Source organism: Salvia hispanica, chromosome 1 (assembly GCF_023119035.1).
Source record: "Salvia hispanica cultivar TCC Black 2014 chromosome 1, UniMelb_Shisp_WGS_1.0, whole genome shotgun sequence".
NCBI lineage: Eukaryota > Viridiplantae > Streptophyta > Magnoliopsida > Lamiales > Lamiaceae > Salvia > Salvia hispanica.
Genome location: NC_062965.1, coordinates 38,998,640 through 39,070,103, shown reverse-complemented (window position 1 = coordinate 39,070,103; position 71,464 = coordinate 38,998,640). Strand labels below are relative to the sequence as shown.

Here is a 71,464-nt window from a genome sequence, read left to right as displayed (position 1 = left end):
AGAAAAGTGCTAGATAGCGGATTCTACTGGCCAACCCTGAATAGAGATGCATACGAGTTCTGCAAGGGTTGTGACCGTTGCCAACTGACCGGTGGGATCTCCGCGAGGGATGAAATGCCACAAGTTCCAGTAATAGTTTGTGAGGTGTTCGACATCTGGGGTATGGACTTCATGGGTCCTTTTCCCTCATCTTATGGGAACTCCTACATCCTGGTGGCAGTTGACTACGTATCAAAGTGGATAGAAGCCAAAGCCACAAGCACTTGTGAATCTAAAGAAGTCACCAAGGGCAATCATCTCCGATCAAGGCACTCACTTCTGCAACCGAACGGCCGAAGCATTTATGAAGAAGTACGGAGTTCATCACCGCCTATCCAGTCCTTACCACCCTCAAGCCAACGGGCAAGCAGAGATCTCAAACAGGGAAATAAAGAGCATTTTAGAGAAGACAGTCAACCCCTCCAGAAAAGATTGGAGCACAAGGTTGGAGGATGCTCTGTGGGCATATCGGACAGCCTACAAAACTCCTATCGGGATGTCCCCCTATCGCATCGTCTTTGGGAAGATGTGTCACTTGCCAGTGGGAATTGAACACCGAGCATACTGGGCAGTTCAGCAGGTTAACGTGGATGCTAAGGCCTGTGAAGAGGAAAGGAAGCTACAACTACAAGAGCTGGAAGAACTCAGATTGGAGTCGTTCGACTCAGCCATGTGGTACAAGGAGAAAACAAAGATGTGGCACGACAAAAATCTGAGAACCAAGGATCTCCGAGTTGGTCAGAAAGTACTACTCTTCCAGTCAAGATTGAAGCTAATGCCTGGGAAGCTCAAGTCCAAATGGGCAGGACCTTACATTATCACTGCACTACGTGCTAATGGAGCGGTCGAGATTTCAGGGAGTATCCCTAACTCCGAACCTTTTGTCGTTAATGGACATAGATTAAAAATATATAGGAAAAATGAAGAGATGTGTGTAGTGGAAGAAATTCCACTACACTTTAATAGCGTCTAAATGACTAGTAGGAAAGGGGTTTGGAGTTCCACCTGGTCAACGTCATATGATTTGTACTTACTGACCGGGTAAAACTTCAAATACCCTTAGTAATGATGTAAATATTGTAAATATTTAGTAATTTAACTTAAGTTAAGAAGGAAAAACAACAAAAAAATTTTTCGGATCTTAAATATTAATTTGGAGTTCGTACTGACCACGAGGATACCACTTGGGTGAAACTCTGAATTATATTAAAGAGCCATTTATTTGCTTTATTTCTATTTCTAGCTAATTGAGAAGGGGGAGATGAGTAAATTTTGAATTTTGGTGCGTGGTGCAGCTTTGCAGGCGAGTGCAGAGACTGGGAGGGCGCGTGGAGCAGGGACGTGACAGGCAACGTCCAATCAGCTGCAAGAACTCGCAACCGCCTTCCACACGAAGCGTCGCAACCCGGCAACCATCTACTACCGGTCAAAACCCTCAACTACCCACCCCTCTATAAAACACCCCACCGCCTACTCCCCTTCACTTTACAAACCTCAAAATCAACTTTAGTTTGGACCACTTGTACTTTTGAGTTACTTTTGCTTTTGTTCCCTACTTTTCAGTTGTACTATCCAGACCTGTCAGAGAGCCACTAGCCATCAGATATACCTTGTTGTCTAATTTTCCTCTTTTAGTAACTGTCTACTTTCCATATGCCTCTGAGACACCTTGTCCCCTACTTTCACGAACACCACCACATGCCTGTTATTTTCACGCCTACTAGTAAGTAGAGTACCACCTTTATTTCTCGCTTAGGTAAAATCTCAACCCAAGCGTGGTAGCTAACCAAAACACCCAGGAAAGTCACCGCAGTTATCAAAACGTGTCCATCCTCGTGTGATTCGACCCTTACCTCCATTATACTAATTAGTAGAAGTGGGTTGAGGAAACTTGTTGAAGCCAGGTCCCGGTTGTCGTACCAACGACTCAGCTGGGTCGGGAATCTCTTCCTGATCAGTTGGATACACTCCCATAGACATACGAAAACCCGAGGAAAGAAAACCTGACCTTCCAAAATGGCGCCGTTGGGATAGAGGTAGACAGGGCAAAGATTGCAGCCATCGAGAAACTCCCACCGCCATCCAATGAAAAGGAAGTAAGGAGTTTTCTAGGACATGCAGGCTTCTACCGAAGATTCATCAAGGATTTTTCTAAGATCTCTAAACCTCTTTGTAAATTGCTTGAGAAGGATGTGAAATTTAATTTTACTTCCGATTGTTTGCAGGCTTTTGAGACTTTGAAGAAGGCTCTAGTCAGCGCTCTTATCCTCATCACGCCAGATTGGAGTCAACCATTTGAGATCATGTGCGACGCAAGTGATATTACAGTCGGCTCAGCTTTAGGGCAGAAGAGGGGAAATATTTTTAGTCATATATTATGCTAGTAGAACTTATTCTGCCCAAGCTAATTACACGACTACTGAAAGGGAGATGCTTGCTATTGTCTATTCCTTTGATAAATTTAGGGCCTATCTTGTTGGAACTAAGACTATTGTTTACACTGACCATGCAGCTATTAGGCATTTGTTTGCAAAGAAGGATGCAAAACCAAGACTTATCCGATGGATCTTGCTACTCCAGGAGTTTGACGTGGAAATCAAGGACATAAAGGGTGCGAGAATGTGGTAGCAGACCACTTGTCAAGGTTGGAACACCCGGTGGAGGGAGAAGACTTGTCTCAAGAAATCAACGAGGACTTCCCAGATGAGCACCTATTTTTCACTCAAGCCACTTTTCCTTGGTACGCTGATATTGTCAATTATTTGGCGTCAAAGGTGCATCCTCCCGATCTTACTCCTTATCAGAAAAAGAAATTTTATAGAGATGTAAGATCTTACTTTTGGGATGAGCCCTACTTGTTCAAAAGATGTGCAGATACTATACTTAGGAGATGTGTCCCTCAAGAAGATTGGGTGGCTATAGTCGAAAAGTGCCATTCGTCCCCCACTGGAGGCCACTTTGGTGTGCAAAGAACCACGATAAAAGTCTTGCAAAGTGGATTCTATTGGCCTACCAATTTTCGCGACTCCGCTAGTTTTGTTCTCCAATACAATGAATGCCAACGGACGGGTGGAATTTCTAAGAAGAAGGAGATGCCAATGAATACCATCATTGAGGTAGAATTGTTTGATGTATGGGGAATAGATTTTATGGGACCGTTCCCGAAATCAGTAGAATATGTTTCTAGATGGGTGGAAGCAATTCCAACCAATACTAACGATTCTAAAGTTGGCATTGCTTTTGTTAGAAAAAACATATTTTGCAGGTATGGTACGCCCCGCGCCTTTATTAGTGATGGAAGATCTCACTTCAACAATAGATGGTTGGACAGCGTGTTGGACAAATATGGAGTCAAGCATAGAGTAACTTCGCCCTATCATCCTCAAGCAAATGGGCAAACTGAGTTAGCAAACAGGGAAATCAAGTCAGTCCTTCAAAAGACGGTGAGTGTGAATCGTAAAGATTGGGCACTCCGGTTAGATGACGCATTGTGGGCATATCGTACCGCCTACAAAGGCCCCATAGGTATGTCTCCTAATCAACTTGTGTTTGGTAAGTCTTGTCATTTGCCTCTTGAGATGGAATACAAGTCATATTGGGCAATCAAAAAGTTGAAACATGACTTTCGCAAAGCCGGTGAAGAAAGACGTCTTTTTCTAAATGAGATGGATGAATTTAGGATGGAGGCTTACGACAGTTCATCTATTTAGAAGGAACGAATGAATGCTTACCATGAACGTATGATCAGCCCGCGAGAGCTCACGCTGGGGGATGTAGTTCTGTTGCACAATTCGAGACTTTCTCTATTCCCCGGAAAGATGAGGTCTAAATGGACCGGCCCGTATATGATCAAGAAGATATATGATAGTGGAGCAGTGGAATTGCTAGCTCCGGATGGACAATTGTTTCAAGCCAATGGCCACCGTGTGAAAAAGTATTACAGTTCGGACAAGATAGTGGAGGAGGAGGTTGATCTAGAGGAACCACCCAAGGAGTAAAGAAGGGGGTAACGTCAAGCTAATGACTATAAAAGAGCGCTTGTTAGGAGGCAACCCAACCTTGTTTTTGAAAATTTTTGTTTTAAGTTAGGTTTTTTTGGTTTTAGTTTCATTTTGTGCTTTGAAATTTTTTTCGCATGCTCTGACCTCTACGCGGCGACCGCCGCATGTGCTGCGGCGGTCCGCTACCTGCTCGCTGGAACATTCTGTTGTCGCGCGGTGACCCCCGGACATGCTGCGGCGGGCCGCCACCTGGGCGTATTTTTCCAGCGCGATTTTTCCAAAGTTTCTCAACTTTCGCCCGGTCAAGCCTCGACACAAGAATTTTCAAGGTACGTTTTTTTTCAGTAGTTCACTCACGTCCCTACCGACCCTGCAAACTTATTTTACACTTTGTTGTAAAAAATATTTTCTTGAATCCATGTCGTGAACTTAACATGAAGAACTTAGAAACACGCATGCTTAGGGACAAACTTTAGATTGAGTTGCCGATGATATTATATTTCATCTATGTTTAAGTGTGGCTTAACGTTTTGATTTGATGGTTTGGTGAAATGGTGCATAATTAGTGAATTGCTTGTTCGCCTTGAATCATGCTTATACCTTGTGAGGATTTGAGCCTATTATTTCATTCTTGTGTGATTTATCTGCATTCATGTATTTGTTTCTAGAACTTGCTCCTAGTCTTGCCTAAGTTTACATAGTGTTTAAGTTGATTTAGGAGGATGATTGGCCATCTTTTCTTAGCCTACTTTTATCCAAAATTTTGACCCTCTCAAAAATTCAAAATTTTTCCCTTTGGAGCCAAGTTTGAGCCTTTAAGCCTTTTCTTTGGAAGCCAAAATAATGGGGACAATTCCTTGGGTTAGTTATTGCTATCTTATTTGTAAAGGAATCGGAGAGATAAGGGGAAAGTATAAAAGTGCTGTGAAATTGAGAAAAATTCCAAATATGTGCTTGATCTTAGAAAAAAAAAGAAAGGATGTGTAAGAAAGAAAAAAGAAAAAAAAAGGAAAAAAATGTGTGAAAGGTTGTGAAAAGAAAAGAAAATCAAAGGATTGGAAAGTGAGTTGAAGGAGAAATAAATAAAGTGTTAAAAGTGCCTTGGGTTTAGAAAAATGGAGTTATCTTTAATCTACTTGGGATATTTTTATTTTTAGTCACTTTTTAGCCAAATATTCCTCACCTACCAAAAAGCCTACATTATAACCAAAGATAAAGACCTTTTGGACTTTTGAAGCTTAATCACATCTAGTAGAGGAGGGAGTAGACTTTGAGCAAGCCTATGGTAAACTTTGCATGATGTATGATTTGAGTGCTTATGTACACATTATCCTTATACACTTTGAGAGTGAGAGAACACTTCTCATCTTTGGAAGTTTGCCACGTGCGAGGGCTTGAATTCAAGGTGTTCCACGAGTTAGTAATGAAAGTGCACCAATAAGCCTTGCTTGATTTGATTGTGTTAATACATGCTTAATCTATTCTTCCATCTTTTGAGGCAATTATGACATCTAGTCCTTGTGCATTCCGTGCGTCTATTCTTGTGTCTTTATTGTTTTGTTCGAGGACAAACAAAAATATAAGTTTGGGGGAGTTGATACGCTCGGATTTTGCACTGTTTTAAGGCCATTATTTGGTCCGTTTTTTATGTCAAAGTCACTCTACACGTCCATTATTTGCATATTTTATCTATTTTGGTATTTTGACGTGTTTTGTGAGAAATGTGCATAAATGAGCCGAAAAAGGGAGCCAAAACGCCAAGTTTGGGAATCTGGAGTCAGACGACGACCGGCGATCGCCGCGGATGTGTGCGGCGACCGCCGGCGCCCGGCGGGCATATCAATGCAGCGGTCCGCCTCAGAAAAATGTGCTTGGAAGAGAAGTGTCGTCCGGCGACCGCCGGATGATGTGTGGCGGTCCGCCGCCGAGGGAACAGACTCTCTGGACTCCAACGCGACGGCCGTCGGCCAAGGTGCGGCGGCCCGCCGGAGAAAGGCGGCGAATTTGAGAAGCCCTAGATTTGCACCCAGTTTTACCATATTTTGGAGATTTTTTCCTTCTACAACAAGGCATGGCTTTTCCCTATAAATAAGACCTCAAGCTTCATCAAAAAGAGAGAACTTCTACTTGCAAAATACTTCATAGAGATCAAGACCTAGAGTACTTCATTGGTGCAAGGAGTTGGAGAAGGATTTCAAGAACATCAAGAACGACAAGGATTCAACCCACGGGTTTTATTTGCTTTAGTTTTATGTTCAAATTGTCTTCCCTTCAATCTATGTTTTTAGCTTATTCAATTATGTGTAACTAAACTCATAGGATTCTAGGGATGTGTTAGTAACGACTTTGGTTATACAAATTCCTTTTTCTATCTAATATCCGTTTTGTTTTTACTTTGTTTCTTCCTTAAGTAGTTTTGATGCTGCATGATTAAGTGACACAATCATGTATGATTTAATATAACTTGCTTCATAACTGTGACAGAGTTCTAGTGAGTTAGATTCACTTAGTAGACACTATAGTTAGCTTCCCTTAAAACGGCACTGTTAATTGAGAGTGAGGACTTTTCAAGGGTCTTAGGAGCTTTTTGGAGTTACGTGTTAGGATTGACAACCCTAATCTTGTAATCAACATTTGTATCGCATGAGCATAAGCTAGGTGACTCGTCCTTTCAAAGTATAAACTGTGCTAGGGTATTGTAGTTGGAATTTTGTATAACCATAACTGTGAACACACATCCCTGGGATTCCCTTATCTCTATTGTCTTCCTCTTGATTTATCTGCTTTTAGTTGATCTATGCTTTCTATTGTTTTTAGTTTTTCAAAAGTTTTCAAAACCCAATTGTTTTTCCAGATAGTATTTGAGTCTTAGTAGAAGATAGACACTTTGTGTTCGTCTTCCCCGTGTTCGATATCCGGTACTAACCTTTAGCTATACTATATATACTCTGTATACTTGCAGGTTTATTTAGTGCTAATAAAAAGTGCATCATTCGGGTAGGATAGACAGATCATAGACGTTTTTGTCTACCATTGATTGTAGTTCCGAATCCATTGCTTTCACCCATTCGCAATGATCGATATCTTCCTGCGCCTCTGCAAGATTCCAGGGATCAAGTACATTGTTGTCCGAAGAGTGATCCATGCACTCTCCCAAACCAATGTATCTTTCGGGCTCATAAGAGACCCTCCCACTGCGACGCGGCACTACAACATTAGGTGTACTTGTTGAAATTTCTGGAATTGTTCTTGGTTAATGGAACTTGTGACTGAACTTTGTTCTTCAAGAGCTATCTCACTGCTGGACTTACGATTCATTACAAAGTCTTCCTCTAAGAATGTGGCATGAGTGCTCACAATGACTTTCTTATCTCGGAGACTATAGAATTCATAAGTTTCCAATCCTTTAGGGTAGCCTATAAACACACATACCTCCGTCCTAGATTCCAGCTTAGTTGGATCCTTTTCCAAAACAGGAGCAGGACATCCCCACACCTTGAGATGTTCTAGATTGGGCTTACGCCCAGTCCACACCTCATATGGGGTAGTGGGAACTGATTTAGAAGGTAAATTGTTTAATATATGACTTGCAGATAGCAAGGCATGTCCCCAAAACGAAATTGGTAACCGTACATAACTCATCATTGAACGGACCATGTTTAACAAAGTCCTATTCCTTCTCTCAGCTACGCCATTCAATTGGGGTGTGCCCGGCGCAGTCAGTTAGGATTAAATTCCTGACTCTGATAAGTAGTCCAAAAACTCGACACTTAGGTACTCGCCTCCGCGATCAGATCGCAGACATTTGATACTCTTGCAATGACGCGTCTCTACCTCAGCCTTAAACTCCTTGAACTTTTCAAAAGTTTCAGACTTGTAGCGCATCAAATAGACGAATCCAATTTTCAAGAAGTCATCAATAAACGTGATGAAATATCAAAAACCGTACTTTGCCTCGATTGACATTGGTCCACACACATCAGTATGAACGAGCTCAAGTACTTCCTTGGCCCTATTACCCTTTGACCTAAAAGGTCTCTTAGTCATCTTGCCTTCCAAACAGGATTCACACTTCGAAAACGGTTTCTTCTCATGACCTTTAATAAGATCTTGATAAGCCATCGCATGAATCCTTCTCTCGTTGGCATGACCAAGTCTAAGATGCCATAAGTACGTTTCATTCATTGAAATTGAAGGTTCTTTTCTTTTCTTAGAAATTTTCGATGTACAATTGAGTTCTGATTTACGTTGATTAAACTGTGTAGAAGTGATTGTGTACAGATTGTTTTCCATGATACCACGACAGATATAAGAACCATCTTTCTTAATAACGCAATTGTCATTAAAAGAAATCGAAATCCATCAAAAGACAATTTAGAAACTGAAATTAAATTTCTTCTAAAAGAAGGTATCAACAAAAAATTCTTCAAAATAAAAAATCTATCACTACAAAAACGCAAATAAACGTCTCCCACTGCAACGGCCGCTACTTTAGTAGCGTCGCTCAGCTGGACTTCGATCTCACGATCATGTATCCATCTTGTCACCTGCATTAAGTCAGGATCAAAACATATATGATCAGTTGCTCCAGTATCAATAACCCACGTATGAGTAGATGTCGAAGCCAAACATGACTCGACTACTAGAGCATGGTTCATACCTGTAGCCTTGCCCTTCTTAGGACAGTCTAGCTTCCAATGACCTTTCTCTCCACACTTGAAGCATTTTCCAGTAGGCTTCTTATCACCCTTGCTCTTCTTCTTTCCCTTAGCATTCTTAGCTCCCACTGGGTTCGGTGCCTTTTTCTTTCCTGGCGAGGCTTAGAGCCAGAGGAATTAGGCGCCAAACTCAGCATAACTACTATAGCTTGAACCATAAGGTCCTCCGCCTACTGAAGTTCAGTCAGCAGCTCAGCCTTAAACTCCCGCTTTTTCATCTCAAAATTGAGCTTGAACTGTTGGAAGCTTGGGGGAAGACTCTGAAGGATTATAGTATTCTGGGACTCGGGATCGATCGTCCCTCCCAAAACATCAATCTGGTTGAGGTGGCTCATCATCACGAGGACATGTTGCCTCACAGATGTGTCTTCCTTCATAGTCTTCGTCATGATACTCCGAAAGGCTTGAGACGTAGCTGTTCGATTCTGAGTACCAAAAAGATTCGCGAGATTTTGCATAAGTCTCCATGGCAGAATGCTGATGCTTGAGTACTGATGACATAGATGCCAACATATAGCACTTAGTCATCTCATTCGCCTTATGCCACCATCTATGCGCATCTCGCAGTCCCTGCGTGGCATTAGCCACCGGCATTGGGGGTCGTGGATTAGTGAGCACAAACTTCTGCTGTGAGAACGATATCCAAATTTTGTTTCCATTCTATGTAATTTTGGCCCTCGAGTTTGTTTTCTTTGAGAATTGCAGAAAGAGGATTAAAAGACATCTTGATGGATTTTATTGCAATGCAAACATAAGAATTTATTATTTGTCATAAACTTATGTAAGGAAATTGAGTAGATTAACCATAAAATTTTTCAAAATCTTACAACAACAAAATTTATAAATTGTATCCTCCTGAGGAGGTTAATACGCATCAAAATTTTGACAATTTTACTGGTCATAACACCGACGAATAGTCCAGAGACCACAAAATGGCATGGCCGCCTAATGCTGCCTAAGCACGACCATCAGATTTAGCATTACAAAATTTTATTTCTACAACACAATTCCATGACAATGTTCATGTGCTGATAACAAAATCAAGCTATCTCATAAATTCTGATTGAACCCTGAAACTCATAGTTCCTTCGGATTATCGTCCCCACGGAGCAGGTGGCGATAATATTAGGTACTTTCTAGTTCATTCTATTTATTATGTGAGAAGTCTGCCCATATGAACTTACTATTTTGTAGGATTATTGTCCCCAAAGAGTGGTGGCGATAATATTAGAAACTAGCTTAACAAAATTTGGCAGTCCAACCGATGGAGACCATATATAAACTTTAAGTTCATAATTATCGCTTAGATATTTGGGTTATGGTTTTTCATTATTTATTCTTTAGCCTTAAGACAAATTAAGACAAATTTTGTTGGTATTTAATTGACTGGATAATCAAATCTTTTATTATCTTTAGTATCTTAGTTTAGGAATTAATTAACCTAAAATTTAATTCTTATTCATGTCAAACTATAAGATATATCTAAAATAAAGTACATTATTTAAATCTTAATTAGACATGAAAAATTAAATTCATATAATGTCCTTTTTCAAGATTAGGAAGAAAATAATTATATTATTTAATGTAATCTTACATATCTATCCTAATTAGGATTCTAGATACATATAATATTTAGAAAACTATTAAATTATTCTTATCTATATCATCTAGGATATAAAATATTCCATAGATATAGAAAATAATCAAAACATTCCTAAAATCTAGGGAAATCCTCCCAAAATATTTTATTTCATTAAATAATATTATTATTTTTTTTAATGATATCTTTAATTTAGAAATTAAATAATCATTAAAATATTCTATCATCGATATCCAATCGCACGAGGTTCGCCCGTGCAATCAACGACGAAGATATGCCGACGATTTGCTCGCCGGAACGGCGAGTTCGCAGTCCAGCGTCGCCAGCAGCCCGCGCCCGAAAGCGCGCCGCTTCCTCCCTCCCGTTTTTCGTGGCGAACAAACGCCGTGAGGCTTCCTCCGTCGACGTCGCCTGAGTGCAGATCTGCTGCGTCGTCCGGCGACCGCCCATCGCCACGCTGCCCTCGCTAGGGTTAGGGTTTTTCTAGGGTTAGGGTTTTTCCGCGATCTCCGGTGGCTTCGCCATCCGACTGCTTCGTCGGCGGTCCTGCGCTGGAGCAGCGAAGATAGCCACGATCATGACGGCGGCGTGGATGAACCCCACTGCTCGCGTTCACGTCGCCGCATGTTCGTCTTCATACTCCCACTTGCCCGTCGCGATTTGTCGGGTTTCGCATGGTTCGGCGGTCACGCCGGCGGTGCACACAAGACCACCCTCGTCCGTGTATCGCCGGTGGATGGCACCTTATGCTCCCACTCGCTTGACGACCCTACTTGATCGCATGTAGTGCGATTCGTCCCGGCGCAAGCGCCGACGAATCGCACATCTTGTACAATCAAAATTTCAAGTTCTATTGATTCGAATGTTCTTGAGTTCATCATGCATAAAATAAATAAAGGAATACAAGAACATGCTTCGTAATCAAATAACACATGCATACATGAATTTCGCGAAATTTAAATCCAAATAATCATAGCCAAAGACTGGCTCTGATACCAATTGAAGGAACTGGCAGCGGAAGCGTAAATCGCGTTGATTATCATAATTTAATAATTATTAATCGAGCAAATAAATCACATAATAATCAGATCTATTTAGAACATTATTTAGACAAAATCTATTCGCGTAATTCTCACATGTATCATGCTCAAAACTTGAATTAATCATGCTTTAAGAATATTAAAACCTAAAACATGCTTTTCTACGTAGCAGGAATAATACCTAATTAATTCTCCAAAGAATTGATGATGGCTAGCAGCTTCTCCACGTGACGCTTTGAATACTAGACCACAGATCTTCTCTCTAGTTCCCGAACTGTACTCCGATATCAGTGTGGGCTGATCTCACCGGAATACTAGGACTTAAATAAAGAAGACAGAAGAAATCCTTTTCCAATTTGGAGTGAAATTCGAACTCTTCTAGTATAGAAAGGGATGAAAATTTAGCTATTAAAATTAATGATTTTTGTCTCCTTTATTCTCCTATTTATATTAAGTTCATTTTGGGCCCAGACAGGGATCTATGGAAGGTTTTGGATATGGGCTCATCAATTTACTTTTTACTAATTAAATTGAACCCACAATATAATATAAGCTTTAATTGGAATATTACGAGCAGCCACTACAGAAGTAATATTGAACTCTCCCCATCCAAATCCAAAATTATAAGTAATCCGGGTTTCCGTTTTAACTTTCATTTCCCGCACTTAAGATAAAAATGTCCATTAATTAATTAATTTCTGCTATGGACTTGATTAATTAACTTCTTATTAACCAAGAATGGACTTAGCATGAAACGCTTATTTATTATTCATAGAGTAATCAAATTCCAACTAGCTAGGTTCCGAATAATAAAACCTTGTTTCGCGCTCCTCTTGAGGACATTATCAAACGAGACTCACCCCGCGCATGATTCAACGTAATAGCAATCCTAGCACCGCTAGATATTAATCACCACTACCCAATATATCAGGATTATTGGGTTACGAAAAACCCGCACCATTTGATAAGTCAAAGTAATGCATAATCAATACCGTATGGTCAATGCTAACCTACATTGATTAAGAAACAAATATTTATCCAGACCTCGCCTTTCAGCAGATAGCCCAAGGACAAGTCTTGCTGTTAGATCCGTTCACTCCTATACCACACCAATGTCATCTTATTTTAGTAAGGCTTAGAAATATGTCGACTAACATTGCAATCTTTCACGATGGATAGTCTAATTCCATCTAGGTTGTGAAATTCTTCTTTTTCTTTGTTTAGGACTGACGTTGTTACCTTAAAGGGGACGCTGCCCACAACCGGTCTACTAAAACAAACACTTAGACTGTGTTAAGTTAACTTTATACATTTAAAAATGCAATTAACATCCATTAAATGTAAAACATAACAACATTATGACCAAATATAATCGGTTTTATTACTTGGTAAATAAAATAAGAGTTTTACAGTATTCAATCACTCGAAACGTGATTTCTAGTATTCAAACTCTAACAATCTCCCACTTATACTCAAAACACTTTCGAGTATACAAAATGTGCTAACGTCTAATTCTCCCACTTATAGATGGTGATGCTCTTGGGCATATTCGAAACCACACCTAAGTCCAGAAGGAAGTTCTTAAGCCATACAGCCTCTTTTGCAGCCTCCGAAGCGGCCACATATTCGGCTTCCATGGTAGAGTCTGCAATGCATTTCTGTTTTATACTCTTCCAAATTACAGCTCCACCTCCTAAGGTAAACACATATCCGGAAGTTGATTTTCTCGAATCTACATCAGCTTGAAAATCTGAATCTGTATATCCTAAAGGAAAGAGCTCGGCTGCATTGTAAACTAGAACATAGTCCTTAGTCCGATTAAGGTACTTGAGTATGTTCTTTACGGCAGTCCAATGTCCTTGGCCGGGATTTGATTGATATCTTGCTACCATGGCAACAACAAAGCAGATATCGGGTCTAGCACAAAGCATAACATATATGAGACTACCAACTGCCGAGGCATATGGTATCCTTCTCATATCTGCTATCTCAGATGCTGTCTTTGGACACATCTCTTGAGAAAAATGGATGCCATATCTAAAAGATAAGAAACCCTTCTTGGCATCTTGCATGCTACAGCGTCTAAGTACCGTATCGATATAAGACTCTTGGGATAAGCACAACGTCCTCTATGCACGGTTCCGAAGAACCTTGATACCGAGAATGTGTCCCGCATCACCCATATCTTTCATCTCGAACTGGCTGGACAACCAAGTTCGTACTGATGACAACATCTTTTTATTGTTTCCAATTAGAAGAATGTCATCTTCATACAAAACTAAGAACACAACATTTCACTTTTCAACCTTCTTATACACGCAGCTTTCATTAGGGCACTTTTCGAATCCAAACTTTTGAACAGTTTGATCAAAACACTGGTTCCATGATCTAGATGCTTGCTTGAGGCCATAAATGGCCTTCTTAAGCTTCCAAATCATGTGTTCCTTGCCCTTTACCACATAGCCTACGGGTTGTTCCATGTAGATGGTCTCCTCAAGACTCCCGTTTGAAAACGCAGTCTTAACGTCCATCTGCCATACTTCCCAAACCATGTAAGCTGCGATAGACAAAAGAATACGGATCAATTTGAGTATGGCCACTGGGGAGAAGGTCTCATCGTAGTCGATGCCTTCCCTTTGGGTATACCCCTTAGCCACTAGTCTTTCCTTAAAGACTTTAACTCGTCCATCGGGTCCACGTTTACGTTTGTATATCCACTTGCTCCCAAAGGCAGTACAACTTTCGGGTAGGATAGACAAATCATAGACGTCTTTGTCTACCATTGATTGTAGTTCCGAATCCATTGCTTTCACCCATTCGCAATGATCGACATCTGCCTGCGCCTCTGCAAGATTCCAGGGATCAAGTTCATTGTTGTCCGAAGAGTGATCCATGCACTCTCCCAAACCAATGTATCTTTCGGGCTCATGAGAGACCCTCCCACGCGACGCGGCACTACAACATTAGGTGTACTTGTTGAAATTTCTGGAATTGTTGTTACATAGTGTCAGTTCTTGCAGTATTAGGGTAGATATATTGCAGTCTAATGAAACGAGTGCAGACACACTATTTGCTACTTTCTATTCCTTCATTAATTTTACAAGACAGTATGATTAAATATTAATTTTATACTATTGTTTCCAAGTTGTCTTTCATTTCAGTAAATAGTCTAACTTCAATCTTTTTTAATTACAAATTTTTACAATACTATGTTGCAGTCTTATTCAATGAATGTTGCTGTGTTACCACAACAATATTGCATTTTACGTATTATTATTACAATTTTTCTTTCTGATGTAGTTTAATGGAACGAAACTATAGCAAGGTGGTACACAACCTGAAAGCATAATTAGCTTTCAAGTGCTAGGAAGATATGATGTTCTTGTATCATAACATGACTTTAAAGAAATGTTCACTCAAATTCCATTAATTTCATTCACCAGGAGATGCTTTTAAGTTTCTTTTATGCAAAGTCATGACATTTACACTGCAATAATTTCCTAATAGAACTCCCTGCTCTAGCTGAATCTCAGATTTTGAATCAAAATAGGTCCTAAAAACTCTGTTACACACAGAAACTAATACATACAAAAAATCCAATCTTTTTTCATAAAATGCCCTAAATTTGGGGGAAAGTGAACAGTGATATGACCTGTAATTAATCTCAAACATGCAAGCATATTATAAGTAACTGCCATCAAAACAATTATAGATAAAAAGTCAAATCATATTAAGTCAGTCACATTGTCTACCCCAAAATAAAACTATAAAACCAAATGTTTCAGCACAAGTTCATTCAAACATCCAAGACTTCACTGCAAACATTGATACGCTCGCATTTTGCACTATTTTAAGGTCATTATTTGGTCCGTTTTTAATGTCAAAGTTGCATTACATGTCCATTATTTGCATATTTTATCTATTTTGGTATTATGACATGTTTTGTGAGAAATGTGCATATTTGAGCATAAAAAGGAGTAAAAACGCGAAGTAGGAAATCTGGAGCTTCTCCGGCGACAGCCGCAACACTTTCGGCAACCGCCGGCGCTCAGCGGTGACAAATACACACCCGGCGACCGCCACAAAGAGTCAGAAGCTTCTGGACTGCGCGCGGCGACCTACGGCCAAGGTGCGGCGGCCCGCCACCAAAAAGCAGCGTGCGACAGCTGTCTTCAAACTCAATTTTCTGGCGATCCAGAAGTCTGATCAGGGCGTTCTACACACCATTCTCTTCGCCTTGAAAAGATTTTCAATATAGTACAAGAATCACTTCAATCGGAGTTATGTGTAGAGAGTTATGGCCGTTCTACCAAAGTTGCGCAAAGCTGCCAGCTGCAGCCTAGGCGGAAATTTGAAGAAGGAAAGAAGATATTACCTTGTGAAGCCAAATCTTTTCCTTCTACTATGGGGAACGAAAATACATCTTTCTTAATGCTTGGAGGAAACTTATTACCAAATTTAAATTCTTCTCAAGCTTATATATACCCCATAACCTCATTCATAGAATCCAACCCTTCCTTAGCCCCCAAAAGGGGAGCTTTCATAACTCCTCCACCAACCCTAATCTTTCATCTTCTTTTTGCCAATTACTTCCATAGCATAAATTTGAGAGTTCTTCATTGTGCAAGGGGTTGGAGAAAGAAGCAAGAACATCAAGAACGACAAGGATTCAACCTACGGGTTTTATTTGCTTTAGTTTTATGTTCCAATTGTTATCACTCCAATCTATGTTTTTAGCTTATTCAATTATGTCTAACTAAATTCATAGGATTCTTTGGATGTGTTAGTAACTTTTATTGGTTTATACAAATCCTTAGAAACAAGCATGCTTAGGGACACACTTTAGACTGAGTTGCCAATGATAATACATTCCATCTATGTTTAAGTGTGGCTTAACGTCTTGATTTGATGGTTTGGTAAAAAGGTGCATAATTAGTGAATTGCTTGTTCACCTTGAATCATGCTTTATACCTTGTGAGGTTTTGAGCCATATATATTTCTTTCTTGTGTGATTTATCTGCATTCATGTATTTGTTTCTAGAACTTGCTCCTAGTCTTGCCTAAGTTTACATAGTGTTTAAGTTGATTTAGGAGGATGATTGGCCATCTTTTCTTAGCCTACTTTTTTCTAAAATTTTGACCCTCTCAAAAATTCAAAATTTTTCCCTTTGGAGCCAAGTTTGAGCCTTTTAAGCCTATTCTTTGGAAGCCAAAATAATGGGGGCAATTCCTTGGGTTAGTTAGTCTTTGCTATCTTATTTTGTAAAGGAATAGGAGAGATAAGGAGGAAAGTATAAAAAGTAGTGTGCTTAATATAAAGAAAGTACAAGTTGTGAAATTGAGAAAAATTTAAAATATGTGCTTGATCTTAGAAAAAAAAAAAGAAAGGATGTGTAAGAAAGAAAGAAAAAAAGAAAAAAAAAAGTGTGAAAGGTTGTGAAAAGAAAAGAAAATAAAAGGATTGGAAAGTGAGTTGAAGGAGAAATAAATAAAGTGTTAAAAGTGTCTTGGGTTTAGAAAAGTGGAGTTATCTTTACTCTACTTGGGATATTTTTATTTTTAAGTCACTTTTTAGCCAAATATTCCTCACCTACCAAAGAGCCTACATTACAACCAAAGATAAAGACCTTTCGGACTTTTGAAGCTTAATCACATTTAGTAGATGAGGGAGTAGACTTTGAGCAAGCCTATGGTAAACTTTGCATGATGCATGATTTGAGTGCTTATGTACACATTATCCTTATACACTTTGAGAGTGAGAGAACACTTCCCATCTTTGGAAGTTTGCCACGTGCGAGAGCTTGAATTCAAGGTGTTCCACGAGTTAGTAATGAAAGTGCACTAATAAGCCTTGCTTGATTTGATTGCGTTAATACATGTTTAAACTGTTCTTCCATCTTTTGAGGCAATTATGACATCTAGTCCTTGTGCATTCCGTGCGTCTATTCTTGTGTCTTTATTGTTTTGTTCGAGGACAAACAAAAATGTAAGTTTGGGGGAGTTGATACGCTCGGATTTTGCACTGTTTTAAGGCCATTATTTGGTCCGTTTTTTATGTCAAAGTCACTCTACACGTCCATTATTTGCATATTTTGTCTATTTTGGTATTTTAACATGTTTTGTGAGAAATGTGCATAATTGAGCCGAAAAAGGGAGCCAAAACGCCAAGTTTGGGAATCTGGAGTCAGACGGCGACCGCCGACCGCCGCGGATGTGTGCGGCGACCGCCGGCGCCCGGCGGGCAGATCAATGAAGCGAGTCCGCCTCGGAAAAATGTGCTTGGAAGAGAAGTCTCGTCCGGAGACAGCCGGAAGATGTGCGGCGGTCCGCCGTCGAAGAGAACAGACTCTCTGGACTCCAACGCGGAGACCGCCGGCTAAGGTGCGGCGCCGGGCCGGAGAAAGGCGGCGAATCCGAGAAGCCCTAGATTTGCGCCCAGTTTTACCATATTTTGGATATTTTTTCCTTCTACAACAAGGCATGGATTTTCCCTATAAATAAAGCCTCAAGCTTCATCAAAAAGGAGAGAACTTCTAATTGCAAAATACTTCATAGAGATCAAGGCCTAGAGTACTTCATTGGTGCAAGGAGTTGGAGAAGAATTTCAAGAACATCAAGAACAACAAGGATTCAACCCACGGGTTTTATTTGCTTTAGTTTTATGTTCAAATTGTCTTCCCTTCAATCTATGTTTTTAGCTTATTCAATTATGTGTAACTAAACTCATAGGATTTTAGGGATGTGTTAGTAACGACTTTGGTTATACAAATTCCTTTTTCTATTTAATATCCGTTTTGTTTTTACTTTGTTCTTTCCCTAAGTAGTTTTGATGCTGCATGATTGAGTGACACAATCGTGTATGATTTAATATAACTTGCTTCATAACTTGCTTAAAACGGCACTGTTAATTGAGAGTGAGGACTTTTCAAGGGTCTTAAGAGCTTTTTGGAGTTATGTGTTAGGATTGACAACCCTAATCTTGTAATCAACATTTGTATCGCATGAGCATAAGCTAGGTGACTCATCCTTTCAAAGTATAAACTGTGCTAGGGTATTGTAGTGGGAATTTTGTATAACCATAACTGTGAACACATATCCCTGGGATTCCCTTATCTCTATTGTCTTCCTCTTGATTTATCTGCTTTTAGTTGATCTATGCTTTCTATTGTTTTTAGTTTTTCAAAAGTTTTCAAAACCCAATTGTTTTTCCAGATAGTATTTGAGTCTTAGTAGAGGATAGACACTTTGTGTTCGTCTTCCCCGTGTTCGATATCCGGTACTAACCTTTAGCTATACTATATATACTCTATATACTTGCAGGTTTATTTAGACCTAATAAAAAGTTCATCAATGAAGATCAAGAGATGAACTACAAGCCTAACAGTGGGATATTTTCCAAATTACCAAGAAGTCATACCATTAGAAACTTTTGCACTAATAAAATCAACTTCAGTACCTAAGATTGTAGGAACCATGTCGTAGTGGGAGCATTCCTGTGGAACACAACAGGTTCATGGGTCTAAGAGTGTCATAAGATTCAGTTTTAGATTAACTTGAACATAATTCCTTTAACTACAATGTAGCATTAGTTACTTTGGATAATCATCTTTGAAAAGGTGATAGATTCCATATTACAATCTAAGATAGACAACATGTTTTATAAGACTTGCAATGCTACCTACAGGCTATGTCAGTCAGTGGGAGCAAGTATCTTTGTAAGTGTAAATGTGGATCTCAAATGGCTAGACAATGACAATAGGTTATGCGCAAAGAGAATTATCTTCTCGCAATCGTTGTGCTAGGATTTATTCGATCCTACTGTCTATCAGAACTTACATAAATTAGAATGAATGTATTATGATTGTCAAGACAGCTTTCTATTAATAGAAGTCTTGAAGAAATCATCTAAATGGAACATCCTAATGGGTATGTAATAAAGGGAAAAAAACACATGATATGAAGCTTATAAAGACCTTCGTGTTTATAGGCATGCATCTAAATCAGAGTATATGTGTTTTATCAAAATTGTAAAATGTCTGGAATTTGACTTTTACCCATAGTAGTGCTGTAAGCACAAGGAAGTTGAAAGTGAATTAAATATGGTATTATTGGTACTCTACGATGATGAAATCTACAAAAGTTGCAAACAACTAAGATTGGCATCTGGCGTAGGAAAACTGGTTGTCTACCCAGTTTTAAGATAAAGGATTAAAGAGAAACTAATTACATTCTGAGCATCTAAGTCCTTTTAAGATTGCTAAAAAGAATGTTGAGATTATCTTAGGAATCATATATCTGTATATTGAAAAGCATGTTTCGAGTACGAATAGAATCTTGCTTGTATACGGAAAACTCTACAATCCACTTCTAACCCGATTCAGTATTATTCGAGCAGTTTCGCACGAATAGAATCAGTATTATTATTACATTGTGTTTGCTTGTGCATTTATAAGATGTTTTACAAACATTTAAATGCATAAGAAGTAAACAAAGCCTAAGTCTTTTGCTTAGTAGACCGGTTGTGGGCGTCGTCCACTTTAAGGTAACACGGTCAGTTCTATGCAATGCTTTGCAAAAGAGAAAGAAGAATTTCACAACCTAGATAGACTTTGGCTACCTATCGTGAAGGGTTGCAATGTCAGTCCGCATATTTCTAAGCCTTACTGAAATAAGATGACGTTGGTGTGGTATAGCACTGAACGGATCTAACAGCAAGATGTGTCTTTATGCTATCTACTGAAAGACTAGGTCTTGATAAAATACTATTTCTTAATCGACATATGTTACCATTGAGCATACAATATTGATTATGCATTACTTTGACTTATCAAATGGTGCAGGTTTTTCGCAATACAATAATCCTGATATATTGGGTTGTGGTGATTAATATCTAGCGGTGCTAGGATTTCTATTATGTTGAATCGTGCACGAGGTGAGTCTCGTTTGATAATGTCCTCAAGAGGAGCTCGAACAAGGTTTTATTATTTGGAAAACTGGCCAGTTGAAGTTTTATTACTCTATGAATAATAAATAAGTGTTTCTTGTTAAGTCTACTCTTGGAATTAATAAGATGTTAATTAATTAAGTACATAGCAGACATTAATTAATTAATGGACATTTATATCTTAAGCGTAGGAAATAAATAATATAAACAACTGAAACCCGGATTACTTGTAATTTCGGATTTGGATGGGGAGGTCAATATTACTTCTGTAGTGGCTACTCGTAATATTCCAATATAAGCTTGTATTAAATTGTGGATTCAATTTAATTAGTAAAAAGCTAATTGGGGTGAGCTCATATCCAAACCTTCCATAGATCCCTGTCTGAGCCCAATAGGAACTTAATATAAATAGGAGAATAAAGGAGACAGAAAATACACCTTATTATTTTCTTAAAATTTTTGTCCACTCCATCACAAAGAAGGGGACGATTTTTTTCTCTCCAGCTCTCCTCCGTGAAATCGATTTTTCTGTTTTTTTTATTTACGTCCTAGTATCCCGGTGAGATCAGCCCACAATGATATCGGAATACAGTTCGGGAACCAAAGAGAAGATCCGTGGTCTAGTATTGAAGATCATCACGTGGAGAAGGCGCGAGCAATCGACGATTCTTTGGAGAATCAAAATTGGTAAATCTAAACCGTAGAAATCATGTTTAGGATTTATATTTTCTAAGCATGGATTATTTACATGGATTATTTGCGTTCTAGCATGCAATTATCTGTTTAATATGTGAATTGATTAATCGCATAATCGGTCAAATAGATCTGTATCTGATTTATTTGTTTTGTACAAGTCTTCCGCTGTGCAAGGGGCACCAAACCCATCAGGTTAGATAGTGCACTTTGTGCTCTCTACGCGGAATATGAAATGTGGTACAATACCACTCACCAGGTACGTGTTGCTTCTAGTCCTTCTACATTTAATTTTGGTGGCGGGAACTATAGCAATGTCATGATTGATCCAGACGTAGTATCACAATTACAAGATCTATACGGTGCTACAACCAATAGGACTAGAGCTATTGGTGAGTTAGATATATATTTGTAATCGCGCAATATTATTTTTCAAGATGAAGGTCCTCCTACTCAACAAATTGACGTCCTTGATTGGTGGGGAACACATGACAAAGAGTTTCCGATACTCTCGATAATGGCTAAGGATATTTTTGTCGTTCCTGCTTCCACCATCGCCGTTGAGCAAGCTTTTAGTGTCGACGGTTTTGTCCTAGACGACAAAAAGAGCAATCTCTCCGCCAAAAACATGGAAGTCACATGTTACTTGATGATTGGGCAAAGGCGGACATGAGAGCACAAGAGCAGGATTTCGACTTCCGTGTAGAGCGTGATGGTGAAGACTTTTCCACCGATGACGAGGTCGGAAGTGAGGGCGCTCAACAATATCAATGAGGGGGGGGGGACGGTGAACGGCGAGCACGGCCGACCAAAAAGGTAAGCAAGGTAAGAGAACTACGTGGGCTTTGATTCCTCAATAAAATTATGGATACGTAGGCAACTCAACTTAAATTTGAAAAGTTTAACTTTGAAAGTTTAAGTTGAGCTTAAGCCCTTTTCAATTTTTTCCTTTTTCCCCCCATTTCATGGTTGTTTTATTTATGTTCCGACGACACTTGTAAATTATATCACATTGTTGTATATGTATTGACAATTGTAATGTATTGTTGTCCGTTACAACTGAAATTCAATAAAATTGATATGATTTTCACCTTATTCGTCTTATTTCAATTTAAACTATCCATTGGCTTGTTCCAATTTATTGTATAAGTCCAAAATTCCAAATTACATAGCAAAAAAAAAATGAAAACCGCCAAACCGAACCGAAACTGCGAGGAACCGTACAAAAACCGGCGGTTTGGAATCGGAACTGGGACCACCGCTTTTCGAACCGAAACTGAAATCGTGAAATAGCCTCATGGTTGGGTTCTGGTTCCACATTTTCCAAAATCGGAACCGTCAGTTTACGAACCGTGAACATGTCTATCTATATGTGGGTGGACTTTGGGTACATAGAAGTACACGACCCGGTGGAGCACTCTAACTCGCTTGGATGTGGCCCTTATTTGGGCGGGTCTTTTTCCCTTATTTGGGTGGATCCTAAAAAGGAATATATTCCAACACTAATGAAACATAGGAAGTAGGAGTAATTAATGGAAAGATATGCTATTCTTTTTTAAAGAACTTTATATCCAGATAGTTCCTAAATTCAAAATTTTCCTTCTTGAGGTTCCATAATTTTGGCACTTGACCTAGCTTTTAGATATTCTTTCCATTCCTTGTTAATAGAAACACTTTTTTTTCAGCACAGATACAAAGAATAGTAAGTTAAGTAAATGATGAATAAAGTAAGAGAGATGGAGATAGAATAAAAAGTAAGATGGAGAATTAGTTAATATGAAAAATAATAATGGCCCAAATATCTTAAAAAAAATTTAAATAAAAAAAATGACTCAATCAACGATGAAACAAATGGAACACAAAATACAATTAATTTATAAAATAAAATTATAGTCACCCTCATATTCGATTAAGAACGAGCATAATAAATTAGTATTCGTAATGACGAATCTTTATGTTATCCTAACCAAAGTAGAGCCAAATCTTGACGCACACAATTTGCAATTGCATGCACGACAATTGTAGTCCATCAAGAGTGGGAAGGGAATCCAAAACTGAAAGCTCAAGAAAATGGGCCCTCTAAACCCCTAATAAATCCTCACCCTTCTCAGTTAGATTTACTCGATTCACAGGTCGCCGACGCTCACGGCGGCCGCCACACTCTCACGGTAGGTTTCGTATATAATCTCCGTTGAGTTAATCGAATCCAAAACTAAAATTGTTTTAATTTGGGTGATCTAATTGATTGAAACATAATGCATGCTATTTCTATTCATTTAGAGAAAGCCTATTTCTTCGTAATTTGAGTAGTCGGAAGTCGAAACCAACTTTAAAGTGATGTGCAAAATTGTAACAGGAAACAAGTGCTTGTTTATTTTGACTCAAGTGGATGGCTGCAAAATTGCAAGCGAAAGATGCAGAGGAATGGACTTACAGAGGAGAAGGAGCTGTGAATCTTGTTCTTGCTTATTGTGGAAGCTCTCCTCATTTCGTACAACTCTCTCTCTTTTAAAGTTGATTGCTAGAGTTTGACATTTTTAAGGTTTGGTAACATGAAAATGGTAAGTAAATAAATGTGGACAATTATCTTATCTTATATTTAAACTCGTCTCTGGGAATAGGATTGATTTTGGTTGTTTTGTATTTTTAAACTATTTAAATCTAGCTGAGGGGAGAAATGGAATAAACTCTATCTTGCACCCTTGTAAAAAGATTTCATCTGTGCAAAATATTAACATCTTTTTGGTGTAACTCCACTGCCACTAGTCAAAAATAAAAACGATGAAGTCACTATACATGCATTTCTATCTTTTACATTTTTTGAATGTTTTCCTCAACTTAAGCTTGCTGGAAGTTCCCCTCATTAAAACTATGGTTCACCATCATTACTTGTAATGGATGAAATAAGTAGAATGTAAACGAACTCTTGTTTGAAGTGAATAAAAGTGTGTATATATTGGACTTATGTGCATGAAAGAGGCTATACGACTTATTTTATGAATCAAAAAGGTAAATCTCTTGTTTGATAAAAGTAGCCACTATTTGAGATTTTGAGTCCTTTCAAGAGTAGAAGAACTTAAGAAGAATAATCTAAGGAACGAGATACTCAATCCTATCACTTAAGATGTAAATAGAGACATCAAATATATCCGTATATTGTATCTTGATACTGAGATGCTACATTTCTGTACAAATGTCTAATCGCATTTACTTTTCTCTCATGCATCTAGGTTGGAAAGGTTTTAAGGATACAAAAAGTTTCAAATGATAGGCGTGAATGTGAGAATGGTCATTCAGCTCTAGTGAACCATGAATCCCTCTTGTGGGGAAAATTTGAAGGTATAGTTTCAGCACCTACAAAGGAAATTGCGGAGCATGTTTATGTGCAGAAAGTAATGTGCCCACTCTTGGGATCAGAGCATGTTGATGCAGGGGTAAGATATTCTTCTAGAAAATTTTGGAGCGAAAATTGCCCTTTTCCCCTGTCGTGTATAATATCATGTCCATGGTTCTACTTACTCAAGAATCTTATTAGTGTTTTTAGTAATAATATCTCTGTGCTCATTATGTTTGCTATCTTTTTTGTCCAACACATGTATGTCAGTACATGTACTGAGTTTACAATCCAAGTTTTTTTTTTATGTTGTAAAAAAATATTATTAGTTGATGTGTTTTTACTTCTTTAATTGGGCGTTTTATATGGTTTCATGATGATTCCTTTGATTCTAGGCCATAACGGATATACATATTAAAATTCAATTTTTAGTTATTTCAACTAAGCACACTTTGAAGAGTAATGGGTTGGTGACTTGGCTTCACATGGAGAAGTGAGGCATTTTATTTTCAATTTAAAGACAAAGATCTTTGTTTATAATGTAACTGAAACATAGAAATTTGTATACAACTTGCTGCAGATCCATGTTCTTGTGTCAAGAGAATTTTTGGAGGCAGTTGACAACAAGGTTCTTTGCCAGCGTCCATCATGGCGTGTTGATGCTGCCAGAGTTAATCCCCTTCGTGACTCGGCTCTTCTAATTACTGATCATTCAGTGTTTCCTCATGGTATAGATTCATGCCAAGTTTGTTTGGATAGATAAAGCCATTTCTTTTGTTTCTCAGATCAAAGATGAACTACTGAATCTGAATTTCAGTTTATGCTTTGCTTGGGCGGATTTGGCGCATATCTTCTTTGTATTGTGGCCGTTGCTAGAATTTCTTCACATAAATTATTCTCTGATGTTGAGTCATGGATTTCTAATGGTAGGGTGTAGTGTGGGACAAATTAGGACAGTTGTGGATATTTTGCTGGAATGCAAAATTTTATGTTTGACATGCTAGTTTTATCTATGTAATTTAGCCCAATGAACTCAGTAGCCATAATAGATTATCTATCAAAGACCACTATTCACTAATTGATGCATATCAGCTCTCAACAACTGAGATTAATGATGATATACTTGCATGCGAGTTCCTAATAGTTGGACTACAATGTGTTGATCATAGTCTTTCTTTCAGCTTCAGGTTCTCTCAAAGAGGATTTCTGTGTGTCTGTTGAGATAAAGGTGCTTTCCTAGTGTTTATCCTACTTATGTGCATTGTAACTCTTCTACGGATACCTACTTCCTTGAACACTTTATTTAGGCTTTTATTACATTTTCTCACTTTTTCTCTTATTCTGCAAAACAGCCCAAAGGCGGATTTCTTCCTACCTCAGAATTTATAGCTGAGGGAAATGCAGTTAAAAAGAGACTTACTCGATTTAAGATGCACCAAGCTCTAAAATTACATCAACGAAAGGTAATGCCTAAATGCCTAACCTTATTCATTTCCTGGAAATAGATTTTCATTATCGATGTCTGCTTGCAGCATTTTGACTCTTATCAATGATATGAGACTTTTATATTTCATAGACTATGAGATAATTTTTACTTACAGAATTGTTTCTTTGAGCATAACTGAAGGGATTTTTCAATGCAGATATCTCAAATAAGTCAATATGATCCTCTAGATTTGTTTTCTGGATCCAAGGATAGAATACAAAGAGCATTTAAAGGCCTCTTTCTTACACCTCAGAATAATTTTCGAGTTTTCTTAAATGGTTCGATTATTTTTGGAGGCATGGGGGGCACTGCAGACAGCACTAGTTCTGCGGTTGCTCAATCATTCCATGATGGACTTAAACATGTTATTTCAGCAAAGGATGGGATGCACATCAAGGGTTTAGTGGATCTTCTCACTGAAACTATTTATAAGTCTGGCTTGTTGAATCGGCTTCTTGAAGTACAGAAGCTTGATGCTATTGATATAGAAGGTGCAATTCATGCCTACTATGACATTATTTCTCAGCCTTGCGTGGTCTGTCGGAAAATAGGTGGAAAAAGATTCTCAGCAAGATATTCATCAATTCATTCAATGCAAAGGGATGATAAAGTGAAAATTGTGAGGGATTACTTGATATCAGCCACAGCAAAGGACTTAAGTATGATGATTAGTTTTAAGCCCAAAATAAATATGGATGAGGAGTCTCCACATCGTGCTGTCTTTCTGGAAGCAAGCAAGCAAACCTTTTGTTACAAGGTGGACACCAATTTATCCTTCTGTATGTTATTATAATTATTTTGTTTGTGATATAGAATCATGAACTTGTTAAACTCCGGGAAAAAAAGTTATTAACAATAACACTTTTATGTCTTTTCATGCTATGTGATTAGAAGCACGGACTTCCTTCTGGTTCTAGCTTTATGTATAAAGTTCTTGTTACTTGTTTATGAGATACACTCTGTGAACTGTGAAGTTAGTTACCGACACATGGAAATATAATTTCGGAATTAAATCTTCATGTCCATTTTTGTATTAACTTATTATTGTTTTGCATGTTATTGTTCTTATCTGACCAAATTCCTTTACAATCTCATAGGCATTTTTCATTGACCTGGACATGAAACCATTGAAGAAAATGGAATATTACTATGAGCTGGATCAACAAATAGTCAACTACTATGTCCAGATGTTAAAAGATACAGATGTGCTTGATTGTGATGAGACAACCCATGAGTCACTGAACGCGTGCACCAGTGTTAAAAATGGTGGTAAGTTCTTTCTTTTTCAGGCAAACCATAACTTGAGGTTCCTATACTATTAATGTTTGCCTAGTAGTACAATGACCCAGTAAAAGCACATCGACCTAAATATGTGTTTCGCCTTTTGAAAATTTGTAAAACTCAAACTTTGGGTTATGAACCAATAATTTGAACTTTGTTGCTGAAGATATATATGGCTTCATGCTTCTCCTTCCCCGTCTGATCTCTGTCTAAACACCTATCCATCTGAGTTTGCGCCTGACTTTGGCCTGTGGAGTTGTATTTAGTATCTAGGTCAAACAACGCACCATAAAAAGAGAATTTTGACCCATATTTGCTCCTTGACTAGTTCTCAGCGACTTTCAAGATACAGTTTCAAATTTATGTTAGCGTGCGGCCTTGTTAGTTTATAGAGAAAGACTTGTGTCAGCGTGAGCGTCTGGTGTGCGCTGCCTTAAATACCAATTATGAATTAAAATATTAATTAAGATTATTTAGTTTTAATTAAAGTGATTAAAGTGTTAATTATAGTACTCCCTCCGTTTCAAGTAGATGTCACAATTTCCTTTTTAGTTTGTTTCACAGAAGATATCACTTTCCTTTTTTTGGAAAATACTAATTAATGCACTCATTCACCTTATCTCTCTCTTCATTATTACTTCAATTACCTTTTTTTCTCACCCCATTAATGCATTCAACTACTCTCTCTCTCTCTCTATTTAACAAACTAAAAAATCTCTCCTAAAATTAAAATCCCGTGCCATCATCCAAGTGTGACTTTTGTGAGTATGGAATGTAGTGGGCATACAAGTGCAGCTCTAGTTTATAAATCCTTCACCATTTGTTAATGGAAGTCTTCAACCGAAGCAGTTTCAACATATTAAGAGTGCATCATTTCCATTTCCAAATCTCTACAACCAAGTATTGCAAATGCTACACTTTGTCGTATTCAGTTTTCCTAGTTATGTTTGTGGGAAATGAAATAAAAGGAAATGATCAACCTATATCATTGAGAAAATAATCAATCTTCTCCATCAATGCATAAATCAAGGGAAAGGATCACTGTCCATCAAATAGCGGTGTCTGTAGTGTGATTGGATTGTGGTACATTCATATTTGAGAGTTGACCGTATTATCACAAAACTGAATAGTAAGGTTGCTAGAGTTTGACTACTATACTGCATTTAGACTCTTCTACCTTTTCACGTTGGAAAAATAAAAAAATGTGGCAATGCATGTGATTGGATTGTGGTATACTTATGCTTTGTCTTTACATATTTATCATTTGCTTTCTCTTTCTTATCTTTGGGATCCTGTAAATGTGTGGTGTATCATGCTTTTGCAGAAATGACAAATTGATTGAGGAGCTTAAAAGAAAGATATAGATCAGCTTTCTTTTCTATGAAGAAAGGGTTTGTCAATTACTTCAGTATCTTCCAGTCCATCAGCAATTAAGTTATGAAGTTCGATTTGGACTGAGATGTTAATTGGAATATGGCTCACTAGAAGATGATTGCTCCTCGTGTGCTCTCTAGACCAAAACTTAACCTCAACCAGTAACTGAATCTGGAATGTAATTCTATCTGTAACGTGTAGACTTCATGAAAATTCTTGTTCTCATTAACTTGAAGTGTACCAATCTTGTTGTTGTAATTTTGTTCTAAGCTACACTCAGTCTTCATGCCTACCTGAAATTGTGTAAACAGCCAGCAATCAGCTTGACATTCATGCCCACTCTATCAAATTAGGGTTTATTTAATCTTCCTTTGCATATTTTCAGTGCTCAGGTCGGTGGAGTGTACCATTTGATTGAAAAACTTCTTTCTCATTTATAGACAGCTGGAAAAAGATATTGCTTTTGACACATAGACATACAGTACTTCCAAGCAAATTTCATTAGGGTTACATTTTCTAATATACATTTATTATGCTAAAAGAATGGCCACCCTTGAACATAGCCATTTATTAGTTTCTAATCCCTTCAGAATTTGCATGTGGCCTGCTGCAATTCTTTATCTTCTGTTTTCTCTTTGTTGTTTTCCTATGGCGTTGGTTGGTTGGTCGGAAGCATTCTCTTTTCAGGATTTTTTTTTTCAGGATTTTTTTGCAGACTTCCTGGATTTCTTAGATCAATTTTCTGACTACAGCCACTTTAAACCTGAGGATAAGGTGAGGTTTTACCCATTATCATGTATTGTTTTGTTTCTATAAATATTATAGTTTGTCTTCACATTTTGCCTTTGCATTGGTAAGCAAGTAGCTAGTGATGCTGATACTGCACATCAAGGGTCTGTCCGTCTGATTGTGAACTAATATCAAAATGTACCCCCCTTTGACAAGGTTATGGCATGCCGACATGACTGGCCACACAGTTCATTTTGATGAGTTCAAAAAGGTCTCTCTCTCTGTCTCTCTACTTTGACATTGCCCAGTACTTCTCCAGATTATATAAGTTTATCTGAAATTTAGAGGGTGTTTGGCTAAGCGTATTTTAGACAGCTTATAAGCTCCCAAGATCTTATAAGATGTAATCTAAGGAGCTTATAAGTTGACAAAGTATTTGAAAAGTTAAGCTCATAAGTTAGACAGAGAACTGAGAGTTAAGAGACAGAAGTTGTAGTTAGACATAGATATCTGATAGATAGAGAGATAGATATAGAGAATCAGAAAAGGGGAAATGGGAATGGTTTCTATTGAAAAAATATAGTAGGGTTTTTTGTAAATTAACTATAAAAAATAAGACGAGGATGAGGAACTTACATTTTCGGGAAGTTATAAGTTACTGGAACTTATTTTACTTCTTATAAGCTATTTGAGAGCTTATTTTTTTCCACACACTTTTCAAGAGCTTATAAGGTCCTAAATGCTGTATTAATTTTAAGCTCAGTCAAACATGCTTCTTTTGTAATTTTGTGATGGATTTAGCTCTTATTTATTAGAAAAGTGACGTGAGTAGTTCTACTCTATTTTGTTTGAGGTGCAGACACATTTAAGTTGAAAGCCACAAACTGAAGAGAAGCTCCTCTATAAATGGATGGTACCAATTAGTCGTGGCAATAATCCTCTGCGCTTCACGAAAATGGTATGTATGAAATTTCAGTAGCATACAAATTCTAACTGTTGATACTCTCAATCGTGAAAAAAATTAGAAGAAAGATGCATTCTGTTTCCATTTCCCATTGATTAATAATTCTCTCTTTCTTGTAATACGATTTTCTTTCTAACTCACAAGCTAGGTTAGATTGTTCTAACACTTTGACAGTTTATAAGCTCTCCAAATATCTTATAAGATGTGTAAAATCCCCTTAACATGCTAGTAATGTGACTTCATGTATGTTACAGGCAAAGCCTATTATAACTATCGCCCCATGATATGAAGATGCTCAATGTTTATAACACAATTATGAAACACTCATATTCATTAGATATTCCATTCCTTGATACACCCAAACTGTATTATCACACTTGTTCTATTTTTGAAGTACTTTTGCATATGTCAGTAATAAGGAAAGATCATTGTCCGATATGTCAGTAGTTTCGAAGGGCAATATGGTGCTGAATTTTAGGTTTAATATTTGATGACACTGTATAAGTGCGTTGAACCAAGTGACTCATGGTGCAAAGTACTCCATCCGTCCCATAATAGATGTCACACTTGGATGATGACACGAGATTTTAGGAGATATTGTTTGTTTAAGTGGTGAGAGATAATATAATTTTATACATATTGATTTGAGAGAGAATATTTTTCAAAAGAGAAAATGTGACATCATCTTTTATGATAAAAACTAAAAAAGAAAGTGTTATCTATCATGGGACAAAGGGAGTCTGACACAACTTAGTAGTAACACATTTCCACTCCAAACCACTAAGGTATGTGTATCATTTGGGGAGAGTAGGGTTTCAGAGAGAGAATGTGAGGGAGACGAAAAAGTGAGGTAATACTGAGAGAGGGAATGTGTGTAGCCAATTTTAATTAGAATGACGGAAATTGTGGATATGTAGTTCAAAACAGATTCTGTAAATCATTGTTATGCCAATTTTGCTTCGATATTGTACGAAAATGGCCGAATAATGTAGATCGAGTGTTTTAAATTATATCCATCAAATCCATCTATTATATGGTTGTGATTTGTTTTGTGTATAACAACTAAAGGGGTGTAAGGACCTTAATGCTCCCCTATATATATAATAGTAACGTTTGTTAACATAATTAAACAATAATTTTTAAAATAAATTATATATTTGTTTATATATGACCACTTTTATTTATACCAGAGATCCAACAATGTTCAAATCAACATGTGTGTCCATGTTACTTTATTTCAAAATTTATTAAATTTTATTTATTAAACAATTTAAATTCGATCAAATAAAATAAAATGTACCGGGCATGGCATGGGTGTGAAACTAGTTTATATAGAAAGTGAGTTTTTTCTTCTGAATGCAAAACTAATTGTCACAAGTCTAAACTCACAAACAATATTGGAATTGAAAAACTATCTATAAGACACTCTCTCAAACAATGCAACATTTACTTCTCTATTTTTGAAGGACTGTACACTACAAATTTATAGTTTTTAACTAATTCATCTAACTTTAATTATGAGCCATTGCAAAATTATACTTTTATTTTATTTAAAAAATAAATTATTATAAAAAATTTATTTTTTATACGTAGAAATTGATTTTTATAAGGTATACTCTCTCCCTCCCAAAAATAGAGTCACTTTCCTTTTCCATTCGTCTCATAAAATAACTTATTACTCCCTCCATCCCATAAAAATATGGGCAATGAGTATGACACGAGAATTAAGACAAAATTAGTAAAGTAAGAGAGATAAGGAGAAAAGTATGGCAAAGTCATAGAGAGGAGGAGAATGATAGAGAGGAGGAGAATGGTAGTTAAAGTAGTGCTAGTGGATAATGGGCTTATATTATTAAATTGATATAAATTTTCAAAAATGGAATGCACATATTTTTGTGGGACGGACGAAAATGAAAAGTGCACATTTTTTTATGGGACAGAGAGAGTATTATTTATGGAAAGTTTACCCCAACTCATTACCCATATATATCAATTTATTTATAATTTATACCAATAGTGCTCACCATTAAACACATGTAATAATAATATGGACCCCACTATCCACTAATACTATTTTAACTATCTTCTTCTATTTCCTTTTACTTTACCATTTATGCATTTATTACTGTGCCATTTCATATATTCTTATTTTTTTAAGATGGAAGGAGTATATATATGTTAAATTTGAAAATAGGAGACAAGGAACAAATTGTAAAATAAAAAAAATATTATTTCTTGTATCATCAAACGATATTTAGCATACATGTGATATGATAGCTTTGTGACGGGGATTGATCATATGCTCTTTCAAAAAAATATGCCAATATAATCAAGTACCATAAATATGAGAAAAAAATAGCTTTGTGACGAGGATTAATATTTAATTATATACTAGCATTTTAAAATATGCCACCATAAATATGGGATTAATATTTAATCATATACTACTATTTTAAAATATGCCACTAGGCCTGTCAAATCGGGTATCCGCGGATACCCGATCCAAAAAATTCGGGTACTAGATCCCGAATTTCCCAAATTTTAGTACTCGATACCCGATCCGATTTTGATTTCGGATACCCGACTTGGGTATCCAGTCCCGAATAATCGGGTATCCAGTCCCAATTTCAATTTTATTTTTGATTTTTTTAAAAATATTAACTACAAACTTTTGCTAGTATATTTGCTACATGTATAAAGAATGCTTCTTATAATCTAAATTACTAGAATAGTGTGTCGTAGTATTTCTGCAATAAAAAATTGATCACGTATTTATCTTCACTGGTGGACGAGCTAACGGAGGTAGAGGGCGGCGGCGCTGGGAGAGGAGACGGGCTGCGACTGGGCAGTAGAGGAGAGCTCGTTACGGCCGGTGCTGGGATAGGAGACGGAGGTGGCGCTGGGAGAGGAGACGGCGTCGGCGGCGGGCGGAGGGAGGTGCAGGCGAGAGTAGGAGATGGGAGGGAGGCATGTCAGGTCTATCTGCAGTGACTCTTAAAAACTAAAAACCATAATATTTAATTACTTAAAATTTTAAAAATTAGAATTCAATTAAGAATATAAAGCAGAAATTGGGTTTGTAAAAATGGGCCTAGAATTAATACACTATTTATTAATTTATAAAAAAATCGGATAATTCGGGTATACCCGATCGGGTATCGGATAATCCGATACCCGAAAACCCAAAATTCTCAATACCCGATCCGAAATCCGAAAAATTGGATTTTGGATATCCAATACCCGCTATCCATTTTGACAGGCCTATATGCCACCATAAATACGAGAAAAAAAAATAGCTTTGTGAGGGGAATTAATATTTAATCAAGAGTACCATAAATATGAGAAAAAAAAAAACTCCAGTGAGCCCTAATACTCACACTTCCCTCTCTTCCGCCGCCAACTATCTCTCTCAACCTAAGGAATTCGCAGGATTTGTAGAAACCCATTTCCACATCATTCTTTCTCAACTGTCACTGGATCTCATGGACGAGGAGACTTCAGAGGAAGTAGATCAACTTATTTTCTCAAGGATGCATTTTATGAGATTGACGGTTGAATTATCTTATCAATTTGTAATCCTTGTTCACTTATCGGGATGGACGGCATTGGAAAAATTATGTTTATCAAGTGAGATGACACACGTCGGAAAGACAACTCTTGCTATAAGGTAATTTTATTAACTGAATCTTAAGAGTGATGAACTATGAATATGTTATTGCTCCATGTGTTGTATACATGAAAGAAATTGGATTGTTTCTAGAGTGCATTTCATGAAACTTTTGTTTTATGAAATCTTAACAGGGGGCTCGGATCTTACTTTTCAACCTGCAATTATCATTAAAATATAAAATGTTTGCTACTATATTTTTTCACTACAAACAAAACTGCCACTTTTTTGCAAGCACAGTAGTGTGCTGCAAACTTTCGAGCAGAATAGTGAGCATAAACATAAACGAAAACAGACCATTTTCCAAAAATGGAAAAAAACGAGTGATTTTGCGAGCCCAAATTTGCAAACGAAGGGTTCTCGCAAACGTGACAACTAGTTGAATTTTCTTCTGTGTTGTGAGCACTTGTGTGTGCTCGATATTAGATTCTTGCCTAAAGAATATTTAATTATATTTTGCTAACATCTGTACAAATATAAAGATGCAGTTTTTGGACTGCCATGTGGCACTGGTTTGGGTGGGAAAATGAAGTCTCATTTTGTATTTTTTTTTCTTTTCTTATTTCATGCATTTTTTGTTTCTGTTTTTACACTCAATGTAAAAGGCATTTGTGGTTCCAATGTTTGTACTCCCTCCGTCCCAAGGTATTAGACCAACTTTCCTTTTTGGGATGTCCCAACATATTAGACTCATTTCCTTTTTTAGCAAAAAACATCTATCTTATTTTATTCTCCACCTACTTTTTTCTCTCTTCTCTCCCCTACTTTTTCCCTCTCTCATACTTTACTCTCTCCACTTTAACTATTTAAATATCACTTCCTTAAATCATGTGCCCAAAAGAAGTGAGTCTAATACTCCGGGACGGAGGGAGTACTTTTTTGTTTTTTCGTTTTTTTATATATAGGTTTTATTGGTGTGTGTACTTAAACCTATTCTATTACAAATAAATAGATATTATAGAGAATTACATATATATAGGGGAGCATTAAGGTCCTATTGCTCCCTTAGTGTCTATTTCCTTCTTAATATCATCCATTAGATTAGAGTAGTGGACGGTCAAGATCAATCTTGGTAAAAGGATCCTGTTTTACATTATTGGTCATATATTGTGCATTATGGGGGTATAATAGCAATCATATAATGGCTGGAAAATGTTTCAAAACGGAAGGTCTGATAATTAAGCGGGATTTTCTTAGTCCTTCCATCTTTTCACTCTCTCTCTCACTCCATCCCATCAAACCACGATCAAAAAATTTCTCTCCTCATTCAAACCGCGTCAAACCCTAGCCGCCTCCCAAAACCGAGAGCAACCACCGCTACCATCGATTATCTCAGTAAAAAGAGCCTTCGATCGGCGATTTGGGGTCACAGAAGGCTTTTGTTCGCTTGCACCGTGGGCCATCGATTCAACTTCTGTCGACCAAAACGGTGTGCTTCTAAAGTCTCGATTTTTAGTTAGAAACACTCCAAAACGTCGTTTTTTCCACGCAGTAGTCGATTAGTTCGTATTTGCAATAATGCACAAAAGTTTTGTTCGATTTTTTGGAAAAAAGCTGAAATTGTGAGCATTAGATGTAGGGTTATCCCATTTTTGAAGTATATTGTTGGTTTCTGAGTTGTATTTGGTTTGTTGTTCGAATTTGGGGTTGTAGTTGACTCGAATTCGTCGATTTTGCTGTAAGACTACGAGTTTGGGTTCTTTTTTTTAGATGTTGTATTTTTGTCACGATTTTGGTAATTTTATTTGAGTTGAAGAATATTTTTTTGGTGGGTTCTGTTGACGAATTACCTGTGATTTTGGTGTATAATGTAAACTGGTTTCTATTTTTGTTGTGTCTCTCAGTTTCGGGATGTCGAAAAGAAGCCGCCCCTTCAAAAGGCAGCCCACACAGAACGAAGGTGAGAATGCGGCTCAATTTTACAAAGCTGATAGTATCTTGTCCCTTAATTTGGTAAATTATTTTTGTCATTATTTATTATTTTTTGTACATTTTACAAAACTGATAGTATGTATTCCATCTCTATTTAATAATTGCTTGAAGTGTTGTCCATTTTTGGCACGTTATTCTGTTCATTTGCTGCATTATTTGGTTGACTTTTAACATTATTGATGTATGTGTTTAGTATTAGTGATTATTTGGTTGCAATTGACCATTATTGATTAGTGGTTTATAAGGATTAGTACATTGGTTGTAGTCACGATTGGTTAAATCTGATGCATTATGTAAGCGTTGTTGTTCATTATTGTTCTTTTTATTGCTTTGGACGTATATTTCATTGGGAAATTGTTGCTTGATGTATGTCATTATTAATTGTTAATGTATATGGTAATTTTATTGATGTATGTTATTGCAATCAGCACACATGCTTGTATGTTATTTGATTTGTGTAGGTCATTGTTGATGTATGTGGTAATGTATTAGTTGCACATTTACTGGATATCAAAGATACAAATGATTAGGTTGAAATTATGCATTATTATATGCTCTATCAACATTATTATAAGATCAGTTATGTACATTATACAGTTATTGTTATGCATTAATGGAATTCAATACTGTTTTTTTTCCAGCATCCAAGCATCCAAGGTTCGCTATAGCGAGGCAGTGGATGATGTTCTTCCACTGACAATATAGCACAAAATTTCAAGGAGAGACTGAATGAACAGAAAACGGCGGAGGCTAGTACCTCAAATGAAGAAGTGGAAAAGAGGAAGCAAAGGGGGAAAAAAGTTGACCACTTATACACCCGGAGCACTACATAATTCGTTAACTGTTTAAAAGGCCTTACTCCACAGCAGAAGGAAGCTGTGCAAGAACTTGGATTCGGCGCCATACTACACTACCACATCAAGGAGATCCCAGGGTACATTGCCTATTGGGTAATCAAACCATTTAATCTTGCTCGCTGCCAGACACCTTTGTGTGAGGGTGGGAGTTTGACCCTTGATGAGGAAGACGCCCATTTGACGCTAGGTTTTCCAAGAGGGCTAAAACCAATCTCAAGGTCAGTTGATAAACAAAGCGAGTTTCATTTCAACGACTACGTTGCAGACCGGTGTGGTAAGAGTCGTTACAAAATGACCGCGGGCGACGTTGCGAAGCTGATTACGGAGGAGGTGAACGGTGGTCCAGAATTCAAGCGCACGTTCATGGTAGAAAATGCAGTAATAGAGACGCCGACAGACGGTAATTTGAAGCCAAAGATTCTACATTTGATCGACGACGTCGATGAGATTAGGAATCTCAATTGGTGCGGGTACGTCTTATCAGTCTTGGAGACCACTTATCCTACATGGGAAAGAGGTGAAACTGTATATTTTAGGGCCTTTCCACTTTTTATTGGTGAGGAAAACAATTACTGCATTATAGGATAATTTTCATTCATTACTTCCAAAGAACAACATGCATTATTGTATGTGTTTCATATCCGATCATGTTTCATATTCAGTTAAAGTTTGCATTACTGTTTTTGATCACTTGCATTATATAGAACTAGTGTTATCACCCGTGCTATGCACGGGACATAAGATTTTCAAATATTAATAAAAAAAATTCTAAGATATAGTGAAAAAAAAGAATATAATAATGTTATGGACTATATGTTAATTACAATAAGTATTCATAACACTTTAACAATTAAAAATATTATAAACAATAATCAAAGAGAAATGTACTTCTCTCAACCCACTCGAAATGAAACATTTCGTAATCAGTAAACGATTTTATACAATTTTAATTTTTGATATAAGTTGAGTAAAATAGAATAAAACAAATGACAAAGAGAAGATGTGCGACTATGGATTGAAGAGTATGAATTAGATAGTATAAGATATGCAAATAAAGGAAAATGTGTGACTAAGGAAAAAAGGAAAAATTAAATATATGAATAACTCAAAATATATTTAAAATTTTCGAGCCAAATCAATGATGATCATAGTAATCCATATATGCATTGTAATTTTTACACCACAAAAAATTATGACACTTGTATGGTAAAAGAATGATGTTACCAAAAACTGGTCCTAAACCGACTTTTAAATGGTTTTAACTCGAATGAGACTATTAAAACCATCAAATTCGGTCAAAATTAAAATTGTTTAGAAATTGATGGAATTGTTAGTGTAGGACCAATTGTGATCCGAGTTGAAATATTCAGGATGCAAAAATTCAAAAGATAAAGTATAGGACTAAAATCATAAAGTAAGCATATGTTCAGGATTAGTTTTACCTTCACTCTACCAAAAATAAAAGGGATACTTTCATAGGACTTCCCAAAGTGAAAAATGTCCTTATTTTTATGGGACTAAAGGAGTATAATTCAAATTTAATTTTCTGTAAATTAAAAAAAATCCAAATATGTTAACAAAAATAATATAATTAATATAAGGATTTAATTCTAATAATATTAGAATTAAAATATCCAAAATGCTCCAAAAAAAGAGCCCAATAGTTTACATACCTGCCAGCACACAACAATCCAAATAAAGAATACTCATGGCCCACATTATGCATACAAAATGGCCCACAAATAGCCCAACTACTGATCGATTAAAATAATTTGTAATTACACTTTTCACCTTTAATTAAGGAGAGTATACAACTAATTAAATTAATCGTATTTAGGGATTTCTAAGCTTGATTATTACAACATTCTTCTCTCCTCAGTGGCGCCGACACACACAAACCCTAGAAATTCGACGTCTCTGCGATCTTCCTCAGACGACTGAATCGCCGTCGTCAACAGGGGCAAACCGCGCCAACTCACCATGAAGGATTGAATCACGCCGTCTTCTTTCCAAAACGCGCCGACGTCTCCCTATTAAAACCGTAGTCGACGATGCTTAGAATGGCGGTCAGAAGCTACAACAAAAGATCGACGGAGGAATCAAACTGAACACCCTAGACTGAGAAATATCGCCGAACCAAATGGAGTACGACCGATTTCAGGTAAATTGAAGCAAAGGTCAAAAATATTAACAAAATTACGGACAAATCGACGAAAAATAGAACGATTCTAGCTAATTTCAACTACTACTATTTTACAGATTCATAGACCCAATGGTCGGCTTTCCGACCATTGGAGATGGAGAACGCGAACGATCGCCGACTCAAACATCGGCTCTCAGGTTACAACAAAACCGACAACAATTGACTGTCAGAAAAACAAAATCCTAAAAGATTGGGGCTAAATCACAGTCCAGTTTCAAAAAGGTAAAATTTTTGTGTAATATACAGTACTACTTGCAAGTCTAAGATTTTTGTTCATAAACAGATTAAAATATGGAGGAATTAGGACATAATTTTACAATGGTTTCGTATAGAATCTAGCACTATTTGACTCTTTGAATCTTTTTCATACTTCTTCCATTAAATTCATAATAAATTGGCTGTTTATTTGGAATTAATGGATGCTGGCTATGTAATGTGCGTTATATCGATGACAAGTTATGTGATTGCTTGACACAGATTTGAGATTTCCCCTGGCATGATATTCCACTGCACTTGGGTAAGTAAAGGAGTAAGTATAATATAATTGTAATATCTTTTTCTTATAGTTGATCTTATCGACAATGAGAATAGCCAATGAAAAATAGAGCAACTCATTAAAAAGCGAACCCTTGGTTGATTTGGCGATGATAGATGAGGGAGAGCTTGATTGAAAAATAGTTACCACTTCATTCGGATGATCCAAGGGCTTCCCTAAGCTGAGAAGCCTTATTCTGGATTAAGTTAATAGGAAAAGTAGCTTGACTTCTTGTTCCCTGTAATGCAAAAACAGAACATACGTTAAACAGATATATATATTTATTCAACTGGTATTTTACATTATTTAATTTATTTCCTAGTAAATTTGGTAGATCAATATACATTATAATTATAGAATACACACTCTAAACTATTGAATTTTTATCTTCAGGTACACCTTCATAGACATGAGCACACCAGACTCAGTTGATGGACCAAGCAATTGCCTGGCAGAGATTGTTAATCTAGGTGATAAAGGGAGCAATTACTTAACAAATGAAACTATGGTAAGAAAACAGATCTTGTCACATCTGAGATTTAGCTAAACAATGAAAACAAATAAATCAATGAACAGTTTAATTAACTGCTTATTTTTTTGCAAGGAATAATCTAAAGAAAAGGAGATTGTATGGAAGAAAAGAAACGTCTATCAAAATAGAAAGAAAGAGTTTACTTCAGAAATGTCACTATGGTAAGAAATATAAATCTGCCAGATCAGAGAAGCATTTCAGGATAAAAAAAATTAACAATCAATCAACATTGAAATCTAACTCCATCTTTTTTGGCCAGGGAAGATGTTGTGCATAAGAATGCTTTATGGGAACAGAAGAAATGCCACCCAAAGTTTTCATAAAATAGAAGGAAGACAATCACTTCAGAAATGCTAAATTGGTAAGAAAAATATTTCAATCATTCCTCAGTGTCCTATCTGAGAATATAAAGGGTTTGATCAATCAAAATTTAATCTACTATCCATTTTTGCAGGTTATACACTATTTACCAAAGAAATAAAACATACTTCGGATTTGAACATTGCATCATGAAGGCATAAACAAAGGTTCGTTCTATGCTCAACATCTAGATATAGGTAACCGTGGAATGATAGAAAAATATGATGAATAAAACGGAACAGGTTAACTAAGATATAGGTTGCAAAGAAGAATGATAAATAACATTAAATAAACATCTGCTATAGATCTTGCAATGTTACAAAAACATATTAATGGCTGAAAAACAGAATAGGAGTATGATAGACATTCATGGATAGAAGAATCATGGAAAGAATAGAACCACCCAAAACCGAGTTGGGATATTGCTGAGTGAATGTTGGTGAGTGAACGTAGGTGAGTAATTATAAATATGAGAGAACATGGTATTTATAGAGAGATGGAAGTTGGGCCTGTACTCCCTTGAAAAAGTGTAGTTCCCAAGAAAAACAAAATGATGAACGGACCTTTCAATTATTTCATTTGTCCCAGATATATTATATTAATCAAATAATACTTTCAGACACTATTTAATGCTTATAAATCTATTCTACTAATAGTGAATAACATTAGGATTTGTAAATACACCCAGGGGAAAAGATTTTTTATACTTTCTTATCCATCTTTTATATTCTACTTATCTGTCTTAATTTTAATTAGAGATAACAAATTGCAATTGAGTGATGACTAATAAAGCTTTAATGACACATAAGCTACATCCTTTACCAAACATCATATGGTTTTTTACTTTCCTTAAACAACCAAATGCTGAACAAAAAGGCTACACAAAATTATATTACAGTCTGTCAAAGTAATTACATACGAATCTGAATACATGATGTATAAGTTAGACTTAATAATATTTGATTTCACATTTAAATCCTTTCAATACTACGTCTTTCTCCCATTTTCTTTACTACCCCCTTCTCCCATTTTCTTTATAGACACAAATTTCATATAAAAAAATCAATTTATTTACTTTTAAATCATTCTGCATTGTACAATTATTAATTCCTGAAAGATTGTGATATTTTTTAGGCTCTCACACTTTCTCCTGTTTTCTTCAAAAACTGAATTTCAAAATTATTTTTTAATTTATATATATGAAAGATTTTAAATATGAATGTTAACATATGAAGAATTTTTGTTCAGGGATAAATTGCATTGGAAAAAGAAGAATGGATCAGGCGTATGTGCATTGGAAGAAGAATCGAAAGTATATATATATATATATATAGTATACTATATTGCAATAGAATAGGTATTATTTAGAAAAGTCTGACACTAATAGTAGGCTGCATCCTAAAAAACAACAAATTCTCGGTTCATACAAACTGGTCAGACATAAGCTCCACAATGACAGAAAATAGTGTAAAAGAAAAATCAAATAATCAGCTGTAATATTGCTCAGTTTCCCGCCAAAAGGGGCAAAACTGGCATTTTAAAAAAAATCCACAAAACTCTCACTTTATATATTGATAAATTTGTGCATGCATTATGTATACAATAGGATGCAATACTGACCTTTGGCAATCTGTGGTTTTTGTCAGTGTGCGTATGTGGACCGTGTGGTTCACATACGGAGGCGAGTCAGTCGTGCCTGGCCAACAATAAAAGGCTGGACGACGGAAGCCCTCAAACAAAGGGAGGATGCCGAGCGTGACCAGTTCGTACTGGGAGGTTGGAGGGCCCGATTGATAAAGAGAAGTATTTGGTGGACGAGGAAGCAAGAGGTTGGAAGCTTTGAACAGAGGAGGCGGTGCAGGACCCAACACGAATAGAGCTAAACGTATAAGAGATAAGTTTATTAAGTCATCATTTGTGCTGGAGGGTTTTGAATGTCCTGACCCGTTTGCTACACAGCAAACACAGGACAGGTGGGGCTGGTGGTTTAGGGATAAACAATAATGATGATACACCCCAAGATGAGCCATTTGGAGCTGCTGACCAGGAAGGGGACATCCCCATGCACGAGCCAATAGGCAGTGATATCCCTGATATCACAGATATCACAACAGGAGATGCTAGTGGAGCCGGGCTTGAAAAACCTTCCAGCTTGCATACGTCAGCAGCAGCAACTGAGGTGCGCACTAAGAAGTAAAGGCTTATGTGTTATTAATTATTAACATTATTAGACTTTTTCATTTGTGTTCCATTGTGTGCAGGTGTCTAAAAGCATTGTTGAAGATGTTGTTGGGAAGGATAGGGAGGATGCAGCGGCCAAGAGAAAAGCCGAAGCAAATAAAGCCCCATCAAAGAGTACAGCCGCAGAGGAGATCGGCAAGGTAAATATGTCTCAGCATTACTTTCATTGTGTACTAATATTGTTACATTATTGACATTATATCATTACATTATATGTCTGTCTGGCTGCATTATATAGATTATTTGTTTAAGTCATATATTTTTTAAATCAGACAACCAAAGGGAAACGCACTGAGGTTCTGGTTACCAAGAGAAAACAACCCGTTAGGGAGGGAGCTTCTAAGAGAGCGACGGGCAAACAGTTGGATATTCCACAGGTGGTTGAATATCTGAATTAAATCATCAAATTATACATTATTAGGGAGAGAGCTTCTAAGAAATCAACCCGTTTGGTTGTTTTTTTTTTTTGTTAAAGGAACACACTGCAGCACCGCGTAAGGGCATAGTGATTGGTGTTGTGCAAACAACGCAACCCTTAAAACTTGTAGCTGGAAAAGGTGGGAGTGGAAAAGGTTGTTGATCAAGGAAAAGGGAGAGGGAAACACATCAAACAGGATTCCGATGCGGATGAGGTATCGAATAGCTTAGTTAATTCAAACACTAACAGCTCGAGTGAAGAAACCAAGTCTGGCTGCCCGGTCTCCATTCAACGAGAGAGCGGTTAGAGTGACAGCAAAGCCACACACATTGGACAAGCAGCTCTACTACTGGGTTCTTAGCACAACGGATAAGAACAAGTAAATTTTTTACTTTAGCTGTTGTTATGTTTGGTACATGTGTTTTTTTTAACGGTGTAAACATGTCTAAGGATTTGTCTGCCAAGACACATTTAAGAATACTATGCAGATCAAGTTTCAATCTTTAGCGCCATTCAAGCCAGTGAGCCCCGATGTTATCGATACTTGGAGCTCTTACCTGAATACAATGGAAAAGAGCAAGGCACCAGAGACGGTTTCCAGGCTATTCTTCTCTACAAAACCATGCGTGAGTGTACAATGTTTTACTGTTTCTGTCAAGGTACTATAATAAGTAACAGTTCGTAACTGCTTACACAAATAAACTACAGATACAATCAATGGTCGACGCACAACCCGAATGGACAGAAGAATTCCAGTTCAATACGTTCTGGACAAGGCTGTTGGAGGAAGCGCTTGGAACGGGCTACTTTCAATGGGACAAATATGACATGGTGAGTTATAGTATAATAATGTACTTGAAGTTCAGTCGTAATGGACATAATATTATGTCTTGTAATGCACCTTTCGTCGTGCAGTTCTTCTTCCCAGTTTGGGGGATGACCCATCAGTATGTGGTCTGTTTCAATCTTCCCGATTGCAAGATGAACATCATTGACCACAGCTTGGCTGAAACACACGCCTCATTCGGCGAAAAATATGGGAACACACCCTCCGTGCTGGTATTTAATATGGAACTGCATCCACTGTGCATTATATACGACAAATTGTACATTATATGCAATTGTTAAAGTTTTATTTTTTTTTTTTGTGTAGAAAAAGTTCTTCGCAACATCACTTACGAAGTCTAAGGTTCCAAAAATGGCGACACAGGTCAGAAAATGTAATGCACATGTCGTTACAATGCCTTGGAGGAACAACAGCGGCACCGTGGACACGGGGGTCTATGTGATGAGGCATATGGAGACGTACTTTGGAGAGAGGGAGAAAGATTGGGAGTGCGGACTAAGGCCAAAGGAACAAAGAGCCTGGAAATGTTGCGAATGAAGTTTGCAACGGCTCTGCTTACTTCTCCACATAACTCAAAATCTGGAACCAACCAAACTCAAGCCACCAAGCATTGGATGGATAAGCCGTCAAAGTTCAGCTTCAAAAAGTGAGTCGAGAATTATCGGATCTAGTGATATTCTGATGGGTGATTGGAAACGATTTTTAGTTTGATATGAACTAGATATTTTTTTTTTGATAACTCATGCTAGAAGGGGGAATACCGGATTTGTGGCTTGGAATGTTTTGGAACAATATACATTGTGCTGAAAAATGTCACTTTACTTCTAATGGCTCCAAAGAACTTAATAATGTCACTTTACTTCTTGATAATGTAAAATATTTAGGAAATAATGTAGAACAGAAGTAGTGAATTTTATAATGGCTCGAGTAAACATTGTGCTGAAAAATGTTACAAGACGTTATATATTTTGTTACTACTGCACGAAACTTATAATGGCTACAAAGAACTTAATAATGTCATTTTACTGCTCGATAATGTAAAATACTTACGAAATAATGTAGAACAGAAGTAGTGAATTTTATAATATTTTACAACAAACTCAAAATATAATGGATGTAAGTTACCAAATAATGTAAGTAATATGTTTAATAATGAACTTTCCTGGGAGACTATTGCGCAGACAGTCCAGTGCATATGATGTGATAATGTACTACTTCTTAAATAATAATGGATGATACTATTTCAGTAATGCATGATTATTAACTTTAATGTAACTCGTGTTTATACAAAATGCCCGTGTTTTCTAAGTACTAAAAATAAATAATGTACTCCCTCCGTCCCACAAAAGATGTCACACTTTCCTTTTTAGTTTGTCCCACAAAAGATGTCACATTTCCAATTTTGGAAAAAGTTCTCTCTCACATTGATATAAAAATTATATTTTCTCTCTCCATTAAACACATAAAATAAAACCTCCTAAAATCCCGTGCCATCCCACAAGTGTGACATCTTTTGTGGGACGGAGGGAGTAACATTTACATAATAATAATGCACAAATACCAATTTAAAGTGAGCAATCATTACCAACAACTTGTTGACAGTGGTAAGACATCGACTTCACTAATAAGCCTTAACCAAAAACAAAAACAATAATGTTGTGAGATTCAAAATACATCAACATTTCCTCTTTCCCTTACGCAGCTCATTCTCCTTTTCCAGCTCTTTAAGCATTGGACAATTTCTAGAGTCGTGATGACACAGCTCATCGCACGCCTTACACCGTCTAAGGGGCCTAGTAGCCTCCTTGATAGCCTTCAATCTCTTGGAAATCAGACGACTAGCGGAGCTGCTCGCGTGCCCCTTCGTCTTTACTACATCCGGAGGATGGACCTCAACGACTTCCGGCCTTTCCATTCCATAAAACTGTTCAATCATTCGCCTCTTCTCAAAGGCGGATGTTGTAGGAGTTCGAGTTTGAAGAGAATTACCAAGTTCCTCCAGTCCACCTACGAATGCACGAAGCACATCAATGTCCATCTCAAATCGACGAAGAAAATCATAGAACAGTGAAATCCCTTGCTTTCAAACGTTTTGCCTTTCATCAACGATGGACTTTGTAGGTAAAGTGTCATCAAACTAACCATGGACCGCCTTGGCTAACAGAGTCTTCATCCATCTACCTGCACAGTAGTTATCCAGAATCTTTTAAACTTCATTGTTCCTGAACAAAAAGAAGATATGGCTGCATAGATAGCCCTACCTACTAAACAGTTTGCAATCGCACGAGTATGACTCGTCAGTCTTATCATGTCTCACAAAGTACGAATTGCGAAGGCTGTCTCCAAGTTTGTAGGTGTCAACCATGTCTGTAGATGAGAACCCCAAAACGCAGCATTTGTCATTACCCTCAACAATTTCCTCTTGTATTTTCTTAAAGCATGTCGTAGAAGCATGTTTCTCGAACGGCAAGGTAGTGGCCAATATGGGAAATTCCAAAGCTTGGTTGAAATTCAAGTAGAATTCGGCAATGTTGTTGCGTGGCTTCAAAAAGTTTTTATAGAAGCTGTTCTCCGACTCAGATATCGAGGTGGTCCTAATCATCGACCCTAGTGGGAAATCTCTGAAGTACGCATGTATCCATAATTGCCTATACTCGTACAATGTCTTGAACCAAGTATAGTCTTCCAGGTCATAACGCTCAACTACTCCATTCCACTCTTCTTCGAACTCGTCGGGACATGAATTATATAGCTCGTTGACATAATAACGTTTGTTGTTGACATTAATTATATAGGTCGTTGATATAAATTTTATGAAAAATGTTGTTGACATAAATTATATGTAAAACATTGTTGTTGACATGAATTATATGTAAAACGTTGTTGTTGACATAAATAATATAGGTCGTTGATATGAAAATATTTGTTGTTGACATTAATTATTTGTAACATATTGTTGTTGACATAATAGTTGACATAAATAACTTTTTCTGTTGACATCGTAGTTGACATAAATAACTTTTTCTGTTGACATCGTAGTTGACATAAATAACGTTTGTTGTTGACATCGTAGTTGACATAATGTCTCCGTAGTTGACATCACGCGAAAATGACAAAAATACCCCCTTGTTGACATGAATTACAAGATTTTGACATCGCGCAAAAATTGTGAATGAGTGGTTGAGATTGCATCTCAATTCTCAATTAAGCCCAAAAATCTACACCTAACAGGACCATATATATACATATATATATATATATATATATATATATATATATAGGGATGTACTAAGATGACAACCCTCTTTATTGTAACACCATACCATCATTTAAGGCCATTGGATCTGAAAATCGTGTGCTTGTCATGCTGCCACGTGTAAAAACACGGAGGGGTAAAATAGGAAATTTCTAATTTTACGTTACCAAATTGCAGTGCTGTTCATTGAATATTGCAGTCTTACCACAACAATATTGCAGTCTTTACCACGACTGCAATATCTAATGCAGTAGACTGCAAACCCGTGTTTTTTCACGAAACTTAATCCTAGCGTCCATAGATGAGATCTAACGGACTATATTGGTGGTATGGTGTTATCCTATCTATGGTGGCACTATAGTGCACCCCTATATATATATATAGTCCCATTATCCACAAATCCACTCTTAAAGACCGAACCACCGAACTCTACCAAATTAGGGCTTTTAGATCTAGTTTTTTATGGATAAGATACATAAATTTATAAATTATTTTCGCCTTCATTACGAGCCTATTTTAATTCATCTGAAGGTAAATAAGTCATACTAACATGTTACGAAGATTTAACTTCGTTCCAGAATATATTACTTCATTCTAGTAGGTTTTCACTTCATTCCAGTAGGTTTTTACTTCATTCCAGTACGTAAATGTGGTTTCGCCGTCGCGTGCCGTTCTTTCTCTCTACAATATCTATCACCAACGCCATGACGCTAATATGGTTTAATAAACACATGGAATAATGTAATAAATTATTGGAATGAAGTATGTGTAGAAGCATTTGAAGTCCTACGGGAATGAAGTAAAAATCTTATCCAATGAAGTAATAACGTTTCTGAATGAAGTAATAAACTCACTTGAATAAATTGCAATTTTAAATGTTAATCAAGCAAAAACTCACGTCAATGAATTTGAATGAAGCATATGTTGAATCATTTCAAAACCTATTGGAAGCAAGTAAAAACATGTTGTAGTTTCAAGGTATTACGTACAGAATGAAGTAATAAACCTATATAATGAAGTAAAATGGGCTTGTAATGAAGCCGAAAAAATTTTCACAGCAGCACATCTCATCAAAAAAACTAGATCTAATGGCCCAGATTTGGTCTCTAGTTCGGTCTTTAAAATTGGTTCGACATTGATCACAACTCTATATATATATATATATATATATATATAGGTTTGTGTTAAAATGACAACACCTCTTAAAGTGACACTGGTACACCACATATACATCAATATTATAAACGCTACATAGCAATATTCAATACGTTATTGCTGTCGAGAAAAATTGTTGTATAGTGTATAAAATATTGTTGGCCGTTTTTTTATCCTTGAACATTTTTTTATCGCCACATGACATCTGATTATTTGTCCACGTGTATATATATATTGATCTATGAAGACCAGATTTAAATACAGAAATGCAGAACACGGTCATACGTAAGACATTTTTAGGTCATAGTTAGTTTATTTTTAGGTCATGCTAACAAAGCATGACCTAAAATGATCTTAACATGACATAAATCCAAATCTTATAATATGACCTAAAACTACTTAATTATGACCTTCCGTGTTTTAGGTTAATTATTGACCATTAGATCATCTAATCCTAGGGCCAAGATTTGGGCTGCATTTCTGGATTTAAACACATACTTGTTTTGATCATCTCCCTATATATACTACCCGTGGATTAACGAGAGTCTTATTAACCACATATCCACCCTTATGGAAGATCAAAACCCTATATATATATATATATATATAGGGGTATATATACAGAGTCTTATTAACCACATATCCACCCTTAAAGACCGAAAAGACCGAACTAGAGACCAAATTAGGGCCACTCATTTTTCTTAATCTTATGGTTATGATTAATTTACAATTAATTTAATATTTTATTAAATAAAAATCTCATCAGTTATGCTAATTAATTTTACAAAAATTTTACAAAAAAGTTAAAAAAAATTAATATTTTTTTAAAAATAAATTAAAAACGTTTTTATTTAATAAAATATTAACTTAATTCTAAATTAATCATAACCATAAGATAAAGAAAAATGAGTGGCCCAAATTTGGTCTCTAGTTCGGTCTTTAAGAAGGGTTCGACATTGATCACAACTCTATATGTATATATATATATATATATATATATATATATATATATATATATATATATATATATATATAGGGGAGCACTAGGATGCCCCCTTATTTACATCCAATCCGGTGCTGGCATATGTCACAAAATATGCAATATTTTAAACACAAAAATGCAATCTAGTTGTATATGCATTTCCGCAGATTGCATTTTAGTTGTAGGTAAATTGCATTTTATAGTGTTGAGCTTTGCATTTTCACATAAATTGCATTTTATATTGTTAAGTTTTGCATTTTCACATATATAAATGCAACCCGTCTATATACAAAATGCAAATTAAACAGTCAATATCTAAAATGCAAAACTCAACAATAAAAAATGCGATCTGCATATAACAAAAATGCAATCTGCCGAAATTCATTTATAGCTTCTACAAATATATATTGCATTTTAGTGTTTACAATATTGCATTTTTTGTGCCACATGGCAGCACCAGATTGGATGTATGTTGTAACTTTAAAATTAGTTGTTATACTAGTACATCTATATATATATATATAGGTTTTTGATCAAAACAAAAATGGCCTTAAATAAAGAAATATTGACGGTTTATTGTCCATAGGATTAGGCTTGATCATCTTAAGATTAGATTATTTAATGGCTAGATTTATTTGTCAGACCATATTAATTTAATAATTTATATTCATAAAAGGTCACTTTGGTCAATCCATTTTTTCGTTGGTTATGGAAGTTCCTATAATGTTGCATATTCCTCTCTCCACTCACTGATCATCAGTGTGAGTTACAATCCATAATTTATCTTCTTCATATCTTCTATGAAGATTCATACGATCTTAAATTCATTTTACCTTCTACTAAGTTTCCAGTTTTGTCTTCTTTTTCTTCACAGCCTTTGAGTTTGCATTCCACAATGTCGAAAACTACATATTTCCATTTATAACATTCAGTCGCTGCATCATTATGTTACACTTATAGAGCACTTGTTTCCAGATTCAATCGTTATGGAAATGGAATCTGAAACGCCATCTAATTCACATCTAGATAATCAATCATCCCTCGATGACATTCTTGACAATACAGGTTATGATTTTAATTTTGTGACTGTAATTTTAATAATGATTCAACCATGAATTCTTTATCGTTTTATTTTAGTAATGTTACAATCATTACTTATTTATCTGTTTATTATGCCATTATTTTGTATGACTTCAATCCGCACTTAGTATGACACAACGTTTGTGTTGTTTTTATCTTGAGTCTTCATCAGTAGTAGTAATGATACAAGTATTACTTAGTAAATGGGCAACTATGACATGTTTTTATATGACTGAAATATGCACTTAGCATGACATGTTATATACTGTAACAATTTTTAGCAGTACTTTGTACTGCCTGTATTATTTTAGGACAATCAACCAGCCACTGACTGCCTTTGTTTTAGTAATGTTACAATCATTACTTATTTATCTGTTTATTATGCCATTATTTCGTATGACTTCAATCTGCACTTAGTAATGATACAAGTATTACTTAGTAAAGAGGCAACTATGACATGCTTTTATATGACTCAAATATGCACTTAGCATGACATGTTATATACTGTAACAATTTTTAGCAATACTTTGTACTGCCTGTATTATTTTAGGACAATCAACCAGCCGCTGATTGTCTTTGTTTTTATTATTACAGATTTAAATACACCAGAATGCCTTATACAGCTTAAATCTTTTGTTGGTCGTAGCTTCCCTTCTTTGGACAACGCCATTGAGTTTTACGAGAACTATGGTCGATGTGTCGGTTTTGACACAAGGAAGAACGGTTCAAAGAAGGTTGATGATCTTACCATATGGTTTTACATGGTGTGTAACAGAGAAGGTGAGCAGAAATTTAGCGATGAACAACCCAAACGACGACGTAAATCCAAAAAATGTGGATGTAATGCTCGGGTTGCATTCAAATTCGATTCTGACCGTGGTTATGTCATTCAACACTTGAACGAAGAACACAACCACCCCATGGTTTTGGTTCAACACCAGAAGTTCATGAGATTAAATCGTCAACTTGATCCAGTTCATCAAAAATTTATTACGGATTGTGCTGGTGCTAATATCGGTCCTTCTCTCACTTTCAAGTTATTGACTGAATTGATGGGCGGATATGAGTCCGTTGGGTGTACTGTGTTGGACATCCGTAACTACGCACGGGACATCAGAAGATACGCTGAAGGATAGGACGCCCAAATGATAATAGACGAGATGAAGAAGAAGAAGGAAAGTTGTGACACCTTCATGTACGAGTATGAGGTTGATTCTCGTAGTCCACTGATGCATTTATTCTGGTGCGATCCTATTGCTAAGAAGAATTTCATGCAATTTGGTGACATTGTCTCGTTTGACACTACCTACTCAACGAATAGGTAAATGTTGTCCCATTAAAATTGTTGCATTTGTCTGTTATGATATGATTTCAGTTTATTATGACATATTAGCATACAACATCGATATCAACATGTTAATGAATTAAATCTTTTGTTATTTTGCTATGCAGGTACTCTATGATATTTGCTCCATTCACTGGGAGGGACAATCATGGGCGTGCGGTGTCCTTTGTAGTGAGAGTGCTGACTCTTTTTCATGGCTTTTCAAACAGTTTGTCAAGTGTATGGGCCTGTCTCCTAAGTTGATTATTACTGATCAAGACTTGGGAATGAAAGTAGTTGTTGAAAATGTTCTTGTGGATACACGTCATAGATGGTGCATGTGGCACATCATGGCTAAAGTCGCTGAAAAAGTACCTAAATCACTACTTGGTAATTCTGTATTTAAAAAGGATTTGAATTCGTGTGTTTGGTCTGAGTTGATTGAACCCACCGAGTTTGAAGACAAATGGAACACTGTCATGGAGACATATGAACTTGAAGACGCAGACTGGTTTGTTTCTATGTTCGAATCTAGAGAGTTCTGGGTTCCGGCATACTTTAGGGACTTTCCTAACAGTTCTCTAATAAAGACGACATCTGTTTCTGAATCTCAGAACAGATTTTTTAAGAGGTATACTCAGTCCAGGGCTAACCTTGTTATGTTTTTAATGAACTTCAACAATGCTGTTGATGCCCAACGCAACAAGTCCGCAAAGCTGGATTATATGGATGCAAATACTACCGCAAAGATGAGAACAGAGTGGTCTGTTGAGAAGCATGCATCAACAATATTCACAGACTATGCATTTAAGGAAATACAGGAACAGATACTGGAGGCGTATAACCATTGCAGCCTTATTTCTATATCAAATGAATCAAGTCCGGAGCATTACAAGGTATTAGATCATTATTCAAACACATGGGATGTAACATTCTCCATGGAGGATTCTTTGTTCCATTGTGGATGTAAGATGTTTTCTAGGATCGGTCTTGTATGCTGCCACGTCTTTCATGTATCGAAGAACAAAAATTGATTCCAGAGAATCTGATTGGAGGTAGATGGTTGAAATCTCCTCTAGTTAAGGCTGTGCATGCAGTCCAATTTGAAGATGTAGCAACGCATGGTTATGTTGATGACAAGAAAAAGGCGCAAGCAATTTTATTGGGAGAGATGTTGGAGTTGTACCAGGCTGTTTCTGTCAATATTGATCAAATGCATGAGCTTACATCTATAGTTCGTGAAGCAAGATAGCAGATTTTCGACGGCGGAGTAGTAACGTCTACAGCACAGAAGAAGAAGCTTATTGAAGAATTTTATGGGGTAGAGGCACCCCTGGAAGTAGATGTTCAACCACCTGAAGTTGTCAGCACAAAGGGATCTGGTAGTAGAGTCCCCTCAAGAGTGGAGAGAGGGCTTTGAAGCTTAAGAGCAAGCCTTTGCGTCAATGCAAGAAATGTCATGAGTGGTGTCACCACGATTCAAGGAATTGCGACAAATTAAAAGAGAGAGAAAAACGGCGCTAGAGAAGAAATTCTGAAGTTTGATACCATGTATTCTTTTTCTTTTGAAGTAATTTCAGTACAATGTCATGTTGTTGGAAATTACTCAGTTTGGTCTGTTTTGTATCAGGCATTCTGATATTCAGAAGTTTTATGGCATGACTCGAATAGTGTATTATTATCACCCAAATTACCCATACGAATCCATGACTCATATATTCGTTTATTATGACCCAACGACAAGAATATTATGTATTGATTCAGCTTGTTTGCTATGAACATTTCGACGGGAATGGTATTAGCCATTAGGTTACTCAGTAATGTGATGCTAGGACTCAAATGTTTGTTTATTATGCCACTAGTTGATCATTTATTTTTTGCTATGACTCATATATTCATTTATTATGATGATCCATAGAGTACTAGTACTAGTGCATAGAGAATCCATTCATGAATACAGATGAAATAATATATAGTAACAATAACAGCAAGCTGATATGTATAAAACATGGTTCTGAAAACGAGAATTACAATGACTAAACATCCTTTAACTAAAATAGTGGTAATCTATAAAGAAATGGACAGTAAATAGTGATCATGATCCGTAGTTTGCAATCATCTTTTCTACGTTGATCTTTGTTTTCTTGCTCGCATAGTGTTTGGATGCTTCCTCTTTATTCAGTAATGTGCAGTGTTTATTTCTTGTTAACAACAACACACGATTGTATTTAGCTCTTAGATACTGAAGCACACCTTTGTTTTTAGTTGATAGTCCACAACTCCATTGACCCTCTCTCTCACCCATGTAGACTTCAAGGTGTCTGAGCAAATAAACACCACTGTCCTCAATATTATCCGTCGTTCTCCAACTCATCTTCAACCTCTGAATAGGTACACGTTGATCACTGTCTTGCATTGATTGTGGCAACCAATCATGGATAAATACTTACAGAAGAACGTCCTCTGTAAAACATGCAATGCGTCAGTATAAATATCATTTAAGTATTAATGTGAGGACTAATGTATCACACATACCAACGTCTCTGGAACAGAACCGTAGGTATACCGGAAGTCATGCTCTTCTCTATCTTTAGAAGCATCTATTATCACTACTGCTTTGCGATGGAAACAGAAGCAGAAGCACACAGTGTAGTACCTTTTTGAAAGGCAGAATGCAAAGAAAACCTATACTTTGTAACATGTTAGGCATTTTATCAGGAATCAGTATAGTTTTATCTAACCAGTTATGAATTTGTAACATGGATGCTACAGCAACATACCATATCTATGTCTTCCCATCTGAAGTGTGGTATTTCGCTGACCTCTTTGTCAATGTTTGTGGAAAATTCATTTAGTTTGTCTGCATCATCAGTTTTTCCATTTGCTTCCACAACCGTGTACAGATGCACAAGTTATAGCAACAGAGTTAGGTAATGACTTTAAATCATTAAAAACATGTCATGATAACTAGATATTTGTGTCCATATAGGTGGGTTAGGTTAACTCACAGCAGTGTAGGTAGTGAAAAATAGCTTTTTGGGTGAAGTGACCGACTTCAAATCTTCCATTTGGTTAAGTACCCAGCAGTAGGCAGTAGTTATTCCTGTAGAGACTTCTTGATGTGGCAATAACGAACAGAATTCCAAAAGCGTGACTTCAACAACTCGATCAATGTATACAATATTTTCTCTGACATTCCAACAAAATATTTATTAGTTATTAGTCCAAAGATTTAATAGGTCGGTTTATTTCATAATACTTACTCTTTTCCGTGGTAAGTGGTCATCAACCAGTAATACATAACCCGTTCCTCCGGAGTAAGCTTGCATGACACGGTTATTGCTCTCTCAAGAAATGGCGAACGCAATGCATTAGAAAATCTCAACTCTGCCTTTGAATGAACGTTCATCTTCAATTTGTGATGGTTGTTGTGTAACTACAAGTACATATTATAGTTCATTTGGATATGATGTATAAAAACTCTATAAATTCAGTTTAGTCAGTATCTGCCCTTCTACCTGGATCCAAATATATCAGTACAACATAACTTACTTGTTCGTTGTCATAGATGACCAAAATTTTGCCTACTTTTGGTTCTGACTTATTAGAGAAAGGCGTGACAAAATCCTCATCAACTTCGTCACATTCCATGTACGCTTCCACTGCAGTCTTTACAATTGCTTCAACAACAAGTTCCTTATCCTACATGTTAATTTTAACATAATGTTACAAAAGACGGGCATACAACATTGTAGTATTTCTTTAATAATGGAACTAAGGATAGACACATACCTTAGTTTCATCAATGCTACTAAGATTATTATCCAAATTTGTAATTAATTTTGTTCCTGATGCTTCCAAGAAAAATTCGTCTGCAGCATCATTACCACCGCCTTCCATGTAGTCAGCCACGACTGATTTTATAATCTCATCCACATTGACAACTCCTTCCTATTTATATGACAGTTCAGAATAAGCTAAGAAATAATCTTTGACTAACGTCAATCTGTATGAGCCTTTGGGTCATAATAGATGCATACAACGATGTTTACGAATGCTTAATGTACCTTTTCTGAACCCGTCAGATGTGATGCACTGCCACCACTGTGTAATGATGTACCATTTTTTGGGTTGCGCTCTTGATACTCACTCTGAATCAGTCATAGATAATAAGTACTATACACTACCTCAACAAACCTTTCAGCACATATATTTGTTGCATTACGTTATAACATAATCATTTACCTTCGATGCACATAGACGTGCTGCTCCGGAACCAACACTCATAACAGATTTTCCTGTGTCCGAGCATTCATTTCTTCCTATAGCCGTGAAACTACTGATCTGCGGAACAGACTAAATACAACAGTAATATTAAAGAATGTTTAAGTATGACATTGATCTGCAAAAATAATTTCTATATATAATACGATAAAGCCAGTGCAGAATCCTGTTTAGATAATTAATAATCAATAAGCGTATAGAATTATTCCTTGGAGATATACCTTGTTCACTCCAATAGTTGGTGTACCAAAACAACTCTGTAAGTCATTTATGTTAGTTTTGTTTCTATCTTTCATGGAGATTCTTCTGACGACACCACCCTGCGATTCACTATGTTTTTGTAACAGAGTACTTTGAAAACAGTATCATGCATCAGACTAAAAGAGCATTTGTATCACATATATCAGATAAGCTTGCCATGGGTATAAAAAATTACTACGCCCGAAGAATACACTAACAATATCCAACAACATCATATCTGCTATTTGGGTCATAATAAACGCATATCTGAGTAATAGCAACATATAAGCATATGTATGATACAAAACGCATATCTGAGTCATAGATACACATGTAAAAAGTGGGTCATAACAAGCGGTTCCCGGGTTCCACATCGTCATTGTACCATTACAAATTACATACTACTAAGACACCAGTGTTCAAATAGTTAGTACAGGCAACTTGTTTTTCCATCAAAAATTACATTTGTGTTCGGGTTAGTCTTCAACTTACATTATCTGCTACAAAAGAAGGATGGAGCTCAAAAGGTAGCCCTTCGTCTGTAAGCTTGGTCAGCTGTGCTTTAATTTTGAACATGCGTTGCACAACCTCTACCAGCTCTGGTGCATTCAGCTTGTCCTTTTCCAAAGATGTCTTCATGGATGCAACCGTTTTCTCCTCATCTCCCTCCACCTCAGCAATTATCCCCATCATTTTGCAGGCAGTCGATGCAGCAAGCTTCATCGCTTCAAAGTTCTCGATTATATCACTTAAATCATGCATACTTCTCACCAAATTTTCCAGACCCCGTACTGCATCGTCACTTGCTTCTGCAAACGCCTCCATCGCGGTTTCCAACTGCTTCTTTGGCTCCGGCTCTTCCGCTTCAAAGACAACTAGCATTGATGGCCGAGGCATCTTTTCAGGGTCACCTCTTTCTACCACACTTCCGCTCCCGATAGTATCACTAGACTCAAGCTCCATCTTCTCTCGTTTCCTGAGCTTTTCGCTTGTCCAGCCATAAACGGTTGGGAAAACGCGTGACACCAGCAGTTTTTTGTGGAAAATGCGATCCACATAAAAAGCCTGCAATTGAAGTGTAAGATTTTACAAGTTATAACTCATGCTTCAAGAATTTAAATTATATACATAATGCAGATTTGGTAAATGGAATGTTGTTTGGAAACTGTATATAAACATAGTGTAATAAAGATCATACCACCAAGAATGCAATTGGTCCTGTGAAGGGGGCATTGGTGGATATCCTCTAGTTCTTTGTTGCAACTGCCAGTGTCTCAAGTACATAAGCACACCAGTTGTATTCTTTCACAACCGACATGTCTCTGAATAAATAGTCTATATGATTTCTGCACTTGCTATCCCCACATGGATTTATCAGCACTGTGTCTAAGATAAGAACGAAGATCTTTCGAAACCATTCACCTCCAGACTTATACTTCAAAACCTGTTTTATAAGGTCTTCTGGAAGAATACGACCAGAGTTTTTTCCTATTCTTCGAGCAACCTCCTCAAAGAATGGTTTCCTTTTCTGCCTTTCTACGCGGTTGATCAACGTCCCCGCCCATAGGAAGCCCCAAAGTCATGTAGACATCTTCAGGGTAAATAGGCAGTCGTCCGGTGTCCAGCTGTATTGTGCAGTCTATTTCGCGGAAACCTCTGACCAGGTCATAAGCCATTTTGCCAAGGACCTCAGCGATGCAAAAATGCTTCAACTCTCCAAATCCCATCTCTACCACTTCATTCATCTGCTCTTCGTTTAGAGATTGTAAAAGCTCTATGATTTTCCGCGGGCTGGCTTTGAGCTAAAGCGTTTCGTGCCTTATATTCTCTTCACCTGTCTCTGCTGTTCCAACAACCTCCTCGACCTTTTCCTTCCCTTTGCTATCCTTCTTCTTCCCAGGTGCATTTTTTTGTATCTCTTCTGGTTGTATCTCGTCTTTATTGTCTACACCTGGACAATTTTTTTCCATCACAGATTCACGAAGGCGCTTTGAGCCTGCAAACATAAAACCAAATCAGGTAATATTACTTTTAGTTAATAATGTTAGTTGTCTTATAATGGAGTAATACCTTTAGACATATCAGGTGATTCAGTTACATCGCCAGTTGCATTGGAGGTATCTGCCTTATCTCGTGTTGTTGTCTCCAATTGCATAATTTTGAGGCTCTCCTTAGCCCTGGCTCTTTTCCTGATGATCAGTTCGTTTGCCTTGTTTTTAAGGACAGACCAATCCTGCCTACACCTACACAGTTATAGGCAAAATTAATTATTTCTCCAATGACATAATACTTTCACAAAGTATTCATTATAGTTGTAACTACAACCATGATTATATAAAACTTCAAAATATAGTAAATTAGACACAGATGATTACAACTTGTGCATTACTCCTTGAAGTGCAATATTTATACCCTTAGAAGTGGTTGAATGAGGCATCCTGTTGCTCTGAAGTAATTATGTCATGATTCGAATAAATGATTATTTATGACCCAGAAACAATCAAGATGATTGTGTTATTACCCTAATTACATTCAACTAGGAAACAAATGAGCTAAACATTTGAGTGTATTTTTTTAGGATCACTGTCACATGTCCTAAACATGTATGCCATTATTCTTAGATGGAATAAGCATTACAATTTTCTAAAATGTAAATGTATAACCTTTTGCACCCTTCATTGCGTTTTCTGCCACTTCTTTCCCTTTTGCAGAGGTGTCTACTCCCCCTATTAGTGCATCTGTGCAGTCGAACCATGTTAATACTTATAGGTAACCATCATAAATCAACATTTGTGTAATAGAGACATCACCAAAATCATAGTAAGTTATTATTTGTGTTAAAAGTAAGTACCTTTTCCAGAACTGGAAACTTGATCAGCTGTTTCTTTCTCTTTTTCTACTTCTTCACTGATTTTGTTATGTGGTGCTGTATCAGAAACATCAATAAATTAGTACAACATATATATCATAGCAACTATGACATTATTCTTAGATAATAAACTTACTGGATTCTCATCAATTTCTTGGATCATAGTAGAGTAAGCTTTATAGTTTCTCAAAAGATTCAACAAAGTAATACTCCCTCCGTCCCATTGAAGATGACCCACTTTCCTTTTTGGTTTGTCCCAACCAAGATGACCCATTACTTAAAATGGAAGCACATTTATCTCTACTTTATTCCCTTTCTCTTACTTTACTCTCTCCTCTTAACACACAAAAATTAACTGCATAAAATCCCGTGCCGCCCAAGAAGGGGTCATCTTCCTTGGGACGGAGGGAGTACATTTTACACACTTATATAACCACATCACGGGCACCAAAGATGACTCTTTTTTTTCCCACAATAATGGGTAGTACATACACAACAAAGTGAAGAATATATGACTTTTTCGAACTTAATCCCAATGTCATTACCAAACAATTGTGAAGTAGAGATATAATCACAATCATAGCAAGTTATTACTAGTTGAATAATGTAAGCACCTTTTTCAGAAATTGGAAAATCCTCAGCCGTCTCTTTCCCTTTTTCCCCTTCTAGAATGATTTTGTTATGTGGTCCCGTATCTGAAACATCAATAAATTAGTGTATAACATTACTACAAACAAAGTAAATAATTTAGCGTTTAACATTACTACAAACAGAGCTACATAATGTAAAAAATCAGTAACTTTAACCTTGTTTTGTGTTGTGGCTACCAGGCCTAACTTCAGTTGAGGGTTTTGTGGAAGTTTGGCCTTTTGCTTATGAAACAAAAACCACAATTATATACCAAAATCGAAACAAAACTACATGCATCCACATCCCAGAAAGTGAAATCGACTTACCTTTCGGTGCTTTTGGGATTCACGGTTTCTTATTATTCGCGTCCTTTCTCTGATACACTATGTGTCGAACAATGAATTGAAGTTAAATTTTGGCCTGATTTTGTCAAATTGAAGTCAAGGGTTAAACAAATTATTACTAATCTTTTCCGCATGACTAGCAAATCCAGATGCTCGAGTGTCCACCATTGTTGAATTAGGTTTTTCGTTTCCCTTCTTCGTCAATTTTATGGACTAGGAATAGGTTTTTTGTGGAAGAAACGAATCTCTGGAAGGAGGCGACGTTTTTGCGGAGGAGACGATGAATCTATGGAGGAGACGACTGTTTTTATGGGTTGAGAGGATTTTTTGTTGAAGGATTGTTTGTTGATTTTGTGGTAGAGAAGAAGATTTGTGGGAAATTGAAGGGATTTGGTTGAAAGAGAGTGATATTGAATGGCGCGGGAATACAAGCACCAACTTAACGTGTGCAGCAATTACTCCCAAATCCCAATTAATCAGCGCCTAGAAAACGGAATGACGGTTTGCAATATTTTCGACTCCTAAATTACCCCTCACATGACACAGATTGGTCTTATTATGACCCATACAAAACAAGGAGTCACTAACGATCTTAGCCATTAATCACCAGATCCGATGGTCTAGATATGGTCTATATTTCTATACTTAAGGCCTGATTTTGGTAGATGAAGACCCTATATATATATATATATGTATATATATATATATGGGCGCAAATTATTTCAAAAATCAAAGTAAATCTCAGCCCTTGGATCCTGAGATTGGATGGTTGTGATCATAATATCCGAGCTACATTGTTACACTAAAAGCGTTACATTATTAACTAGGCTACTGATAAGGTTAATTTCATGCATTGGTTATGGGGATAAATTCTGTGATTTCCTAGGTCTAACAAGGTTTTATAAGCCAGGTGTGTAGAGAAATCGCCAGATCCAGGAAAAAGGAGAGGATCACCTGGAGAAGGAAGTTGGCAGAGAAAATGAGCAGGAAAGAGGAGAAGTTTACTAGACGAAGGAGCATCCGAAAGGAGGGCAAAATGGGAAGCACAAGGAAGAGTCTAGAAGCTCCATCCCTTATAAATAAGAGTACGCACCCAACATGAAAGGAGTCCTTTTTCTCACCATCATCTCTTAGCTCAGCCTATCTCATTCTCTACACACACTTTTAGGGGAATCATCTAGGTTTACGGTTCAGGAATTTATTTGTTCGTTGTGTAACACCGTCTCCACGGGAGACGAAGATACAATATCTTTACCTGCTTTCTGTTTATGTTTCTGGTTTTCCCGAGACTTCGCTGTTTGAAGCTCGGTCGTATTTTGCTTAGTTTTCTGTTGGATATTGCACTACTTGCTATGGAACTTGCTATGGAATCTGTTGATTTGGTTTCATTTTACATTATAGTTGCATTATCTGTTCACTTTTGATGCTTATTGGTGGTTGATCTGAATTTGGAGTTTAAATTGCGTGGAGATTTGTAGTTGATCGGCTGAATTCGGTTAAATCTGTGAGATCGGAGATGGAATTTGTGTTGGTTTGTTGTGGATGGCTTGGATCCGGAGTAGATGAAGCATCCAGTGTTGGGATCTGTTCACATCTGCATGGTTGTAGTGTTTAATTTCTGTTTTCTTGTTTACCTCGTCTAGTAATAGTAGATCTGCTTTAGTTTCTGTAGTTGATCGCATTAATCGGTTTAATTTTGTTTACCCTGTTTCGATCCTTTTTTACTCTGTTTTTCCTCTGCATTTCGTGATCAAAGTTTGGAGAAGATGATGTCACTGTTAGTTAAATCTTTAGTTAGTTAATTTGCTACTTTTCTGTCGTACCATGCTGTTTTGGGAAATGGTCCCCACGCTCTGCTTTGCCTTTATCTAGGTTAGTTTTAGAAAGTCGTTTACCAAGTCTAGTAATTAACTCAAGCACGTCTGGTCGTTAGTATGCATGTTCTGTTATTTTCGCCTAGATCTAGCTGTTAGGATATACTCCCTCCATCCGCCATTAAGAGTCCCGGTCACTTTTGCGCACTCGTTTTGTAAAAATGATAATACATAGTTAAAGTGGAGAAATGGTAAAGTAAGAGAGAGAATAATGTAGAGAAGAGTGCGCAAAATGAGTTCTCTCTCTAACTTTACCATTTCTCTACTTTAATTATTTATTATCATTTTTACAAAATGAGTGCGCAAAAATGACCGGGACTCCGAATGGCGGATAGAGGGAGTAGCATTTCATTTCCCATGTCTAAGAATTAAATCTCAACTCTGAAAATTGCATGGCAGCAGCCAAATATAGTTTCCAGGTCTTTTAACATGTTTACTTACGCATCCGTCTCTGTGGATTCGATCCCTGCTTCCCTGTACTAATCTTTTAGCATAGCGGGTTGAGGGTTTGAAAGGGGAAGGAAGTGATTGTGTGCCCAACGACAGGTAACTCGAGGATTCTCTGAGTTCCTAGACCCAGTGTCTAGTGGATTATCTGGATCTGGGAAGTGCAAACTTACACAGCAACGCGTCACATCTAATCTCGCATTTCAGCTACATTATTAGATTGCACAATCTACATTATTAGACTAAAGCGCGTTACATTATTAGCCGAGCTACATTATTAGACTACACAATCTACATTATTAGATGACACGTGACATTAATCTAACGGTTACATCACAGGATCCAATGGTTGAGATTTGCTTTGATTTTTGACAAAATTCACATATGAACCTGATCACATCCCTATATATATATACAGGGAGATGATCAAAATAAGTATGTGTTTAAATCTAGAAATGCAGCCCAAATCTTAGCCCTAGGATTAGATGATCTAATGGTCAATAATTAACCAAAAACACGGAAGGTCATAATTAACTAGTTTTAGGTCATATTATAAGATTTGAGTTTAATGTCATGCTAAGATCATTTTAGGTCATGCTTGGTTAGTATGACCTAAAAATACATTAACCATGACCTAAAAATGCCCTACGCATAATATTGTTCTGCGTTTCTGTATTTAAATCTAGTTTTGCATAGATCAAAACCCTATATATACATATATATATATATATGTATATGGGGTCTTGTTACGTTGAGATTATTTACCTTAATTGAGAAATGAGATGCAATATAGGCCACTAATCCCTAAGATTCATGTAATGTCAACAAATAACACATTATGTCAACAAGGGGGTATAGTTGTAATTTCATTAATAAAATGGCAAAAAATATAAAATTATATTTCAAACCATTTTCTAAAATCTTCTCTAAAACTCTCGCTGAAAACCTGCAAATCTTCATACAAATCTTCATAAAATCGAAGACTTTCAAAATCGAAGACCTGCAAATTTCGCTGAAAAATCTGCTGATCTTCAAATTTCAATTCGTAGACCTTCAAAATCGAAGAGCAAAATCGAACAGTTTTGTGCAATGACGATAGAAGAGCAAAATCGAAGACAATCGGCTGAAGCGCCGATTGTAGCTAAATCGGCTGAAGCAATGATCGAAGAGAATCGGCATTCCAAATCGGCGGTGGTTGAAGCGACTTCTTCAGGTTGATGAATTTTCAAAATCGGCATTCAAAATCGTCGTTCATCCGAAAATTGAAGAATTTTTGAACAACAGACGACTAATTCGATGGAGTTTGGTTGAATCTGAAGTTTTTAGGTTGATTTTATCGACTTTGATTCTGTTTTTATGCTTTATTTGTTGATGCCCAGTCAAATTTGTTCCTAATCAGTTTTTTTTTTTTTTTTGCTTTTTCATTTTTAGGTTCGAGTACACTTCATAATCAAAGCCTAAGGTGTTATCTGATGGATTCTTCATCTTATTCATAGTCGACGTCGACGAATGTTGAAGGTATTTTGGTTTGATTTTCATTAACATGACTTTTTTGTACTTTGTTGGTGACTTATACTCTGTTGACATAAATGCAGATTTGTTGACATTCTATGTAGAATTTATTGATATCATGTATACTCTCTGTTGCTATCATGATAATTTCTTGTTCACATAAATGCAAATCTATTGATATTTGAATTGATGTTTTGTTGACATAAATGCAAATATGTTGACATGTATGTTACCTGTTAAATATTCTATATAGCTATACTCTGTGTTGACATACAAAATAGTCGTATCCAAAATGCACCCCCCAGATGAAGAGCCCTTGCTGTTGTGTTTGTGGGTGGAGGAAGTGGTTATGGATAGGGTTGAGAGTCCATGGTAGGATGTGTGAGATGTTGCTGATGTGTTGGTGCTGCAAATTTTGAGATTTTGATTCTGGATTTTGGAAGTACTACTCTATGTTGTCAGTTAAGATATGCTAGTTGACATATTTGGATCTTAGTTTATATGTTGATATGTTGACACTATTCTAGTTGATATGTTGTCAGTTAAGATATGCTAGTTGATATGCTGGTGTATATTTTGAGACGTAGTGTTTAGATTTTGATTCTGGATTTTGGAAACCTTCTATGTTGTCAGTTAAGATATGCTAGTTGACATTATCTATTTCAGCTTGTTGACATATTTTCTCATTATGTTATAGGATCTGTTATTTCAATTTGTAATGTTGAGTTGAGGCTTTATGAAGGTGAAAAATTTTCTTCAATTGAGGAGGAATTTGCTTTTATTAAAAGTATGCTTAAGAGGTTTGTTTTGATTGTCGAAGATTTGAAAATAAGTCTAGTGGTGGTGTTGTTATTTTTCAGTATGTTTTTGCAACAGACAAAATTTTCATACAATTGATCCGTTGGATGTCGATACAAATATATCTGAGGAAGGGAATGTGCCAGATGATGATAAAGTAACTTCAAAGAAAGAACGCAGATGTGGCAGAGTTGGAGAATCACTGGAGAAGCTAATGGCTTGTGTGTGCAGTTGACATGACTTGTATGTACAGTTGATACGATATGGTTTGTACGTGTAGTTAACATGACTTATAATTGTAGTTGACATGACTTGTACGTGTAGTTGACATGACTTATAATTATTGACATAGCTTGTACGTGTAGTTGATATTACTTGTACGTGTAGCTGACATATTATATACCATAGTTGACATGACTTGTATGTGGAGTTGAGACGATATGTACTGTAGTTGACATGACTTATATGTGCAGTTGACACAAATGGCTTGTACGTGTAGTTGACATGGTTTGCAAGTGTAGTTGACATAACTTATAATTGTTGTTGACATGGCTTGTACGTGTAGTTAACATGACTTGTACGTATAGTTGACATGGTTTGAAAGTGTAGTTGACATGACTTGTATTAAAATAACACTTATAATTCACATTTTAATACTAAGAATAGAAAATGTCAACAATTCATATTAAAATGTCAACAATTAAAAAATAAAACTTATAATCTAAATATCAATAACGAGAATATTAAATGTCAAGAACTCGTATTAAAATATCAACAACTAAAAAACAACACTTATAATCCACAATTTAATACCGAGAATATCAAATGTCAAAAGCTCGTATTAAAATGTCAACAACTAAAAAATAACACTTATAATCCACATTTTAATACCGAATATCAAATGTCAACAGCTCGTATTAAAATGTCAAAAACTAAAAAATAACACTTATAATCCACATTTTAATACCGAGAATATCAAATGTCAACAACTCGTATTAAAATGTCAACAACTAAAAAATAACACTTATAAATGGTCAGAATATCAAATATCAACAGCTCGTATTAAAATGTCAACAACTAAAAAATAACACTTATAAATAGCCAGAATATCAAATGTCAATAGCTCGTATTAAAATGTCAACAACTAAAAACTAACACTTATAATTACATATCAATAGCCAGAATATCAAATGTCAAAAACTCTTTTAAAATGTCAACAACTAACAAATAACACTTATAACATATCAATAGCCAGAATATCAAATGTCAACAGTTCGTATTAAAATAGCAACAACTAAAACACTTATAATTACATATCAATAGCCAGAATATCAAATGTCAACAACTCTATTAAAATGTCAACAAATAACAAATAACACTTATAATTCACATATCAATAGCCAGAATATCAAATATCAACAACTCGTATTAAAATATTAACAACTAAAAAATAATACTTAAAATTCATATATCAATAGCCAGAATATCAAATATCAACATCTCGTATTAAAATGTCAACAATTAAAAAATAACACTTATAATTCACATATCAATAGGCAGAATATCAAATGTCAACAACTCTTATTAAAATGTCAACAACTTAAATAGCACTTATAATTCATATATCACTAGCCAGAATATCAAATGTCAATAATTTATAGCAAAATGTCAACACCTTTCAACGACGACGACTTCTATTGGCGTGCAATCAAGAAATTGCAATTAGAGTTGAAAGACTAAACAAAACTGAACAATGTTTGTATAAAATAAACCTTGTTTGGCTACCAACAATGGTCAGTAAAGCACCACTAATTCACAAACATAATCATCATCTACTCTACTCTTACCCTCAGAATCTGTAGCTTGTTCGAAAATGCAATCGCCACCCAATCTGGCTGCGAAGACGACCATTGCAGCTGCTCAATCTCTGCCCTGGCAGTGTACGCCACAATCGGGTCCAATCCGCCCTCCACCGGCTGCTCCATCGACAAGAGGTCCCAAATCAAAGCCTGCGAATCATCTCCCACCGTGCAAATGTGGCAGGAGCTATGCGGCGCCCACGCAATCGCATTCACACCAACCTGATGCCGCTGCAGCTCCACCACCGACAGCGTTGGGAAGATTCGAATTGAACCGAATATGCAGTGTACTCCTATTTCTCTTACGAATTGAACCTTCACTCATAGGCAAACGCAACAAGATTTCTCGAAATCTGAACAATTGCATAAAAAATTCAATTCAGCCAAACAAAAATTAATAAACAAAGAGGGAATTTGCAGAAAGATCAAAGTAACAACAACTGGTATATCCAAACGAATAAAGAAGCCTCAGATCTAGGAAATTTATGCAGAAACAAAACCTCTCTTTACTATAGAAGTATTCAATTGAAAACATAGGATACCTTCAACAATCAAAATCAGTGAGACAGGCCTGAAATTGAGAACTGTCGTTGCTGATGAAATTGAGATACAGTTAGATGGATTTAGTTGCTTCTAATCATGAAGATCATCAACACCACATTATCATCATGGTAATTGATTGAATTAAACAATTAATTACCAAACCAGCAGCGAAAGTTATTGGTCGTCCATGATTGTCCTTTCCCGTGAATGGTGTGAAGATCATACAATACCTGTGTATCGTAAGCACATATAATTCATACTTCAAACGATATAATGCATAAACAACACATACGTCAGGGATACCTATTTGTGTTATAGGTGGAGTCAAAAGCCACAATATCACCAAACATATGGTAATTCCTCTTCATCAAACCGTCACACCAAAACAGAGCAGCCAACTAGTTACTAGCATTAACCTCGTACTCATATGTGAAGGCCTCGGACAACTCCTTCTTCTTAGCCAAATCATCCAACATCATATGTGCGTATGCTTTGATGTCTCGAGAAGCATTCCTGATATCCCCAACATTGCAACCAACGAGCTGAAAACCACCGAGAATTTCCTTCAACACATTGAACGTACGTGTGGGGCCTATATTAGCCTTCGAACAATCAAGAATGAATTGGTGATGTACGTCCTCCAACTTTCGATTGAGTGACATAAACTGTTGATGCTCTGACTCAACCATATAATGGTTATGAACCTCGTTGAACGCCTCGATAATATAAACTGAAACTCATCCTTTGGAGAAGAACTTGAATGATATACTCGCTTTACAACCACACTGCTTGGATAACCGTCGGCGTTTGATCAAAAAACCAGGCCGTGCATTCGCTTGGTCATCCTCGATCAACTGCTTGCTGCCTTCCCTATTGCATACAACATTATACCAAGTAGTAACACCATCTATTTTCCTCATTTGTGATTTGCGCGTATCAAAACCAACAGCACGGGCATACACATCGTAGAACGCAAAATCAAAATCCAGTGGTTTGAACTTCTGCCGAACCACAGGCTTCAAATCTGGAGAACATTCAGGTACAACAACCACTTTATACAATCACAAACAACAAGTCTCAGCTAACATACGCATTATATTTAAAAAAATGTACATTATTTAGTCAATACTTTACATTACACATATATAAATGCACATTAAGTTTATCTAATAAATCAACTCGTCGCCTCGATTACTAAAACCTAGACGAGATTATAACTAAACTCGTGTTCCTTGGAAACGGTTGTGGTACTAACTACATAATACACCCTAGCCCAAAGGATGGGTAAACCCTTCAGGAATAACTGAAACGTGACCCAAATAAGCAAACATGACAAGTCTTAAACAAAACCATAATGTAGAAAAGGACAAATATATTCATTACACAACAACAAACCTGCATTAAATAGTCTATAATTGTCATTACAACTACTACCTATCAGAGACCCCATCTAAACCCTAGCATAAACAATATGTAAACCCTATTCGAAACCAATCAACACTGGTACAAATTAGGAAACGGTTTCGGTACTGAAAACAAATTACATCCAAGCCCCAATCAACACTGGTACAATTAGGAAACGTCGGAACAATAATCATAGACTTCAAAACATGGGAAAATCTATTTTGCAAAGAACGACAACTCCAGCCAAACGGTTTTCAAGTGCAGTTATCGGTTTAATCTCAACACAAACTTTTCTAATAAGAATACCTTCTTCCATTGTTGAAGAACAACCTTCTTCCATTGTTGAAGAACAACAATAAAACGATAATATGCGGATACTAAACGATTTTAACTCTCGATAGAAATTTAAGAAAAGTCTTCAATGGAGAAAGATGGGAGAGAATAACTTGTGTAAGAGACGAAATATTTGTGGAATCATAGAATAAAACCTCTGAAATCTTTTTGGATAGAGAGAATCAAGCACTTTCCATAACAGACGTGAAAGTGTATACCATAAAAGCTCTTTTCTACTTTTTAAATGAATTAAATCGATTAAATCAGACCCTATTTTGGGCCATTAGATCTTGAAAATGGATGACCAAGATTGAAAAGGAAAAAGAACAAAAGATGGAAAAAGGATATCAATACATCCTTTTATATATATATATATATATATATATATATATATTAATAGGATTTGAGATAAAAAAAATGCTCCAAGTTCCAATGCTCCTCGCAACCTGAACAAACATAAACAATAGATTAGTTTTCATACATTTGTAAATTAAGCAATAGGATAAAATTATATAACTGAGTTTGTACAACTAAAATATGAGGTGGAAATTATATAACTGCATTTTTACAACTAAAATATGAACTGGAAATATGAACTCTATACACATTTGTATATTGAATGTCATCTAGAGATATATCTAATATGAAATGCATAACTAAAGGTCATACATGAAATCTATTCAAGTTTGATAATCATATAGCAAAGTCTAAAATAGGTAAGAGATGATGAGTAGTATATGAACACTCAATAGAAAGCATCATTAAAATTAATTACTTTGGAAGTCATCTAGAGTTATAACAAATCTGAAATGTTTGATCAAACAGAGAAAAAGTAAACAGAGAATGAGTAGTATATCAACAATCAATACCTCTTATATTGCTTCTATATTCTTGATTAATTCATGTGCAACTAATGAAAAGTATAGCACATATGTCAGTTATAATGCTTCTATATTTTTATGATTCATTCATGTGCAAATAATAAAAGAATAAATAGTTTATACCTCTTATAAAATTATCTAATTCCAGAATCCAAGCTAGCATTTTAGTAGCCATGGAATGTTGCAAATTTCGAAATCTGCATTTTAATACATAGATGTCAGTGGTAATTGAATCATTACAATTTGCATTAACAAAAAAACATATCATTTAATGTAATCTGTCATATTCTAGCAGTATATATGAATCATATGATTGAATAAATTAGACATTGAATTCAATATTTTTCTAATGTTCAATCACCAACTTGGCCAAGGATTCTGTTATATATTTATCATTTTTAAAACATGTATTCTTGAACTTAACTGTGTAGACTAATAAATTAGATTAATACCTTATGTTGAACTGAAACTGTAACGCCCCACTTTTTCAAATTCTAATTTTCGGGTTATAAAATCTTTGCATTAAATACCTTAAATGTTGGATTAATTGATGAGCGATTAATTACATGATGTCTTTGTGACCTAATTGTGTATGGGAGTTGAGATTGAGTTGAATAGTCAACTTGTGGGATAATTATCCAAATTAAATGCAAAGTCCGATTATTCTTTAATTCCACCTTGGAATTTTCGAAACTCCACCTTTGAATTCCATGAGATTTTCGAAAATCTCATATATTAGGGAAGAAGGAATTATTTATTATATTTTGATCCCTTATTTATTCTCTTCCATGAATAAATATAAATATTCTAGAATATCCTAGCATATCTTACCATATCTATGAAGATCTTGTCATATCCTAATTGAATTAGGATTTGAATTTAAATCATAGGCATAAAAATCTCATATTCCATAATTATTTGGGAGGATTTATTATTTTTCTGCTCCGTTATATTTTATTCTACTCCGTAAAATATCCAAATAAAATCATAGGCTAATTAAATAGCCTATAATTCGAAAATCCCCCTTATTTCTCCCAAAATTCACGCCAACTTCTACTATCAAATCTCTCCATATCTTCTCAAATCTTTAATTTATTTAATTAAAGATATTATATCCTACACGCTATAAATAAGAGGGAAATCCTAAGCCCTAGCATCACAAATCAACGCCCCACTCCCCCAAGAATTTCGAAATCTCTCTCCCACTCTCTCCAAAATTTTCTTCTACTTTTCTTCAAGATTTCTTCATCAATTGAGAAGAATCCAAGTTGAAATTCAAGAATTTATTGAAGAATCAAGGCTATAACTTGTTTCTACCATTCGTTCTTTTGAAAAAGGTATTTTCTATATTAATCTTTCTTCTTCTACCGATCAATCGGTGTTCTTGAGTCCACATGCATTTAGATTGAGTGAAGGGGAATTAAATTGATGAATTTGGGATGCATGGATGTGTGTGTGTGTGTGTGCACGCTTTAAATTGATGAATTTGGGATGCATGGATGTGTGTGTGTGTGTGCACGCCTCGGAAGGCGTGCACAAGTGTTGTGTTCGTGTGCGTGTGTTGTGTGTGTAGAACACTCATGCGTGACACGATTTGATGGTGAATCTGGAGTTGTTATTCGAATAAAAACGATATACTAATCGTACTTTGATTTTTGGATGTTGATATTAAAGATTTATCGATGGGAAAAAGGGAAACGTGGGAACATGCATGATTTTGAATCAATGTTCGAAACTGATTTGTGATACGCCTAATTTAAAGGTGATACTTCGCGCTCTCAGCGTGATAAACGAGGAGAAGAGAACACTTTCGAACTAAGCCGACAAGGTGGGCTTTTCTTTTAAAATAAGGAC

General features: G+C 36.3%; 6 protein-coding genes and 1 long non-coding RNA gene across 15 annotated transcripts; 6 read left to right on the top strand and 1 right to left on the bottom strand.

Annotated features, from left to right (window-relative positions):
* The first annotated feature begins 23,081 nt into the window (after window positions 1-23,081).
* On the top strand, window positions 23,082-30,826 carry LOC125202745 (inositol-pentakisphosphate 2-kinase-like). 8 transcript variants are annotated; one of them, XR_007173183.1, is made up of 13 exons: window positions 23,082-23,203; window positions 23,392-23,526; window positions 24,266-24,469; window positions 24,950-25,097; window positions 25,551-25,597; window positions 25,722-25,832; window positions 26,013-26,612; window positions 26,953-27,124; window positions 28,461-28,527; window positions 29,213-29,284; window positions 29,456-29,510; window positions 30,099-30,197; window positions 30,458-30,819. XR_007173183.1 is itself a non-coding variant. In XM_048101192.1 (10 exons), exons 2-9 carry the CDS (start codon window positions 23,425-23,427, stop codon window positions 29,254-29,256), a joined length of 1,428 nt encoding a protein of 475 aa, XP_047957149.1. In that variant the 5' UTR covers window positions 23,082-23,203; window positions 23,392-23,424; the 3' UTR covers window positions 29,257-29,284; window positions 29,369-29,442. The 8 variants fall into 8 exon arrangements, 2 of the variants coding, with proteins under 2 accessions (XP_047957149.1, XP_047957150.1); XR_007173182.1 differs by lacking the exon at window positions 28,461-28,527 and having other exon boundaries at window positions 25,557-25,597; window positions 30,458-30,826; XR_007173180.1 differs by lacking the exon at window positions 28,461-28,527 and having other exon boundaries at window positions 30,458-30,824.
* A 2,756-nt stretch (window positions 30,827-33,582) lies between these two features.
* On the top strand, window positions 33,583-37,326 carry LOC125218921. Of its 2 annotated transcripts, none has more exons than XM_048120737.1 (3): window positions 33,583-33,870; window positions 35,715-35,770; window positions 36,444-37,326. In XM_048120737.1, the coding sequence occupies exons 1-3, from the start codon at window positions 33,686-33,688 to the stop codon at window positions 36,497-36,499; spliced, it is 297 nt and encodes a 98-aa protein (XP_047976694.1). In that variant the 5' UTR covers window positions 33,583-33,685; the 3' UTR covers window positions 36,500-37,326. The 2 variants fall into 2 exon arrangements, with proteins under 2 accessions (XP_047976694.1, XP_047976687.1); XM_048120730.1 differs by having other exon boundaries at window positions 35,715-35,823.
* A 1,231-nt stretch (window positions 37,327-38,557) lies between these two features.
* Window positions 38,558-39,886, top strand: LOC125205628. Its single transcript, XR_007173792.1, has 4 exons — window positions 38,558-38,820; window positions 38,919-39,084; window positions 39,340-39,379; window positions 39,791-39,886. It is a non-coding gene; the product is annotated as an uncharacterized LOC125205628 (long non-coding RNA).
* A 2,509-nt stretch (window positions 39,887-42,395) lies between these two features.
* Window positions 42,396-43,304, top strand: LOC125194758. Its single transcript, XM_048093005.1, has 4 exons — window positions 42,396-42,468; window positions 42,551-42,670; window positions 42,803-42,907; window positions 43,006-43,304. The coding sequence occupies exons 1-4, from the start codon at window positions 42,407-42,409 to the stop codon at window positions 43,034-43,036; spliced, it is 318 nt and encodes a 105-aa protein (XP_047948962.1). The 5' UTR covers window positions 42,396-42,406; the 3' UTR covers window positions 43,037-43,304.
* Window positions 43,305-43,315: 11 nt separating this feature from the next.
* Window positions 43,316-44,581, top strand: LOC125194683. The gene is made up of 5 exons (XM_048092949.1): window positions 43,316-43,327; window positions 43,399-43,574; window positions 43,657-43,779; window positions 43,864-44,007; window positions 44,102-44,581. The coding sequence occupies exons 2-5, from the start codon at window positions 43,431-43,433 to the stop codon at window positions 44,330-44,332; spliced, it is 642 nt and encodes a 213-aa protein (XP_047948906.1). The 5' UTR covers window positions 43,316-43,327; window positions 43,399-43,430; the 3' UTR covers window positions 44,333-44,581.
* Window positions 44,582-45,470: 889 nt separating this feature from the next.
* On the bottom strand, window positions 45,471-46,397 carry LOC125196258. The gene is made up of 3 exons (XM_048094704.1): window positions 46,061-46,397; window positions 45,938-45,976; window positions 45,471-45,802 (listed from the first exon to the last, which is right to left on the bottom strand). Exons 1-3 carry the CDS (start codon window positions 46,395-46,397, stop codon window positions 45,471-45,473), a joined length of 708 nt encoding a protein of 235 aa, XP_047950661.1.
* Window positions 46,398-51,428: 5,031 nt separating this feature from the next.
* Window positions 51,429-52,844, top strand: LOC125196250 (protein FAR1-RELATED SEQUENCE 5-like). Its single transcript, XM_048094693.1, has 4 exons — window positions 51,429-51,589; window positions 51,721-51,772; window positions 51,823-52,488; window positions 52,575-52,844. Exons 1-4 carry the CDS (start codon window positions 51,429-51,431, stop codon window positions 52,842-52,844), a joined length of 1,149 nt encoding a protein of 382 aa, XP_047950650.1.
* The last annotated feature ends 18,620 nt before the right edge of the window (window positions 52,845-71,464 follow it).

Coding starts and splice junctions, on each gene's coding strand:
- LOC125194683 (XM_048092949.1), top strand. CDS start 43,431: ATGCAGATCAAGTTTCAATCTTTAGCGCCATTCAAGCCAGTGAGCCCC. Junction 43,780..43,863: donor AATGGGACAAATATGACATG/GTGAGTTATAGT, acceptor TTCGTCGTGCAG/TTCTTCTTCCCAGTTTGGGG. Junction 44,008..44,101: donor GGAACACACCCTCCGTGCTG/GTATTTAATATG, acceptor TTTTTTGTGTAG/AAAAAGTTCTTCGCAACATC.
- LOC125196258 (XM_048094704.1), bottom strand. CDS start 46,397: ATGATTAGGACCACCTCGATATCTGAGTCGGAGAACAGCTTCTATAAA. Junction 45,977..46,060: donor GTGCGATTGCAAACTGTTTA/GTAGGTAGGGCT, acceptor ACTACTGTGCAG/GTAGATGGATGAAGACTCTG. Junction 45,803..45,937: donor GTTAGCCAAGGCGGTCCATG/GTTAGTTTGATG, acceptor GTGCATTCGTAG/GTGGACTGGAGGAACTTGGT.
- LOC125196250 (XM_048094693.1), top strand. CDS start 51,429: ATGAAGAAGAAGAAGGAAAGTTGTGACACCTTCATGTACGAGTATGAG. Junction 51,590..51,720: donor ACTACCTACTCAACGAATAG/GTAAATGTTGTC, acceptor TTTGCTATGCAG/GTACTCTATGATATTTGCTC. Junction 51,773..51,822: donor GGGACAATCATGGGCGTGCG/GTGTCCTTTGTA, acceptor CTTTTCAAACAG/TTTGTCAAGTGTATGGGCCT.
- LOC125194758 (XM_048093005.1), top strand. CDS start 42,407: ATGCTAGTGGAGCCGGGCTTGAAAAACCTTCCAGCTTGCATACGTCAG. Junction 42,469..42,550: donor CGTCAGCAGCAGCAACTGAG/GTGCGCACTAAG, acceptor CATTGTGTGCAG/GTGTCTAAAAGCATTGTTGA. Junction 42,908..43,005: donor AACAGTTGGATATTCCACAG/GTGGTTGAATAT, acceptor TTTTTGTTAAAG/GAACACACTGCAGCACCGCG.
- LOC125218921 (XM_048120730.1), top strand. CDS start 33,686: ATGGACGAGGAGACTTCAGAGGAAGTAGATCAACTTATTTTCTCAAGG. Junction 33,871..35,714: donor AAGACAACTCTTGCTATAAG/GTAATTTTATTA, acceptor TGTGTCTCTCAG/TTTCGGGATGTCGAAAAGAA. Junction 35,824..36,443: donor GTATCTTGTCCCTTAATTTG/GTAAATTATTTT, acceptor TTTTTTTTCCAG/CATCCAAGCATCCAAGGTTC.
- LOC125202745 (XM_048101192.1), top strand. CDS start 23,425: ATGGCTGCAAAATTGCAAGCGAAAGATGCAGAGGAATGGACTTACAGA. Junction 25,098..25,550: donor TCATTCAGTGTTTCCTCATG/GTATAGATTCAT, acceptor TCTTTCTTTCAG/CTTCAGGTTCTCTCAAAGAG. Junction 25,833..26,012: donor TAAAATTACATCAACGAAAG/GTAATGCCTAAA, acceptor TTTTCAATGCAG/ATATCTCAAATAAGTCAATA.